This window comes from Zingiber officinale, chromosome 10B, assembly GCF_018446385.1.
Source record: "Zingiber officinale cultivar Zhangliang chromosome 10B, Zo_v1.1, whole genome shotgun sequence".
Taxonomy (NCBI): Eukaryota; Viridiplantae; Streptophyta; class Magnoliopsida; order Zingiberales; family Zingiberaceae; genus Zingiber; species Zingiber officinale.
Window position 1 is genome coordinate 55,622,699 of NC_056005.1, and position 72,089 is coordinate 55,694,787.

General features: G+C 37.7%; 1 protein-coding gene and 1 non-coding gene across 4 annotated transcripts; both read right to left on the reverse strand.

The window, feature by feature from the left end:
* Positions 1 to 1,062: 1,062 nt before the first annotated feature.
* On the reverse strand, positions 1,063 to 4,030 carry LOC122030494 (AAA-ATPase At3g28600-like). 3 transcript variants are annotated; one of them, XR_006125442.1, is made up of 4 exons: positions 3,387 to 4,030; positions 2,951 to 3,043; positions 1,917 to 2,052; positions 1,063 to 1,262 (listed from the first exon to the last, which is right to left on the reverse strand). XR_006125442.1 is itself a non-coding variant. In XM_042589715.1 (2 exons), exons 1-2 carry the CDS (start codon positions 3,576 to 3,578, stop codon positions 2,990 to 2,992), a joined length of 246 nt encoding a protein of 81 aa, XP_042445649.1. In that variant the 5' UTR covers positions 3,579 to 4,027; the 3' UTR covers positions 2,950 to 2,989. The 3 variants fall into 3 exon arrangements, 1 of the variants encoding a protein (XP_042445649.1); XR_006125441.1 differs by lacking the exon at positions 1,917 to 2,052 and having other exon boundaries at positions 3,387 to 4,028; XM_042589715.1 differs by lacking the exons at positions 1,063 to 1,262; positions 1,917 to 2,052 and having other exon boundaries at positions 2,950 to 3,043; positions 3,387 to 4,027.
* Positions 4,031 to 37,804: 33,774 nt separating this feature from the next.
* On the reverse strand, positions 37,805 to 37,910 carry LOC122030772. Its single transcript, XR_006125610.1, has one exon. It is a non-coding gene; the product is annotated as a small nucleolar RNA R71 (small nucleolar RNA).
* Positions 37,911 to 72,089: the final 34,179 nt, after the last annotated feature.

Genomic DNA, 72,089 nt, shown 5'->3' on the forward strand with positions numbered 1-72,089 from the left:
GCTCAACTTCTGAAGAAGTCCAAGAAGCTTCATCCTCAAATGACTGCAATCAAAAGAGCAAAGAGGAAGCATATTCTTTGTTTCATGGGCAAGAGGATGAAGATGAAGAGACCTCCACCTCTAGGATGAAGATGAAGAGGTCTCCACCTTTAGGATGGAGATGAAGCTTCATTCACTAACACGGGAGCAATAAGAGATTTCCACCTCCGGGTCAAATGCACTATAAAAAATAAGAGATTCCGGACAAATTTTGGGACGAATTTTTTTAAAAAAATTCGTTGCAAAAAATTCTGCAACAAAATTGGCGATGAAAAAATATTCGTCGCTAATTTGTCATCTCAAAATTTTGCAACGAATTTATGAAAATTTGTCACAAAATTTTGGGACGAATATTAAAATTCGTCGCAGATTTTGTTGGAAATTTGTGACAAAAATTAATTTGTCGCAAATTTCATAATCTCAAATTTGCGACGAACATATATTTTCGTCGCAGATTGGCAACGAATTACGAAGAAGATAAATAAAAAAAATCCTTTTTTTCATCACAGATTTGCAACGAATGCAGATTTTCGTCCCAAATTTGGGACGAATCCAGATTCATCCCAAATTTGTGACAAATCCAGATTCGTCCCAAATTTACAACGAATCCAGATTCGTTGCAAAAAATTGTTGCCAATATCGTTGCAAATTATGAACAACACCACCAAAAATATTAATTTTTTATCATATATTTGCGACAAAAATATATTTTCGTCCCAAATCTGTAACGAATTTGAATTCGTCGCAAATTAGGGACGAATCCAAATTTGTCGCAAATTTACAACGAATCCAAATTTTTCACAAATCTGTAACGAATCCAGATTTATCGTAATTATGATAAGTTTGCAATGAAAATAATTTCGTTGCAAATTTTGTCGCAAAACTCGAAATTTTTTCCAAACATCTCCCCTGTTTTTACTTTTATCATATTTACATACATACAACATCATAATCACATCATCTATAACACATCAACACATACACATCAACACATCCTACAATTAACATATCCAACACATCCTATTAACAATCAAAGAAGTAAATTAAAATTAAACATTTCATATTCATACATAATAAAACAACATCGAAATAACAAATTATAATATCCAAACATATCAAAGTTCAACCGTCATAATATAAACAACAAACCTAACAAGTCATCTAAACGACAAAAAAAAAATACAAATCATAATGCCTCAAGACCTTTTTCCTTTCTTCTTATCCTGCATCAAATTACAAACAAACAATAAGTAACATTTATAACAACAAAAATGTATATAACAATAAATGATATGTGTGCATAACTTAAATCATTATCATAATATATCAAGGTCTTAGATGGCAAAGGATATGATTCAACCTAAATTGCATGAATCATATATATACATGAAACTTATAACTAAGCGTAACAAAAAAAATGTATGGGTCTAATCAAAAATTCATGTATCAAATGTTACATGACATAATAAAAGTATTAAAACCTATATAGCTAACTTTGCATGGATTAGTAATAGGCAAGTCAAAAATATGCAAAACATAGTATAACATGCAAAGTATCCAAGAAAAATAAAAATATACAAGCAATTATAACATGACATTGAAAAAAAAAATCCTAATATAAAACTTAATAGGTAAAGACTTACTTATTCCACCAGAGGGTTGTTAAAATAAAATTAATAGTACAGATGATTTATTAATTCTCAAGACATATATAGAATATAGACCATATTACTTGAATTTATTGTCACAAACAAGATATTTTCTATCCCTTTAGAATAACCGATGCAATAGCATATCTCAATGCCCCACCCATAATTACATAGAAAATTTAAATCCGTTTAAATGCAACAAATCATGAATTTTAGCTCTATGCTAACCTGCCCATAATGTATCAATTCTCCTTCTATGAATATCCCATTTTAGGTACATTTCATCGTATGCATATAATCAGTGGGAACCCATCGAAATCCAAGATGATTCCAGTACAAGTCTAGGGTTTCCGTAAGTTCCTAGCTACAAACACAAAGTATTTGCACATTAGCAATTTCAAAACAAAAAAAAAAAAAGAATTACAGTCACAGAAACATATCATGTAACCCAGAGTCCAATTCCTTAGTACCAACGGAATTTTTTGTTTGGAGTAATAAAAAATTGGGAACTAGAATTCTAATATCTAATCCACTCACTCTTTTGCATCATTGTTTTTTACCCATATTTAATAAAGAAGCCTGTGTACTCATAGTATAGGAAAAAGTTAGTAAAGTACATTAAGAAATGAAATACCATTTCCCATCGGTTCAAACATAAGATCTGAGAAGTTAATTCTTGAAAATTATAACTATTATAGACTCAGAATTCTTTTCTCTCGAGAATTGATCACCAACAAGTTGTGAATAAGATTCTCAAGTTCCAATTCTTCTAAGACATAGAATTATAATATCCAAGAGTTTGGTTATTCCAAACAAAGCAATCCATAATAGTTGTGGAATGTGGAGACAGAATTCCAAGTTCATAATTTTGTTCTAAACAGGCTGAGTGATTGTCCAATTTTAAATCACAAGTACAATCATGAAAGGAAGAGTTTGTTGAAGGTAAAAAATAACACAAATAAATTACTTCTAACTCATCAGTGATAAAATTAGCATAGCTAAATCTTAAAAAGGTTTAGTGTTGCAGAATTGAGATTTGCCTTAATGTGCATAAAAATTCATGACAAACTCAAAATAGCCTTAATGATCATAATGTTAAATTTAAGCTATCAACATGAAACAACAAATGAACTCTCTATGTCATGTGTACTTACCTAAAAATATGATAAGAAAAAAAAATCTAGCTGAAAAAACATCATTTATAAGCTAAAATTCAAAAATATAATTCAAGTGGAAAGGTAAAAAAATATACATATACATACCTGTAAACACTTGTTTCAGTTACTGCACATCTTATAGTGCTAAAGAGCCCTAAAACCATAGACATTGGACGAAGCTGACTCTGAAATCTGAATCTGAAAATGTTAAGAACGGGAATAAGATCTTTTTGGACATGTAATGAAAAATACTAAGTTGAGCACATATTAAATTCAAGAGTAAGAATAAATTTTGGCAGAAGCACTGCTCCAATACCACATCATTTGCCACTAAAGTCAGATACTTTATCAGACCAATTGATAAAAAGGCAATTTTTCCTTTGTAGGATCATTTGAAGGACTCATTAGCGAAAAGCTAAAGCTAATTAAGTGGCGAATACTCATATTAATTCATAGCAATAACAATAGCTAGATTCAAATGAGTTCATCCTTCAGTTGCTTGCTGTTCATCAAGGTCTAAAGAGCAAGGATCAAGTCTTACAAGCATCCGGTGGCCTTGTCGTGGGCACATATGTTCTTGGGCATCAGCTACTCTAGTCGACAAAATCTTCACCGCCACCAGAAGCTCTCTCACCTTCTCGAACAGGGGATGTGCCTCCACTTCCAGGTAGTTCTTGGCTAAGATCTTGAAGGCCTCGACCTCGCAATGCCCCAGCTCGACGTGCATGACCATCCTCCCCTTCCTTATCAGCCCCGGGCCCAGCTTCTCCACGTGGTTGGTGATGAAGACGATGCGTTGATCACCGCCGAACGTCGATCAGAGGCCGTCGATGAAGTTGAGCAGCCTAGAGAGGGTCACCTTGCTCTCGCCTTTCTCCTTCGACTCTTTCGCCTTCTTCTCCTTTGACTCCTTGACCTTCTTCTACTTCCTGGCTTCGCCGCGGGTGCCGGAGAGCTGGAGGCAGCAATCGATGTCCTACGATGATGGACTGGCCGGCGGTGTTGACGATGAGGCGGCGGAGATCGGACGCCAGTGAGGGAAGGGGAAGCAACACCTAGACGCCGGCGTGCTTCTGTGTGTTGGAGACGGCGAGATCGACGAAGGCGCCGAAAGAGAGAAAGTACCGGAATGAGCTAGGGTTTTTTGGGGGGTCGAGTGATATAATGCGATTTGGCGAAGAAAATACAATTCGTACCCAATTCGTCCCAAATCTGAGAAGAATTTTTAAATTCGTCTCATATTTCTGATTTTTTAAAAAATAAAAATAGATACTTCTAAATATGAAAGATGGACCTAGAGTCCTCGGAATGACACGAAATAAATTTCTATGTGTTCACATCGATCTCCTGATCACATTGATGGCTTCAAACATTTTTTTCTCCAAATATATTGAGGTCCATAAATTTAAAATCCTTTCATCTTGAAAAATTTATGGACCTCAATACATTTGGCGAAAAAAATGTTTGAAGCCATCAATGTGATCAGGAGATTAATACGAGTGCATACAAACTTGTTTCGTATTATTCCGAAATCTCTAGGTTCATCTTCCATATTTTAGACGTAATTATTTGATTTTTAAAAAAAATCAGGAATATGAGACGAATTTAAAAATTCGTCCCATATCTGGGACAAATTTTCAAATTCGTCCCAGATTCCTAATTTTTTTAAAAAATAAGAATAAATACGTCTAAAATGCGAAAGATGGACTTAGAGAACTCGGACTGACATAAAACAAGTTTCTATGCATTCGTATCGATCTCCCAATCACATTTATGACTTCAAATATCAAATATATTTTTTTCTTAATTAATTTAATTAGATCAACTTAATCAATCTTAAGTCTTAGTAAAAATAGTTATAGTTTGAAAAAGATTAAAGTCATTTCATCTTCAAAAATTTACGGACGTCAATATATTTGGCGAAAAAAATATTTGAAGTCATCAATGTGATCAGGAGATCGATACGAACGCATAGAAACTTGTTTCGTGTCATTCCGAGATCTCTAGTTCCATCTTCCGCATTTTAGACGCATTTATTTTGATTTTTTTTAAAAGTCAGGAATCTGGGACGAATTTGAAAATCCATCCCAGATCTAGGACGAATTTCCAAATTCGCCCCAGATTCCTGATTTTTTAAAAAATAAGAAAAAATGAGTCTAAAATGCGAAAGATGGACCTAGAGAATTCGGAATGACATAAAACAAGTTTCTATACATTCGTATCAATCTCCTGATCACATTGATGGCTTCAAATATCAAATATTTTTTTTCTTAATTAATTTAATTAGATCAACTTAATCAATCTTAAGACTTAGTCAAAAATAATTTTATACAAATACACTGACGTTTATAAATTTTTGGAACAAGAATTAAATATTTATTACTCGTTCAGGGTAAAAAATTTATAAACGTCAGTGTATTTGTATAAAATTATGTTTGACCCTACTAACAAGACCAGGAGATCGATACGAGTCCATAGAAACTTGTTTCGTGTCATTCCGATCTCTCTAGGGTCATCTTCTAATTTTTAAAAGTCTAACGTTAAAAAAACAATTAGGCACGAATTTGAAATTTCGTCCCTAAATTTTGCGACGAACATCAGAGTTCGTCCCAGATTAGGGACAAATTTCTAAGTTCGTTGCAAAATTTAATTTTTTCAAAAATCAAAATAAATGCGTATAAAATGCGGAAGGTGGACCTACAGAGCTCGGAATCGCACGAAACAAGTTCCTATGGGTTCGTATCAATCTCCCGGTCACAATGATGGCCTCGAACATTTTTTTCACACAATATATTTAGGTGAGTGATTTTTGGATATCAAAACCACCTAACCATTTTCAAACTCTAACTCTTTTCAAGTCAAGTCTTAAAGCTTATAGACACTGTCCAATTATTATTACGATTAAAATTTTTTTACAAAATGATTGAAGTCATCATTGTGATCGGGAGATCGATACGAACCCATAGAAACTTGTTTCGTGTGATTCCAAGCTCTGTAGGTCCACCTTCCATATTTTATAAAACCATTAGACATTTGTAGCATCGCCATTTTTCTCTTCAGTTTGAGAGAAATTAACTAGTTTGACTGTATGGAACAGCTGAACCTATTAAAATGAAATTGGGCATTTATTGTATGCACGTTGTTGTATAAAAAAACTCATGTTTAGTTATGTACCATAGTTAAATAGGAATATGGCAGAACAAAAAAAAATTCTGAGCTAAAATTAATATTCCATGCGCTGCACCATGCAGGATATTAGGTTAATGTATGCTTAAATATTACTAATTGCTTTCTGTGTCATAACATATCTTCTTCCATTTGGTAATACAATGAACAATAGCTGTACTTGATTCTACTTAAATGTACTGTAAAATTTTGCCTTCTGTTCAAAAGTCCTTTCCCCCCTATATATTGAGATGTTTCCATTTGTTAGCTATGCAACTTAATTGTATAAAGATATTCATGTCTTTCTATTGATCTGCTGAAATTTCGTAGGTTACTACTGGTGGTGAAGTAGATCTTTTCCACCTTGAAGATAAGAATTGGGAGGACATCAAAATAGTTCCAATTCTTGATAAGGTTTGGAGTACTCAAATTTTAAATTGCCTTATTATTTTGATAATAAGATTAGCTTTCTAATATGAAAGAATCATTGCTGCAGAGTAGATGCAACCTTCAACCTACAGATTGGTAAGGAAATATAATTCCTGTTTTTTTTTATTGTTTTGATGAAATTGCATACGTTTCTGTAATCTATTTTGATACAGCTAAAGAACCTTGAAGAAAAAAGAATAATGGAATACTAGGGACTTGAAGTTTACATGCAGAATGCATGTGTTTTGATTCATTTTTAATATATGTTCCTGGCAAAATGATTTTCAGGGCTAAGGAAATTGCATAGTAGAGAAAACTAGCTTCCAGTGATTGGGTTTTGGCCTTGTCTTTCAACTGGAACTTCAATAGCTTGAAAAGTATTGGACAAGCTATCAAAAGAAAATCTTAGCCTATACCAACTCCGTACATTATTGGATATAACAAACTTTGTCTTGATCAATACCATTTGAAGTATTCCGGCACAAACAAACAACTGTTGGCAAATTACTAAGCAAACAAACTGGAAGCTAGCACTGACATCTGAATAAATTATAAATAATGTTCTCCTATAATCTTTATTCAGAATAAATAATAAAGATTTAAATCATCAACGTATGTGAAGGAAGATACCGAGTAATGACCGAAGTAAAAAAAAAACCAAATAAGTAGTATTGAACAAATGCTATGTTGATGACAGTGACGTATTTGATGAAGGTCTGAGTCACATATAGTTAAATGACATGAGCAAAAGTTAACTAACAATAAGTTATATGTGTCTCTCAGTTATACTTTTAGTGCATTTAGAAGTTAGCGATCAAATCAATTTGAAAATTACATTCATATGTTTCATAAAAACAAACGATCAATAGATTCAATAAACTAATAGCAAGCAAAATATTTGTTGTATTTAGATTCAAAAGCACCTTGTCTCTGTTGGTACAATATTCCCTAGGTCAAGATTGACCTGGATGACTGAGCTTGAATTAGTTCAAGCTTGAGTCTTGATATTTGGGTTGTGATGTTTGACAATACATGGAGACGACACATGGAGATTGTAGGTGCAATTGTTCATGTGGGGAAATTGTGAAGGAGAGTTAAGTAGGTCAAGGTTGACTGGATACTTGACTGGAAAATCCTGGTGAGTGAAACCAGGTGAAAGACCTAGTGAGTGAAGCTAGGTAGAAGGAAAATCCTGGTGAGTGAAGTCAGGTGAAAGTCCTAACTGGGTTAGGCAGAGTTGAAAGTCCTGGGTAGTGAAGCTGAAAGACCTAGTCAGTGAAGTTAGGTAGTATGGAAAGCCCCGGTGAGTGAAGCCGGACAATTGAAAAATCCTGGTGAGTGAAGCCAGGTGAAAGACCTAGTAAGTGAAACTAGGCAGAAGGAAAATCCTGGTAAGTGAAGCAAGATGAAAGTTCTAGTGAGTGAAGTTAGACAGAAAGAAAGTCCTAGTGAGTGAAACTAGGCAGAAGAGAAGTCCTGGTGAGTGAAGCTAGGCAGAAGGGAAGTCCTAGTAAGTGAAGCCAGGCATGGGAAATCCAGGTGGATCAAGGTTGATCGAACACCTGGTGGAGAAAAGTCCAAGTGGGTCAAAGGGATTGACCAGACACTTGGCACGAGGAGAAAAGTCCAAGTGGGTCAAAGGGATTGACCGGACACTTGGTGAGGGAGTCATAGCAGGTCAAGGGGGATCGGATGCTAGGCATGATGTACCAACAGGTCACGGTTGACCGGATGTTGGTTTAGGGAACTTTGGACATGGTTTTGGGCAAAAACCATGAGCTGGATCGATCAGCCGATCGATTGGCTCATGCCCAATCGATCGTTGATCGATTGGGTGAGTCCCTGCGACAAGCCTCCTCCCAATCGATCGGTGGATCGATTGGGAGAAGCTCAGCGATCGATTGGGTGAGTCCCCGCGACAAGCCTCCTCCCAATCGATCGGTGGATCGATTGGGAGAAGCTCGCGATCACACAGAAGAGCTTTAGATCGATCGACTGATCGATTCAGAACCTCCTATCGATCAGCCGATCGATTGGGAGCTGTGATTTCGCGCGATAAGCCCTGAATCGATCGACCGATGATCCAGGCAATTCCCGAGAGCACAGAGGCGCTTTGGATCGATCAGCCGATCGATCCAAAGCCTCCCCTGTAACACCCACGAATTTTTATAAATACATGAGTATTATTCTCATTAAGAGCATGGAAATAAATAAAAAAAATAAGAGAAAAAGAAGAGTAAGAAACAAAATAAAAATAAGAGGTAAGAGGTGGAGGCCAAGGATTGAACCTTGAACCTCCCACTAATAATGGGGAAAGATTAATGGCATGATCACCACTAGGATAGAGAGTAACATATGCATAGGAAGGAATAAAAATGTTAGTTAAAGGAGAGAAGAAAAAAATAAAGCAAAGAGCAAGAGAAAATCAAATTGCTCACCTCTTCTCCCTCTTGGTTAAGAGAAGGAACAAGAAGAAGGCAAGTTGTCTTCCTCACCCTTCCCTCTCCTCATTTTCGTGGGAATCAAGAGAGGAGTAATGGATGAATTAAGGGAAAGATTAATGAAGGCATAAATTTCCTCTCATGATGAATAAATAGAAAAATGAGAAGTAAATCTCTCATTTTCCTCATTCTTCCTCCTCCTTCCTCCTTTTCTTTTCTTCACCGAGACTACGAGATCCTCCCACTCTTTGATCCGAGCACTAAGTCAAGTTCTTCTCCAAGGAAGCTAATTTCCAAGAAGAAATCTTCATGTTCTAGCCCTCCCAAGCAAAGGAAATCAAAGGAGGCACAAGAAGAAGAACCTTCTTCCTTCCTTAACAACTAAAACACTTTCCTCCTTAAGAAAAATCACAAGCGAAAGGATGTAAGTTCCCCTCACCTGTGGTACAATAGCTATGTGATTGTTATGTAAAAATATTGCTTAAAAACCTAGGGTTGTTTCATGAGGGTTTCGGCCAAACTAAAAGAAAGAGTTTAAAGAACCTTGAAAACCAACTAAGATATGTTCATGATGTTGCTTATGTTATGTACCTTATGGTAGGAGGGTTAAACTAATATTTTCATGCTAGAATGTTTGGTTAGAACATAAATTTATGAACTTAGATTTTCGGCATAGAAGGAACAAAAGAACTAGAAGAGCTCTAAACCTAAACCAAGCATGTTCCCTTGTTCTTATGATGTGCACCTCATGATAAATGGTGTTGTTAATGTTTTTCCCCCTTGTATGTCAACTTAAACTTGATTCCATCTTCATGTACATTCAGCCATGATAGAGTTGAGGGCCTAGAAGGGCTTTAACCTAAAAATTTAAGCATGCTATGATTCTCATAAGACAAGATATGAAGCTAATATGGTATGCCATGATCTTAGGTTAAGTTGAACAATATTTCTTATGTATATGATGATTCGGCCATTTTAACTTGAACCCTAGGAAAGTTTAAAGCAAGTCTAAGATACTTATGATCTACTTGATGAAGAGATATGAAATAAATTAATGTTCACATGTTGCTTGAAACTTGAATCCTTGTTCTTTAGCATTCGGCCACAATTATTTTTAAGACCTAGGATGCTTAAATTTCTAAACTAAGTGGTCCATGTTATTCTTTGAAATGAATGCTAGGAAAGTTCTTATGGTCTTCATGCTAATATGCCACTAGAAACTTAATTCCCATGCTTACAAGATTCGGCCACATTAGGTTAAAAGGCTTGAGAAACTTGAAACTTAGACTAAAAGTACTTATGGTGATTCTCATGATATGTATTGATATGTTAGTATGAAGATCAACCTTTTCATGTTGCTTGTAACCTAGAAACATGTTGCTAGGGTTTCGGCCATGTTAGGGTTAAAGGCTTAGAGAACTTAGAACCTAAATCAAATATGCTCAAGTGGTTTCTTATGGAATATGATATGAAAATTGTTAGGGTTGTTCATGCTTGTATGTTGTTAATAACCCAAAAGGAGGCTTAATGAGTTTCGGCCAGGTTATGAAAAGGGACCTAGAAACCTTGGAACCTATACCTAACATGCTTAAGATGCCTCTTATGTCATAAGAAATGATAGATGTTTAGGGTACACATGTTCTTTTGTTGCTTGATAACCTAAACCATCTCTACATGTTTTGGCCACCACTTGTTACTAGGGTTAGAGACCTAATTGTGTTCTTCCATGAACTTCACATGCAATGCTTTATGATATGTGGAGAGTATGACATGCTGTGATGTTCATTTATATATGTTAGGTCCTATCCATGACATGCTGTGTGCTTGATTTCATGATATGTTATGTGCTCATTTTCATGATATGCTGTGTGCTAAATGTCATAATATGCTATGTGCTTATTTTATGATATGTTGTGTACTTGATTTCATGATATGCTATGTGCTTATTTTCATGATATGCTGTGTGCTCAATCTCATGATATGCTATCTGCTCAAATTCATGATATGCTATGTGCCTAAACTCATGATATGCTATGTGCTCAAATTCATGATATGCTGTGTGCTTAAACTCATGATAGGTTGTATGCTTAATTATGCATGTGTTCATGATATGCTGTGTGCTCAAAATCATGATATGCTGTGTGCTCAACTATACATGCTTTAAGCTATGCCTAAAAGAATTGCTTCCCTATAAGTGGGATCAAGAGCACTCTTCATGATATGAATATGACATGAGTGATATGGACTAAGTAAATATGACATGCTATTTTACTTTTAAGGCTTGTACTAAGGGTGGGCTCCATAAGCGCCCCGGGGTCGATGGACTAAGAAACGGGCCTCGTTAGGGATGGGCTCCTAAGTGCCCCTAGGTAGATGGACTAAGAAACGGGCCTAGTATATGCCTTGTAGGGTTCAAGACTTACTACCTTGGACCTACTAGGACGCGCGCATTTATGTACGTGGTACAAGCCGGGATCCCCTCTTAAGTTGAGATTATGTTTAAGTATCTATACTATACGTTTTAACAAGACATGATGCATGTTTTAAAAGTTCACCTTGCATATACTTTTTTTGAATATGCCATGATGAGTATGATGTTCATGTTATGATATGCCATGCTCCCTTGTGTTTATGCCATGATTATGCCATGATATCTATGATTGTGCTCATGATACGTATGATGATCATGTATGATATGCTATGATACTTTATGCTTTGATATATGCTTTGTGATTGTTGACATGCTATACAGATTTTGTGAGTAGGAAAGGAAATTTACTGAGCCATGAGTGCTCACAGCTTACTTTCTTGTACCACAGATAAGGGCAAAGGTTGGATGAACTAGGGGGCAGCAGGAGGGGCTAGCAGGATGTGTGTGGTAGTGACTGGCTAAAGAAGAAAAGACTTGCTTTCATTAAATATGAATTGTGCTTAGTTGATATTTTTTTTTATGATTGTAACTCCATGACATTTTATCATGTTAATTCCTATATATCTTGAAATAATGTAAAGTATGACATATAGATTCTATGTTTCAAAAATTTACAAGTAAGACTTCGGCTGTAATAAGTTAATAAGTTGTTAAGTAGGGTAAAGTAACCCCCGTGGCCTTAGCAGGAGGGGCGGGGCGTTACATCCCCAATCGATTGGGAGCAATCCAATCGATTGGGATTCGACCGTTGGCGCAGATAAAGCCGTTGGCGAGCGATTCCTTCGGCACTTCTTTGATTCTTCTCCACGGGCTATCACAACAGCTCTCCACAGCGATCTTTTCTTCCTCGCCACCAATTCTTGAAAGTTCTTGGAGGCTCATCCAAGTCAAGAAGCGAGTTGCAACAAGAAGAAGAAGCTAGGGTTTTCATTGTAATCTTGTAAGATTCATTTGTATTTTGCTTCTTTCTTTCTCATTGTTGTATTGTGAGGTTGTAAGGCTTCTCCGCCTTCGGTAGTTACCGAGAAGGAGTGTTTTTATAGTGGAGGGTGCGTGAGTGTGTGGATCCTTGGACTAGTCACCTCTTCTTGAAGTGAATACCAAGTAAATCCCTAGAGTTAGCGTTGTGTGTTTGTTTCTTTGTATTTCCACTGCACATCATCCCAAGAAGCGAGCAACGACGAGCACGAGATCGCGCCGAGCTATTCACCCCCCCCCCTCTAGCTACATTTTCAGTCCCAACAAGCGGTATCAGAGCGAGGTGGCTATTCACCGGAATCATCGCCGGAAGGGGCAAAAAGCTAGAGGGTGTAGAAGTTGGAGCAAATTCTATCAAGTCAAAGACTTCATCATCTAGCTCAACTTCAAATGGAATTCGAAGATGGATTCGGATTCGACACGAGGGTGCCTCCACCATATGTATCCACAAGTTTTAATTCTTGGAAATCAAGAATCGAAAACTTTCTTATGATGGAGATAGAGCAATGGTTTGTTCTCATGGAAGGCTTCGAGGCTCCTAGAAATTCAAAGGGAAAAATCCTCAAAAAGAGCAAATGGAGCCAGGAACAAACTCAAAGGTGCGAGGCGAATGACAAGGTAACCAAATTATTGATTAATTTATTGTCAAGTATCATTCTTTGCAAAATTGAAGAATTTGAAGATGCAAAGGAATTGTGGAGTAAGTTGGCCAAACTTCATAAAGAATCATTCACTGTACCGAATCAAGATAAATCTAAAGAGGGCAACTCATTGGAGCGAGACCAAGAGCAAGAGGACTCCGAAGTTGAGAGATGCTCAACTTCTGAAGAAGAAGAAGTCCAAGAAGCCTCATCTTCAAAGGAATGTAATGAAAAGAGTAAAGAGGGAGCATACTTTTTGTTCCATGTACAAGATGAAGATGATGAAGTCTCCACCTCTAGGATTGAGGGGGAGAGACCTTTGTTGACATCGGACCAAGAAGAAGAAGGAGCTTCTACATCTGGGTCAAGTGGAGAAGAAGACAATGCATCCTCCACAAGTCAAGTCAAATCTAGTGAAGGAGCATCATTGTCAGATCAAGAGGAAGCATCTACCTCCGGATCAAAAGGAGGATCAAGTGTCATCCCTACACATGAAGGTATAACTAGTTCAATCAAAAATAAAAATCGTATCATATGTTTTGAGTGTAGGGAACATGGGCATTACAAGAGCAAGTGCTCTAAATTGGCCAAGAAGAAGAGCCAAGTGGCACCCAAGGGCAAAGAGAAGCCCAAAAAGACCGCTCCCACAACAAAGAAGAGCAAGGAGCACATTGTGTGCTTTTTGTGCAACCAAAAAGGACATTATCGGAGCCAATGTCCTAAGGGGAAGAAAGCGGTCAAAGTCAAATGAGAAAGCACGAGTCAAGGGGGAGCTTCTAAGGTAAAACACAAGGTATCATTTATTGAACCTATTCCTTTGATAAATGGTAAAAAGCATGCTAATTCTAATTTTTATCATTTTAATGCTATTTACCATAAAATAGGAAGCATGATAACATTAAAGAAAAATATATGGCTTTCCATGCTAAGACTACCACACATAGGGTTAGGAAGGTAAGTAAAAGTTTAGGTAATAACACTAAGGACCATAGTTATAAGCCTAGAAATAAAAATGCTCAAGGATTTAATGAAAAATCAAAATCTAGGGATTTATGGGAAGAAAATCAAGTCTTGAGGTCAAGGCTCGATAAATTAGAAAAGACCCTAAAAAGGATGGAAATATCCAAAAAGGGCAAAATGAGCAAAATCTAGGTTTAGGACAACAAGGGTCATCCAAGGGTCATAGAGGTTTGGGATACAAACCTAAAACCAAAAAGGATGTACCTTCTTACCATAGAGTTCCATATAGTTATGGAACTAACCCTAGGCCTAGTGGGTAAGTCAAAAATACAAGGAAAGTTATCCCTAGAAGTATTTTTGCAACAATAAACATGACTAAGACTTCTAAGAAGTCTAAGAAAGTCACAAAGAAGGTCACGAGGGAAGAAATCCCTAGAGTTGACCTAGAAAAGATGACCAAGGACTCTAAGAAGCCTACCAAGGTCATTAGGAAGGTATTTAGGGAAGTTATCCCTAGTGAGTACCTAGAGCATCTAAGGAGCACCAATAGGGTTTGGGTTCCTAGGAGCATTTTCTCTATCCCATAGATGTGTTAGAGAGTGTCAAGTCCGATTAGAAGGGTAGTTAACCCAACTTTGATGAAGTTGATACTCGGAGAGCATTTTTAAAGTTATTATTTGTTAGCTAGAGCCCTAGAGCCAATCATTTGATGATTGTATTTTTGGACTTGTTGTATCATATTCTATATAAATAAAGGCATTTGGTTTTTTGGTTATTATACTTACTTGTATTGGTGCCAAATAAACTAAATATAATAACGTCCTTGAGTAGAAGATTCTTACCTATATCAATCGATTGGTTGAATCGATAATGAGATGATATAGGGAACACTACTCTTAATCATTTCTAGTCGAGTATTAACATTCAGGGACAATGTTAATGCAATAAGACTAGCATGTAGGTCAACTCGATGACCTGATCTCACAAGTCATGGATATAGAGATATAAAGTTGACACATGGGTATACATTAGAGAATGTATACTGAATGGCCCGCCATGAAAAAGTATCATGGATCGTTATATGAGTGTCATATACTTTCTTATGTGGCTATTAGTATGACTACTAGTCCTTAGACCTGAAGTCACCATGGATCCCTACATAAGGAGTTATGTACTTTGGTTTCGTCAAACGTCACCCGTAACTGGGTGGACTATAAAGGCGATTACTGGATATGTAACGAATTATGCAGAGGGATGTGAGTGATGTAGATGGGATCTATCTCTCCTATATAACGGGAGTGACATCGATATTCTTGATAGAGTGAGACTATAAAGTGTATGGCCATGTCCAAATGAGTCAATATGAGATATTGAGCTCATTTGATTGAGTGAGTCTACTTGGAGTTCAAGATTTAGATTGGTCAGAGGATGACACGGTCTATGCCTCACATTGATCAATCTAGATGTCTAGGATAGAAGGACACTTGTCATATATTGTGAGAAGTCACAATTAGTAGTCACAAGGTGATGTTGGATCTCAACATTCTTGTAACTTGGGTAGTAATGATGTGTTGCTAGATACCGCTCATTACTTTGTTGGGTTTTTCGGGCCGCGAAAACCGCTTTTTCGCGTCGCGGAAACCCCGAATCACCCTAGCCAATGGATCTCGTGCGAAGGAAAAAATTGAAAACATATGAGTAAGAGTTACAAAACTTCTAGATCTACATGATGAAGATCTTTACCCTTGTTGCGTGCCCTTTTGCGTATCCCGCTCGTCCTCGGTACGCCGGATCTCGAAGTTGTCAATGTAGACAACTCTCTACACGTATCCACACGAACACACTAGGTGGAGGTGACCAAAAACCAAGGTGTGCTAGCACCTATGTGGTTTGGCCAAGGAAGGAGGAGAGGGAGAGCTAGAGAGGAAGAAGGAAGAAAATGCACACTTGAATGAAAAATTGAATTCTCATTCAAAACAAAAGTGGCCAGCCACTCTCCATTGTGTAACTCCCAAAATTGCATTAAGTGCAATTAATGTGAAGCTATTAAAGAAAATGGCTTTGTAACTTCCATGAGGTGGCACCTATGATGATGTGGAGTAACATCATTGGTCCATATCAATGTCAACTCACCAATGAGGTGGCATAAAGTCAAGTCAAACTTGACTTTTAATCTTCCTCTCAAGTCAAGTCAAACTTGACCAAATCTCTTCCATGGTTGATCGAATCCAACCATTTGATTCAAGCCAACTTAATATAATGAATCTAATTCATTTAATTAAATTGATTCAATGAGTCAAAATCTAAATTAGACTCATTGAACACATGAATCAACTTGAGTCGAACTCAAGTTAGCCCAATTAGGATTACTCTTAATCCAATTTGATTCATCAAATGAATCTAATCCTCTTGGTTCATCATATGAACCTAATCTCCATCTAATTGTCCTAAGTGTGTGACCCTATAGGTTCTTGTAACGTTGGCAATACCCTAAACCCATTTAGGAGCATAAGTAATGAGCGGTATCTAGCAACACATCATTACTACCCAAGTTACAAGAATGTCGAGATCCGACATCACCTTGTGACTACTAATTGTGACTCCTCACAAAATATGACAAGTGTCCTTCTATCCTAGACATCTAGATTGGTCAATGTGAGGCATAGACCGTGTCATCCTCTGACCAATCTAAATCTTGAACTCCAAGTAGACTCACTAAATCAAATGAGCTCAATATCCTATATTGACTCATTTGGGCATGGCCATGCACTTCGTGGTCTCACTCTATCAAGAATACCGATGTCACTCCCGTCATATAAGAGTGATAGATCCTATCTACATCACTCACATCCCTCCGCATAATTTGTTACATACCCAGTAATCGCCTTTATAGTCCACCCAGTTACGGGTGACGTTTGACGAAACTAAAGTACATAACTCCTTATGTAGGGATCTATGGTGACTTCACGTCTAAGGACTAGTAGTCATACTAATAGCCACATGAGAAAGTATATGACACTCATATAACGATCCATGATACTTTCTCATGGCGGGTCATTCAGTATACATTCTCTAATGTATACCCATGTGTCAACTTGATATCTCTATATCCATGACTTGTGAGATCAAGTCATCGAGTTGACCTACATGCTAGTCTTATTGCATTAACATTGTCCCTGAATGTTAATACTCGACTAGGAATGATTAAGAGTAGTGTTCCCTATATCATCTCACTCTCGGTTCAACTAACCGATTGATATAGGTGAGAACCGTCTACTCAAGGACATTATTATACTTAGTTTATTTGGCACCAATACAAGTAAGTATAATAACCAAAATCCAAATGCCTTTATTTATATAGAATATGATACAATAAGTCCAAAATACAATCATCAAATGATTGACTCTAGGACTCTAGCTAACATACTTATGCTCCTAAATGGGATTAGGGGTATTGCCAACGTTACAAGAACCTATAGGGTCACACACTAAGGATAATTAGATGGAGGTTAGGTTCATATGATGAACCAAGAGGATTAGATTCATTTGATGAATCAAATTGGATTAGGAGTAATCCAAATTGGGCTAATTGAGTTGGACTCAAGTTGATTCATATATTCAATGAGTCTAATTTAGATTATGACTCATTAAATCAACTTAATTTAATGAATTAGATTCATTATATTAAGTTGGCTTGAATCAAATGGTTAGATTAGATCAACCATGGAAGAGATTTGGTCAAGTTTGACTTGACTTGAGAGGAAGAGGAAGAGTCAAGTTTGACTTGACTAATTGCCACATCATTAGTGAGATGGCAAGATGTGCACCAATGATGATGCTCCACATCATCATGGTGTGCCACCTCATGGAGGTTACAAGCCTCCTTTCCCATTAATGTGGCCGGCCACATTAAATGAGTGGGAGTTACTCATGTGGCCGGCCACACAAGAGAATGAATGAAAATGAATTTTCATTCAAGATTCATTCAATCCATCTTCTTCCTCTCAAGCTCTCCCTCTCCCTCTTCTCCTCTCTTGCCGTGACCTATCAAGGTGCTAGCACACCTTCGTTTCGGTCTTTCTCCACCTAATTAGTTCGTGTGGATACTTCTAGAGGAGTATCTATTTTGATACTCTTGAGATCCGGCACCGTTTGGACGAGCAGGAACGCGAAGGGCTTCGCTTCAAAGGTATAACCCTTTTTCATGTAGATCTAGGAGTAGATCTTGGTAGAAACTCGTATTCGTAGTTTTCGAAATTTTTCTTTGCACGGATCCGTTGGCTTTGGGCTTTCGGGGTTTCCACGACGCGAAAACGCGGTTTTCATTTTCCAAAAAACCCAACATTATTAACCTTTGAAAATGAAAAGAATAAATGGTTACTCTTGGAGAGAGTAAAATGTGTCATATTTTAAGAAATTGGATGTAATTTTAAGTGACACAAATTGGGAAAATCATAAGAACTACCAAGTTGGGAGTTTGGTATGTTCTTAGGGAATTAAAGGCAATCTAGACCTTAACTCAAATTGTTACTCTTTTGGAAGAGTAAATTGTGCCAAAATTTGAGGAATATGCTTAATTTAAATTGGCACAAAATTTATAAAAGCAAAAGAAATGTCAAAAATTGGGATTTTGACATTAATTGGGCAATCTAGGATTTAAGTTAAGTTAGCCAAGGTTTTAGGATACTTAGATAGATAATCTAGGTATATTTTATTTATGCTAATTTTTCATGCATTGTTTGCCCATCATATGTCATGACATCATATTTATTCTTGCACTCATGCCTTATTATGAAAAATAAAAAAAATACCATGTCACGTCATACATACATCATGTAGTTATAGGAAATTTTCTTTTGAAAATTATTTCTTTTTGATGCATTATGTTTAATTCCTTGCAATTGAGGACAAATGACATTTATCAACAAGTAATATCCTTAGTGGATGTTCATAATTCAAAATACCTAGATAGATATGCATGATCCCTAGTTTAGGGTAAAACCAAACTTTACATCTCACAAAAGAACTATAAGGTGACTTGTATATGTTTTAGTGCACATTAGATTCAAGTGAGATGTTAGGATGATGAACAAAACTCAAGATGTTGATCTAGTGCATTTTTTTTTGAGTTTTAAGTTCATCAAAACACATAGTTATGTGTTTTCCAATCATTGGGAAAGCTAATGTACAAGTCATGTGCATTGAACCCAAAGAACATGGTTAGATATTATTTTTGAAAATGATTTTAAATATATTTTGGAAAACCATGATGAAGGCTATCTTTTGATAGTAATCATCATTGAATAGTTAAACACAAACTTGAAGAAAACACTAAAATTTTTACACTTTTCCAAATTTGTGTCAATCTTTGAAAATAGGAAGTATTTTCATAGAAAACTATTTTTCCATGATAATATATACCCTAAATAATGTCTACAACGATTTTTATGATTTTTGGAATTTTGTAGAATTTTCTAGGGGTTTCTAAAGTTGACTGAAATGAAATTTCAGCAACTTCAGACCTTCAATCGATCACTCGATCGATTGAAGGGTCTCAATCGATCGGGCGATCGATTGAGAGTGAGCTTCTCACGAACAGAAGCTCACTGGATCGATCCATCGATTGATCCACACTAGCTGAATCGATCAGTGGATCGATTCAGCAGGGTTAAATCGATTGGGACCCAACTCCAATCGATTGGAGATGCTGATTTTAGCTGGGAAAGCTTATTTTCAGCATTTTGAACCATTTTTAGTCTATAAAACCATTCCTAATCCCTCAAAACACATTTGTATATATTTAGGGGGAGTTTTCACGATAAAAACAAGGATGAATTGGTCAAGGAAGACTACGTAGAGGTTTAGGTTGAGGTTTGGTTTCAAGATTGAATTTTTGAACTTCAAAACCTCTAAATTTGGGTTTCCTAAAGGTTTAGGGATTCCAAGTCTTTGTTGGTGCAATGACAGAAGTTACATGCATGTCTTTAGGGGGAGTTACCCTTTAAGGACATGAAAAATCTATTTTTCATACACCTTGGGAGGTGGTTAACCTTAGCGTAAATGCTCAAGGTTGGGCATTTGCCTACAATGGAGAGTGGATATCTTCATTGTTCAAATGGTATATGCTCACGGATGATCATTTGATGAAAGTGAAGGGTATGAGACCTTCATTTGAATCGTGTATGAATATACCAGGTGGTATATGCTCAAGGTTGAGCGTTAAGAATAATGAAAGGTATGAGACCTTCGTTATTATGTTGTGAACACCGAGTGAAGTTGTGAACAACGTTGGGTAACTCTTCAGGGGGAGAGTTTTTGATGTGTGTCAATTGGGGGAGAATGTAGGGTTTAAGTTAGGCCTTCATTACCTCAGAGGGAGTTTACCCTATAGGAAAGGAGGAGAATGAAGGGAACCCCTATTCATATTGACACGAAGAAGGTTGAGGCTATGAGATTAGCCTAACTTAAAGGAGGTATTGTCAAACATCAAAAAGGGAGAGATTGTTGATGTAATATTCCCTAGGTCAAGGTTGACCTGGATGACTGAGCTTGAATTAGCTCAAGCTCAAGTCTTGATGTGTGGATTTCGATGTTTGACAATACATGGAGATGCCACATGGAGATTGCAAGTGCAATTATTCATGTGGGGAGATTGTGAAGGAGAGTCAAGTAGGTCAAGATTGACTGGATACTTGACTGAAAAATCCTGGTGAGTGAAACCAGGTGAAAGACCAAGTGAGTGAAGCTAGGCAGAAGGAAAATCCTGGTGAGTGAAGCCAGGTGAAAGTCCTAATTGGGATGTTAGGCAGAGTTGAAAGTCCTGGTGAGTGAAGCCAGGTGAAAGACCTAGTGAGTGAAGCTAGGCAGTATGGAAAGTCCCAGTGAGTGAAGCCGGGCAATTGGAAAATCCTGGTGAGTAAAGCCAGGTGAAAGACCCAGTAAGTGAAGCTAGGCAGAAGGAAAATCCTAGTGAGTGAAGGCAGATGAAAGTCCTAGTGAGTGAAGCTAGGCAGAAAGAAAGTCCTAGTGAGTGAAGCTAGGCAGAAGAGAAGTCCTGGTGAGTGAAGCTAAGCAGAAGGGAAGTCCTGGTAAGTGAAGCCAGGCATGGGAAATCCAGGTGGATCAAGGTTGATCGGACACCTGGTGGAGATAAGTCCAAGTGGGGCAAATGGATTGACCAGACACTTGGCACGAGGAGAAAAGTCCAAGTGGGTCAAAGGGATTAACCGGACACTTGGTGAGGGAGTCCTAGCAGGTCAAGGGGGATCGGATGCTAGGCATGATATACCAGCAGGTCACAATTGACCGGATGTTGGTTTAGGGGACTTTGGACATGGTTTTGGGCAAAAACCATGAGCTGGATCGATCAGCCGATCGATTGGCTCATACCCAATCGATCGTTGATCGATTGGGTGAGTCCCCGCGACAAGCCTCCTCCCAATCGATTGGGAGAAGCTCGCGATCGCACAGAAGAGCTCTGGATCGATTCAGAACCTCCAATCGATCAGCCGATCGATTGGGAGCTGCGATTTCGCGCGATAAGCCCTAGATCGATCGCCCGATCGATCCAGGCAATTCCCGAGAGCATAGAGGCGCTCTGGGTCGATTGACCGATCGATCCAAAGCCTTCCCAATCGATTAAGAGCAATCCAATCGATTGGGATCCGACCGTTGGTGCAGATAAAGCCGTTGGCGAGCGATTCCTTCGGCACTTCTTCGATTCTTCTCCACGGGTGATCACAGCAGCTCTCCACAGCGATCTTTTCTTCCTCATGCCAGTTCTTGAAGGTTCTTGGAGGCTCATCCAAGTCAAGAGGCGTGTTGCAAGAAGAAGAAGAAGCTAGGGTTTTCATTGTAATCTTGTAAGATTCATTTGTATTTTGCTTCTTTCTTTCTCATTGTTGTATTATGAGGTTGTAAGGCTTCTCCGCCTTCGGTAGTTACCGAGAAGGATTGTTTTTATAGTGGAGGGTGTGTGAGTGTGTGGATCCTTGGACTAGTCACCTCTTCTTAAGGTGGATACTAAGTAAATCCCTAGAGTTAGTGTTGTGTGTTTGTTTCTTTGTATTTCCACTGCACATCCATCATCTCAAGAAGCGAGCAACGACGAGCACGAGATCGCGCCGAGCTATTCACCCCCCTCTAGCTACATTTTCGATCCCAAAGTCTCTATCAGAACCTGTAAGAACAGGACTCCTACAAGTTGTAGTGGCATATCAAATCTTAAAGATAAAAACACTGTCTAGGAGCAATGCTTAGCCAAACACCTATGTATTTCTGCCACATTGTTCGATTTCTATAATAAGATGATGAGTTCCTTTGAGCACATCATTTGACTAAGGTGTATAAAGCGAGAAATTTTCAATCGACTATGTCTTTACAACAAACTGAGAAAATCTTGAAGATTAACAAAAGAAGAGGAATAAACAAGAAGAAGAAAGCATACAACACGAAAGGAGCCTACGAGGAAGAAATAAGTTCTTACTGTTGAGTCGTGCAACGAACAAAACCCTAGCAGTGTCATAATCTCTTAGGATCGGGGAAAAGAGGTCGTTGAAGAAGAAGAAACAGAGTCTGTTGGTGCTTGGAGAAAAGGAGGTCCCGCGTGATCGAGGAAAAAGAGGTCACCGAAGAAAGAATCAGTTGGTGTTCGGAGAGAATAACTGGTCGCCACGAAGAAGAGAGAATCGACGGTGTTTGGAGAAAGTTAAGTCAAGTGCACCTTAGGTTTTAGGAAAATGGGAATTGGGTACAAATATAACTGATTCAATTTATTTTTTTTTAACTAGTTCAAACTTATTATTTTGTTATTTAAAATTACAAATTATTGTCACTTAAAATTAAAAGTGAAGTCTATTTTTTTAACCTATGAGGTATAAAACGGTATTTTTTTTATACCAATTTATTACCTAAGTTTATTATTATATATTACCTCATAATTAATAATCCCAAGAAGCTGTAAATCGCGCCGAGCTATTCACCCCCACCCCCCTCTAGCTACATTTTCGGTCCCAACAGTCTCTATCAGAACCTGTAAGAACAGGACTCCTACAAGTTGTAGTGGCATATCAAATCTTAAAGATAAAAACACTGTCTAGGAGCAATGCTTAGCCAAACACCTATGTATTTCTGCCACATTGTTCGATTTCTATAATAAGATGATGAGTTCCTTTGAGCACATCATTTGACTAAGGTGTACAAAGCGAGAAATTTTCAATCGACTATGTCTTTACAACAAACTGAGAAAATCTTGAAGATTAACAAAAGAAGAGGAATAAACAAGAAGAAGAAAGCATACAACACGAAAGGAGCCTCCGAGGAAGAAATAAGATCTTACCGTTGAGTCGTGCAGCGAACAAAACCCTAGCACTGTCGTAATCTCTTAGGATCGGGGAAAAGAGGTCGTTGAAGAAGAAGAAACAGAGTCCGTTGGTGCTTGGAGAAAAGGAGGTCCCGCGTGATCGAGGAAAAAGAGGTCACCGAAGAAAGAATCGGTTGGTGCTCAGAGGGAATAACTGGTCGCCGCGAAGAATAGAGAATCGACGGTGTTTGGAGAAAGTTAAGCCAAGCGCACCTTAGGTTTTAGGAAAATGGGAATTGGGTACAAATATAACCAATTCAATTTATTTTTTTAACTGGTTCAAACTTATTATTTCATTATTTAAAATTACAAATTATTGTCACTTAAAATTAAAAGTGAAGTCTATTTTTTTAACCTATGAGGTATAAAATGGTATTTTTTTTATACCAATTTATTACCTAAGTTTATTATTATATATTACCTCATAATTAATAATCATCGAAGTAACTAGTTATCATCTAAATTCTACTAGTGGTTGTTCCAAATATGAATAAGTCACTCACTTTGTGGTGTGATAATATTAGGACAGTGGCTAATTCGAAGGAACCTCATGGTCACAAGAGATCGAGGTCACAAGAGATCGAAGCATATAGAAATGAAATACCACTTGATTCGAAAGATAGTGCAAAGAGCTAGCACTTCCATACTTAAGATGACATCTACTGACTGTTGGAGATCTTATGACCGGTTAAAAGGGGGGTTAAATAGATGTTGCCCCCAATTCCCTTTTCTTCCTACGTGTTCGTTAGTGCACAGCGGAAAACAAAGAATACAACCATGAATACAAATATGAAAGCTAAAAACAAAGGAAGAGCAAACCGCTAACATGTTTCCTTTAACGTGGTTCGGAGATTAGGGCTTCTACTCCATGGATGTCCGTAAGGTGGACGATCCTGATCCATCACCCTTGGCAAACTCCGGCTACTCAAGCAACTCCTTGTGGGTGGAGAAACCTCACCACAACACTTACCAAGACCTCTTGGATTACACAAACACTTGAGATAATTGACTACTAATTAGACTTTAACAAAGTCTAATTTCGTCAACCTTAATCAAGCTTCCAAGCCATGGTTATATAGGCCACGGGTTGGACAACCTCGCCTACCAGTCAACTGCTCTTTATGGAATTTTGACCGTTACGATCCAATGGCTCGATACTAGTCGACTGTAAGAGTACCAGTCAACTGCTCCACCTTGGCCGAGTGAACAGAAGCATTCTATTTGCTCCCAGTTGACTGTCTAGTCAATTGATGAAAGTACTAGTTGACTGGTACCCCGAGTACAATCCCTCATCACTCGGACCCTCACCCTCACAACTCACTTGACGGTTGTTTACAGCTTTAACATCTTGCCTTCAAACCTACTTCCTTCGGCTCTCGCCCCTCGGATGCACGTACATCCCAATGTCATCTTTCGTGTATGCCTCGAAGTCGCTTTCCTTTGCCCTTGTCCTTGCTGCCTTGTCCACGATCCCTCGAATGCTTCATCCTTCACTAGATTCGAAGCCATTAAGTTGAGTCATATGTGTATCCTGCAAACCTGCACACTTATATACACATATCAAATACAAGGGTGAACCTAACTTAAACTCTTTGCCCAAATACTAAAATACATAGTCACACAGACCATTGGGATTACTCCAACAATCTCTTTATATATATATATATATATATATATATTTGGCAATACGTTTAAGTTAGGAAAAACATAATAGCAAATAAACATGTTAAAACAAATGGACTTATATTGCCAAAACTACACACTTGGACTTACACCATTAAAAGGACTTACATTGCCAAGGCTACACACTTAAACTTACATCGCCGAATAGACTTACGTTGCAAAGGCTACACATTTAGACTTACACCACTGAAAGGAATTACATTACTAAAGCTACACACTTGGACTTAGACCGCCGAATGGAAAATGCAAACATGCATTGGAACCTATCCCAAGGCTCCTCATAAACCTAAGCTCCTCATTGAACTAGGATTTTCATCATTCACAAGGCTCCCCCTACACATAATCCCCTTATTCAGCTAGGATTTTCACCACCGCAAAGGTATTTCAGTTTTTCCCACTTAAACCTTACTTCTCTCCCTTTGCCTAATATAAAAAAGCTCCAATAATATCCAAATTATCAAAACTTATCATCTAAACTGACCCTAAACTCATGTATTTATCCCTCTAAGGATCTCATACACCAATTCTATTAACCTAGTTACAAACCAATACCGAAGACAATTTCAGACTTGTATCAGTCGACTGCCAAAAGTACCAGTTGGCTGCCCTTATTAAAGTAAATCTACAGAACCATTCTGTATTCGATAAACATTGTTACCAGTCGACTGATAACTACATCAGTCGACTGACACGCTATTTTCAGCCCAAACAGCATTTTAAACATCAATCGGCTGGCATACCAATTCTATTGACCCAATCACAAACCAATACTGAAGACAGTTTTAGAATTGTATCAGTCAACTGCCAAAAATACTAGTTGACTGCCCTTATCAAAATAAACCTACAGAACCATTCTGTATTCGATAAACATTGTTACCAGTCGACTGGTAAATGCATCAGTCAGCTGGCACACTATTTTCAGCCCAAACAACATTCTAAACTCAACTTCAGAAATACACCAAATATTCTACAGACATCCAAAAATCCCTAAATTTTGTGGGGAGGCCTGTCTTACCCGTATTTACTTAGGAAAAATATATTCAAAAATATATCTATCACCGATCCCAAGATTGATATAAAATCCAAAACTATCTAAATGGTTCAATTGAACCTTCACCTAAAGTCCTAGTTTTGACTTCCTCTTGATGTATTTGCCCATACTAAACCACAATGCATCCCTAACATTGGTTACATCCAAACCAATTGTCATGCCATATACCAATATTATATTTCTTGCATGAAACACATCTCATGTGTGTCAATTCCCTAGGTTTAAGACTCAAGTCCGTTTCCAAAACCACTTTGGCACATTCCATGGCTCTTCTAGACTCCCAAGTAATATCCACTTAAAATTCATTGGTCATGGGTCCTAAATTGACTCTTTGAGCTCTCCCTAGAGCTCTTAACCTTAGCCACCTCCCTAGGTGACTCATCTACAATTGCTAGGTCACATCGGTGCACCTCCGGTGACACTTGGCCTACAAACTTAACCTTTTTAACCTTAGGCACTTTGTCCTTGGTTAAATTATCTTTACTTTTAAATGGCTTCCCCTTGTCATTTGTTGACTTCTCCTTACTATAGTCATATGCAACCCTAGCATAAGACTTTCCCTTAGCCTTGGAGACCTTAGATCGGTATCCCAAACCCTATCTACTATTGTTGGGTCTTTGACTACCCAACAACATATCTAACCCCTTAGATCCAACATTGAATCTCTCTATGGTTTTCTCCAAATGATCAAGCTTTGCCTTTAAAGCTTGATTTTCTCTTTCTAGATTCTTAAACCTAGAATCAACATGTTCACCTTGGACATTCATAGACCTACTCATTCTAGGCATGTCTCCCCTTCTTAGGATTAATGCCTTGGTTCTTCATTACATTCTTCTCCTTAGGTAATGAGAATTTAACTTATCAGCTTTATTATGCATTAGTCTCCTAGGATTATGATCTACATTGAGCCTATTTCTATCATGATATCTAAAGCTAAAATTTTACATGGGTAAATAATAACAATTATTCCTAGCATGCATGGAAGGATAAGATTTTGAATTATACTTCAAATTAGGTATACCTCCCTTACCCTTGAAGCTCCCCCTTGACTCTTCTCTCCTTCTTCTCCCATTTCTTTAGATGCGCAAACTTCTTGATCTCCCTCTTTGTAGGGCATTTGGTGTGGTAGTATCTCTTCTCCCCACATGTGAAGCATACTATGTGTATCCTCCTCCTTTGGGCTTCTTCATTCCTACAACCTTGGTTAGTGTTTAAATTAACTTGAATGGGTTTAGGAGTTACCTTCTTCTTACCCAATGGACATCTACTTTTGTAGTGTCCCTCCTCATTGCACCCGAAGCAAGTGATGTGATCCTTTGACTTCACATCGATAGTGATACTCACTAGGTTGACTTCCAAGACTTCTTCTTCTTCTTCACTTGTATTGGGTTCTTCTTCAACATTTGAGGATGTCTCCTCATCCACACTTGTGAATGACATTTCCTCATCCTTCTCCTCGGATGTTGAACATGGCTCAACTTCTGGTTGCTCCTCCTCTACTTGAGCAATTAAACCCATCTCCTTGGGCTCTACCTCTTCATGTGTAGGGATAGGTTCTTCACTTAGAACCTTCTTCAATTTGCTCCATAAATTGTGAGTATTCTCATATTCACCTACACGACTCACAACATTATTAGGCAACAAATCAATCAAAATTGATATTACCTTATCATTTACCTTTGATTGTGATATTTACTCCTTTGTCCAATAGCGTGGCCGGAGTCTCTTCCCTTTCTTGTCTTTTGGGACTTTGAATAGCTCCTTGATCACCATCATGGTGCCCCAATCCATTTCGAAGAAGACCTCCATCTTCATCATCCAAAATGTGACACCTCCTAGGCTTTCTCTTTCATACTTCGGCGGTTCTATCAAGCCAGTCATCTTCTTAAGTGTTGTTCTCCTCAACGATTCGTCTTGTGAAGTGCGACCTTGGCTCTGATACCGCTTGTTGGAGATCTTGTAGCCGGCTAGAAGGGGGGGGGGGTTGAAGAGACATTGCCCCCAATTCATTTTCTTCCTACGTATTCGTTAGTGCACGGTGGAAAACAAAGAATACAATCATGAATACAAATATGAAAGTTAAAGACAAAGGGCAAACCGCTAACCCATTTCCTTTAACGTGGTTCAGAGATTAAGGCTCCTACTCCACGACTGCCCGTAAGGTAGATGATCCCAATTCGTCGGTGGATTATCCCCCGACAAACTCTGGCTACTCAAGTAACTACTTGTGGGTGGAGAAACCTCACCACAACGCTCACCAAGACCTCTTGGATTACACAAGCACTTGAGAACTAGTTGTAACGCCCGCCCTCCCTGCTGTCAACAAGGGACGGGGCTACGATACTCTACATACGTATTACAGCGGAAGACTTAAAATTATTTTTCTAAACTTAATTAAAACCGAACTACACTAACATGGTTTCATAACATGATAACAAAATAAATAAAAACTTAACATCAAGTCACCCATATTGTATTACATTTCACAAAACCAAAGCATAGTTCTTAAAGGTTTTAAAGCAAGTTCTTAATTAGTTGCCTAGCCACCGCCACACACATCTTCGTTGCCCCTCCTGCTGCTCCTTTAACTCATCCAGCTTTTTCCTTTATCTGTGGTACAAGGAAAGTAAGCTATGAGCACTCATGGCTCAGTAAGTTCCTTTCCTACTCACTAAAACCAACAATCAGTACATAATCAAATAATGTCTCAACTTAACATGATCTCAACTAGTCATGGCATAACATATCATACTCTTTAAGCATATCATGCAACATAACAAACATTATAACTAGTCATGGCATATCATCTCTTAAAGCATAGCATGAAACATAACATAATCATATCATGGCATATCATCTCTTAAAGCATAGCATGAAACATAACATAATCTTATCATGGCATATCATCTCTTAAAACATAGCATGAAACATAACATAATCATATCATGGCATATCTTAAATCATAACCTCAACACAACATAATCATAGATTATATGCATCATGATTTTAAAAAAACATGTATCCGAAAAACATGTGTATGTCTCATGATCTTTTAAAACCATTTTCTTCTTACATATATATACTTGAACATAATATCAACATATTTAGGGCCCCGGCTTGTACCATACATACATAACATAGATGCGCGCATCCTAAGTATATCCAAGGTAGCAAGTCTTGAATCATACTAGGAACTAGGTCAAGATCACAAAGCATGGCCTAGGGGCGTATTTGAAGAGTCCATCCCTTATTAGCCTAGATCACAAAGCAAGGCCTAGGGGTGTACTAAGGAGCCCATCCCTTATTAGCCTAGATCACAAAGCAAGGCTTAGCCTAGATCACAAAGCAAGGCCTAGGGACTGATTAGGAGTCCACCCTTGGTACAAGCCTTACAAAGTAAAATAGCATGTATAAAAATGCATCATTTAGTCACATAGCATAGCATAAAAGTATGCATCACTTAGGCATACATTATGTCATAAAAGTATGCATCACTTAGGCATACATCATATCATAAAAAGTATGCATCACTTAGGCATACTTCATGTCATAAGAAAGTATGCATCACTTAGGCATACATCATATCATAAAAAGTATGCATCACTTAGGCATACATCATGTCATAAGAAAGTATGCATCACTTAGGCATACATCATATCATAAAAAGTAGGCATATTTTAAACACATAGCATATCATAAAAACATGCATATTCTAAGTACATAGCATATCATTAAAGCATGCATATTTCTACTCACATAGCATATCATAAAAGCATGCATATTCTAAGCACATAGCATATCATTAAAGCTTACATATTTCTAAGCACATAACATATCATTAAAACATGCATATCTCTATCCACATATCATATCATAAAAAGGTATAAATCACAAGCATACATGGTTAAGTATAAGGGTATATCATGTGATTATACTATCATAAGAAACATGGTAACATAGTTAACTTGGGTTCTAAGCTTCCTAAACCCTTGGGTTCCTATCATGGCCGAACCCCCTTAGGTCTCCATTTAGGTAAAAAAACAACCTCCAAGCATGTGAACCCTAAATCATCATCACATAAATTTCTTAGGAAGCATTATAAGCATGATTAACTTGGTTTCTAAGTTCTCCAAGTCCTTAAACTCATGTGGCCGAACCCTATCAGTATATAAACAAGGTCCCAAATGTCATGAAATCATGGAAACCTTAAACCATATTTATAGCATTTTTTCCAAATAGCATAGTAAGCATATTGAGCTAGTTCCTAAGTCCTTCAAGCCCTTAACGTATGTCTTGGTCAATCTTTTAACAAGTATTCATTAGGGCTAAAAACAAACATACAAGCATGTGAACTTGAACTAACATCATGTATAAATTCATAACAAGACATCATACAATAGGTATGGCCGAAACTTGCCCTAGCCTCATTTAGGTCACTAAACAACATATAGTATGAGAACTTTGGTTTTCTACTTATCATATTTCATGTAGAGTGACATAAGCATATTTAATTTTCATTCTAGGGTTTCTAGGGCATTTATCCCTTCATGGCCGAAACACACAATGATCCATTTAGGTCATGGAAAAATTATACAAATATGTGACACAATCAACACATTATCATATTTTCATAAGAAGCACTTTTAACACATTTGGTTTCATTTCTAAGGCCTCTAGGTCTTTTAAACCCTACTTGGCTGAAACTCACAGAATATAAACTTGCTTCAAATAGCCTAAAAGCATAAGAAATTATACAAGTTTCATAGCATGTATTTAAAGACAAGCATAATAAACATACATGTGAATTGTGTCTTAGGCTTCCTAGGTTTCTTTCCCTTTTTCTTTTATTTTTCCTTATGGCCGAAACCTACCAATCTCTAAACTAGGTTTTAAGTGGCCTAAAGCATGGAAAACCTAAGTAAGTTTCATGGCAAAAATTACTAAGAACATCATATACAAAGTTGGTTCATAAACAAGCTAGGACCCTTGTGAACTTACATGTCATATATCATGTAACTAATTTTCTATACTCAATTTAAACATAAGAGCATTAAACAACTTTCATATCATAATATCACAGAGGTCTTGAGCATATTAGAATTTTGTTCAAGCTTTTCTAAACTATCCATCTTATCATGGCCGAAAATCTAAAATAAGAGTTCATGAATTTCTAGCAATGTACAACATGCAATTCTTTAAGAGAACTCTATATTCTATCATACAAACATGGTTATTTAAATTTAAAGGTCTTCCTAACCCTAAGCCCTTTTCTTGGCCGAAACATATAAATGGATTTCTTTGGTTCTAAGTAACCTTCAAGCAAGAAAACCAATAAAAACCTTTAGTAGTTCATGAGAGAAATTTTGTACTAGTTTAGTTAAACAATATTTTTCCCTAACCTCCTTAACATATTTTTGGCCGAAATTCTAGGGTTAGGTACTCCTCTGATCAAGCATCATTTAAGTATAAAAACATGAAGAAAATCCTTCCTACATAGCATAGAAAGAATATCATAAAATAAGGACTTGTTTAAACCATCCTAGATTTGAAAACCCTTTCTTTAGCCGAATTTTCTTAAATTCTTTTCTAGGTTTTCTAATCCTTATAGAATCCAAAAATCACATAAAAGCCTTGTACCATAGGTGAGGGGAAGCTTACATCCTTTTTGCTTGTGGATCTAAGGTATGGTGAAGAAGAAGTAGCCTCTTCTTCTAGTTCCTTTCCCTTGATTCCTTTGCTAAGTCCTCCTTGTATCTTAGGCTTTCTTAGGGAACAAACTTGGCTTTGGGGCCGAAGATGGAGGAGAGGGGACTGTGGTGTTCTCGGTGAGGGAGAGGATGAATGAGAGAAAATGAGAGAAAAATAATTTTCTCTTTTCTTGCTCCCTTTTATGTTAAGGGGGAAGAAGTAGCAAAATTGATTTTTGCTTTCCTTCTCCCTTAACCCATTTTCTATTTTTCTTACATTTATTTTATTTTCTATTTATTCTCACCATTCATGATAAAATAAGGGGGAATGAATCCCCTTAATTCCTCTTTAAGTTTTCGGCAAAAATCAAAGAGGAAGAGGGAGAGAAAGGGAGGAAGGCAAGTTGCCTTTCTCTTGTTCTTTTCTTGCTTTCTCTTCTTAGATCTTTACTCCTATCTTTATCATGCATTCCCTTTCCTTGCTATCAATATCTTCTCTCTATCCCAATTGGTTTCTACTAGTTAATTCTATGATTTATCATATAAGAGGTTCAAGGTTCAATCCTTGACTTCCTCTTCTTTTTATTTCATTTTATTTCTTTTTGCTTCAACTAACTTCTTATTATTTTTCTAAGGCAAAAATCCCATATTCATATATTTATCTTACAAGCTTAGTGGGTATTACACTAGTTGACTATTAATTAGACTTTAACCAAGTCTAATTTCGTCATCCTTAATTAAGCTTCCAAGCCTTGGTTATATAGGCCAAGGGTTGGACAAATCCGCCTACCAGTCGACTACTGAAAGTACTAGTCGACTGCTCTCTGTGAAATTTTGACCGTTAAAACCCAACTGCTCGATACTAGTCAACTGATAAAAGTATCAATCGATTGCTCCACACTGGCTGAGCAAACAGAAGCATTTTGTTTGATCGCAGTCGACTATTTAGTCGACTGATGAAAGTACCAGTTGACTAATGAAAGTACCAGTCAACTGGTACCCCGAGTACAATCTCTCAACACTCAGACCCTCACTCCACGTCTCACTTGACGCTTCTTTACAGTCTTGACCTCTTGCCTTCAAGCCTACATCCTTCGACTCTCGTCCCTCGGATGCATCCAAGCCCGCGGCTCATCCTAATGTCATCCTTCGTGTATGCCTCGAAGTCACTTCCCTCGGCCCTTGTCCTTGCTGCCTTGTCCACGGTCCCTCGGTTGCTCTATCCTTTACCGGACCTAAAGCGATCAAGCTGAGTCATATGTGTATCCTACAAACCTGTACACTCATATACACATATCAAATACAAGGGTGAACCTAACTTAAACTCTTTTTCCAAACACCAAAACACATGTCGTACGGACCGTTGGGATTGCTCCAACACTGCCAACCTCGTTGATCCATTCAACAAGACATTGCTTACAAAAGTGTTTAAAGGCACATCTTGAATTTGGGATTTAGAGACATATCCCACATGCTTTAGGGAAAGTGGAAGATTGTTGGAGATATTGCCCTTAAAGCATTGTAATGTTATGTTTTTATAATTAATAAAAGCAACATTTATTATTGAACATGTTTGTATGAAATTTCTTGTCTTGAATATTATAGTAAAATCTCTAGTTTATTAGATGTAACCATGATTTTAACACACACACACACAAAAGAGGATTAAGATCATGGATAATAAACTTATATTAAATCCGTTATGAAATTAATTAAAGTATGAGATCTTTAATTAAAACATCACTGATGCAACCGATGAACATTACGAATGTGATCATCTTATTTAGATCGTCAATGTGTAGACATCTAGATGGGGGCATTTATATATAATGAGATTATGTAGTACTAGGACTAATTCAATTATACATTTCATAATAAATTCCATTACTTCTATGAAATTTATAATTAAATCATAAAGATGATCTTATATGGACAAATCTTAATCATAAAGTGATTATAGACTCTTGTTCATTTCAATGTAAATTTTAATTTTCTTGTTTAAAGTTTGCAATTGTGCATACTCAACACTTGCATTTGAGATTTTCATTTGAAATGAATGACTAGGAATATGAATTCCAAGACATTGAATTTATTCCTTCCGCAAAAAGTAGAAAGTTATTCTCTTATATATTTATTATGGAATTGAGTGTTCGACCCAACTAATTTAAAATGGATTATTAATTGAACCACTCACTAGTAAAATAATTGTAAATGAAGAGGTAAAGTAATTGAAGAGGTAAACAAAAAAATTTAACTTCAATTACAAATTGTCTATGGAGGATTAATGTTGTGAAATTGCAAGTGTATGGTTTTATCACAAGTAATAAAAGATATTGAATCCACAAGGATTAAGTTAAGCACTAGAGGTTTAACACAGTAAATTATCAAAATGATAAAATGTTGTAAATTTATGCACTAAAAGAGAGGGGAGAGAGAAGAGAATTGGGAAGGAGAATTGATCGAGGGAGTTGGTCAAGGAAAGTGTTCTAGGGGTTCAGTTTCATTGTGATGCTAATTAATATACTATGAATTGTCCATCTCCCATTTTTTATCCTTATGGCCATGTAGAAAGTCTAACCAAATACTAACACTCCCCGTGGTGGTAGTATCAGAGTGTTACCCTGAGTGTTATTCAATGTCACTAAATAAAAGAGGTACTCTAAAAAGTCTAGTTAAAGGGATAGCCTTTGTCACTAAGGGTCCCCCCGGTCATATAATTGCTAGATTACACATGAAACTTATTAACACAAGATTAGGAATAATCCATTAAGCCTAATTAGATGCTTCCTTGTAGAGAATTGTCCTCCCTTTCAAGGTGATGCTCTAAAAATCTGGTTAAAGGGATACCCCTATCACGAGGACCCCTAGTCATACAATCTAGGGCATCCCCTCTACAGGGTAAGCAACCACTACAATCATCCAATCAAACATGAAATATAAGCACAAAATCATCATACACACATTTAATCAAATAGGTACAAGGCATAAACATGTCATACAGATACGAAATTAACAAATTTAAAGAGTTTACATCAATCATATATCACAACTACTCCCTTAATCCTAGAATAAATAGATCTATTCTATAACAAGAGGAGATAAACCCAAAGACATGATAATTATAAATTTTAAACCCAAATCTAAGAAGAAAGATGAAGAAATCTTAGCTAGTGTTAGAAGAGGTCTTTGGATCCAATTCTTTGCTTTTGGAGGTGAAGGAGATGATAGAAATGGCTTTGGATCATTGATGGGAGCTCAGATGAAGAGAAAATCTAGACCAAATAGGTCTCCCCCAAGGCAAGGCATGACCCCTGCTTGGGTCATGTCATGGTTGTGCCTTTGGGCATAACTAAAGCATGAATGGGCTCAAAGGCACAACCATATCTTGGGGCATGACCGCCCTATGAACTGGCTCTGAAAGGGAGGCATGACTGTGTGGTTTCACAAGACCACCCTTGGAATGGTTGCTAGTAGGAGGCTTGACTGTGCCACAAGACACAACCAAACTCTGCTTATTCTCTGGTGAGGGGGCATGATTGATGTGCGTAGATTGTATACATTTATTGGCATGTTTTGACGCACATTCACATACTTTGAGCATGCTTGATCTATGCATTTTCATACTTTCAGCTTTCCTTTTTAGCATATTTACTCTCTTTGTTCGGAGATATGCTTTTGTACATTTTCTGTACACAGGAGTAGAAATGGTGAAGATTTCGTGTTTGAAACCAAATCTGTGAGCAAAGCAAAGGGAAGAAGTTGCCCTACCTGAACCACACACTGCCCTACTCTGGGGGGTTACCCAGGCCGTGTGGAGATCACGGGCCAGAAAGCTGCAGCAAGAAACAAAGAGGTCATGGTCGTGTGAACCTCACACGGCCGTGCAAGGATCCAAAGAACCCAGATTGAGAAGGAGCCTAGGCCGTGTGCACCACACAGCCATGTGATTTTTCCAGAGAAAGGAGAAGCCTCGGTCGTGTGTCTCACATGGTCGTGTGGGGTCCTCAGTGGCAAGGAAGGAGGCAAGCCGTGTGCATCACACGACCGTGCTAGATTTCTAGAGGCTAAGATAGTTCAGGCCGTGTAGATCTACACGGCCGTGTAAAGTGGATATTGAGGATGTTTGCCACGGTCGTGTCTCACACACGGTCGTTCAAGGCTGGTAGAGAGGAGAATGGGCAGGGCCATGTGAACCTCACACGGCCGTGCCATGGGGCTGTGTGGCACCCAAACCTCACCTCTATTTAAACCCTTCTTCAAGATTTGAAAGGGGATCTTCTCCCTCTTGGGGAGGGAGCGAGATTTGGGGCTTTCCTTCCAATCTTGGGAGGATTTCTGGGCGATCTAAAGGTGGATCTTCAATGGAATCGGCTCTGGGAGCGTGGATTGGATCCGAAGACGAAGCTCCATCTTAGATAAGTTTTCTTTCTCTCCTCTTCTTGGATTGGGGGATCAAGAAATGCTTGTAATCTTTGTATTTTCAGATTTATTTCTTTGATTCATGGAGTAGATCTCTTTGTTCTAGGATGGAGGGAGTATTTGTATGATGAATTGATGTAAACTCTTGTGGATTTGCCATTTCCTTGTTTCTATGATATTGTCTTATTTGTATCAATTCAATCTTGGATGTATTGTTGTGATTTGGACCTAATTCATATTCTTGATTGATTGTTTGAATGTCTTGTGGATCTTGTAGAGATTATCTCTCACTCGATTTTCTGAGGGAAGCACGTGTAAGGTGCAAGCCCGTGTAAGGACGTGTGAGGGATGAACTTTAGGGGGGAGATAGGATAATTCAAAAAGGTAGGATAGATGTATGCATTAATCTTTATATCTTATGGGTTGAGAGGCAATGATTTCTATGTTGATTTTCCGAGGGATCTTCGTGACAGGAACATGCCCGTGTAAGGACAACATAGGCTCATATCCAATTGATCTCATTTAGGTATAGATTTCAGTCCTAAGCCGGTTGTCTATTGCAAGAGAGAACTGGCAACCTTTTATAAATGTTGGACAATTGAGAAATAGGGTTTGGTAGATCATTTACATTGAGGAATCTTACAAAGAAACCAAAAATCCTAGAACATTCTTTTATCATAGCCCATAATCTTGTTTGTTGATCTTTCATTCCTATGTTTACTTTTCATTAGTTACATTTAGCTTTTGGAAACCAATTAATTAGTTGTTTAGCTAACTCGTATTGAAACATTTCTAGTGCTTATTCCAGTCCCTGTGGATACGATAATCTTTTATATTACTTGCGACATTTCCGTACACTTACGGAACGTAACAAGTTTTTAGCGCCGTTGCCGGGGACTCCGCTATAACATTTGAGATTATCAATTGAGTTAGACTAGACATAACTTTTCTTTCTTTCTTTACATTTGCATTGTTGTAACTAATTGTTAGAATTCTGTTTTCATAGGCTTTCCCTTTCTTGTATAACATTCTTGTCAATTCTTTTTGTTTAACTCTAATTCTGCATCTTGATTCTAACATTCTTGTCTAACTTTTCTCTGTTTTCTCTTTTGATCTAGTTTCTTTGTTCTTTTCTTTTGTAAACATATCTTGCAATCTTTAGCATATGAATTATTCTAGACATTTTTCTTTTTCCTTTCGTCTTTTCTTTCTTGTTTTCATTATGCACTTTCTTTCTTGCAATTTAAATTTTGCATTTTCTTTCTTGTTTTTCATATTGCATTTTATTTCTTGTCTTTGATTCTTGATAATTTGTTTTTTTCTTGAATATCCATGAGCACTAACATGTCAAGCAGACCCATGAGAAATTTTTCTATACCCTTTTCTGCAAGATTTTTATCTCCCATTGTGCAATCTCAAATTGAAGTAGAAAGTTTACAACTAGACCCAGAGATAATTTTCTTGATACAAGGTCATAAATTTGGAGGAGAAGTATCAGAAAGTCCTTATCTACATCTTGAAATATTTTTAGAGATTTGTGATTTGGTGAAATGTGAAGGAGTATCAGTAGATGCAGTTTGATGGCATTTCCTTTCAGTATCAAGGATAAAGCAAGGACTTGGCTATATTCTCTCTGTCCTCAAAGTATCACAAGTTGGGAATAATTGGAGAAGTAATTTCTGAATCATTTTTTCCCTCCAATTAGAACATTGTATATGAGGAATTGCATAACAAATTTTGCTCAGGCATATGGAGAATCATTTTTTGAAGCATGAGATAGATTTAAGAGTGTTCAAAGACAGTGCCCTCATCATGGTTTTGAAAAATGGTTGATTTTGCACATATTCTATGGGGGAATTTCTTTCTCAGACAAGAGTTTATTGGATTCATCAGCTGGAGGTTCTTTTATGGACAAAAGTGTAGATGAAGCTTATTCATTAATTGATCAAGTGACATTGAACCTCCATGAATGGTCAAACAAAAGTTGGATGGAATTTCCCTCAGATATTCAAGAAGTGCAAGCCATAAATGTAAGAGAGCCTGTCAAACAAAATGAAGTTCAACCACCTAAAAATGTTGAAATTCACAAGTCACAGAGTGAGGAGTTCAAACATTTGGGGGTAAAGTTTGATAGTATTGTTTCAAAATGGTTTAAAGAAGATCCCCCTCTTACACAGTCAAGATCTAATAAAAAGTGTGATAATGTTGGGTTGAGAAGTGGCAAAAATCATGAAGAACTTCTGAAGAATGACATGTTTAGAATTGAGGAGAAGAATAATAGAAGATCACAAGAACTCAGTTCCATTTCTCTAGGAAGTTCCCAAAGGCCACAAGTACCTTTCCCTCAACGATTAATCACACCAACACTAGATAAGCAAGTTGGACCTCCTCCAAAAACTCAAAGGGAATTTGGGAAAAAGGAAGTTCAGTCTTTCCCAGGACCTTCACTAAGGGTTCCTTTTCCACAAAGGTTAGTGGGAGTCAATGAAAATAAAGACTTCGGCAAATCCTGTGACACTAATATGGTTGAGTGCAGATTTTTGAATGTATATGAAGATGAGGATTTTTCAGATGAGGATTTTATTGATAATGCAGGGGTAAGTAAGTTTTCAGATCTACCTCAAAATTTTATAGGGTGTTATAGTGACATTGAATTTTCAGATGATGAATGTGATGTGGTAGATCAACTTAAAACTGCAAGTGAAGTTATTGATCCTCTTGTTATTGATTCTCCTATTGAGGACATAGATGTTGGTTTATTTTTTGATGTATGTGTTGATGATGATGATATGGAAGAATGTGTAGGGAGCTGTGTTGTGGAAGCAGCATCTCAAGGATCACCACCTTTATCAACACAACCCTTAGAGGTTTTAAGAATTGATCATGTTATGGAACAATGTGTAGGACCTTATGCAGAGCTAGCAGAGTCTCAAGAATCACCATCATTGATATCATCAACACCTGAGCTAGAGCCAGAACCATCATTTGATTCAGAGGAAGTCACATCTACATGTTTAGAAATTTCAAGTATTTCTCAGCAAAGTAAGGTTAGTATTTCTTGTGATCTTTTGGAAAACTTTATGGAGGTACCTATAATTGACTTTGTTGGATGTGATTCAATTTTTATTACTTATTCATCTTATCTTGATATGTTTCTAGCTCTATACTATATAACATGTTTGTGGGAGATTTGTTTTTCTTTTGGATATGCAGATTTCACATGGGCCAATAATTGGAAGCTCAATCTGAACCGTCTTTGACCACCTGAAAAAATTTCCAAGAAGACGAAGATGGAGAGAGTTATACTTTACTTTGTAGCTCCTTTGATGAAAGCTCTCTCCATAATAAGAGCCCTTGGTAGGAGAGTTCTAAAATATCTTACCCCTCTAAGAGCGAGATTTCAATGAATCTAATGAGGTGGTCAAGCTAATGACCTTAAACAAGCGCTTCTTTAGGAGGCAACCCAAGTTCATTTTCCTTATTTTCTTTTATATCTTTAGTTCTTTCTTTATAATAAACATGTTTCCTCTACTTAATTTTTCTTGTCTATCTTATTTTTATAGAATTCAAAGTTATGGAGGAATGTGAGCATTGGATAGAGGAGTATTTTTAAAACATGAATGTCAACCATTTAGAGCTCATCACTTGGTAACTTCTCTAAATTTCATAAATCTTCTCCACATTGTTTTTAGTTTTCATTGGGACAATGAAAAGTTTAAGTCTGGGGGGATGCATTTGATTTAGTTTAGTTTTTGCATAATAAATTTTTTGTTTTTTGCTAGTTGCATCATTCATCATATCATGATTGTTTGTTCCTTAATGCAAAATACTAACACGTTTATTATCTAGATTCATGATGTTTTAAATGATACTAGTAGTAAGCTTTATGTACTTCTTTTCTCTATCTTGAGTAGCATGAAATAAGCTAAGTATCTTTTGGAGATAAGTTTTAGTCTTGGATTAACCTTAAGGGTCTTACCTTCACTTCACTATACTTGATGCTTGAATAGTTGATATCATTAAAATAGTCATGATTCATCTTGTTTGTTTAATACTTGGTTTCTATGGTGATTTTTCAAACTTCATTTTGGTTACTGGATGAGGCTCAACTCTTGCAAGCTCATTTGGAAAAATTAAAATATCCCAACATTTGTGCTAAAAGTACACTTGTGAAATAAGATTTGCACAATGCAAATGCTTATGAAAAAAAAAGCAATGAAAAAGAAAAAAAAATGAATATGGGATATAAAAAACAGTTGTCATGAGTGGAATCTAGCAAGTCACCCCTTTGAGACCGAGTTAGGTTACTGGGGAAATGACTGCTTAGCTTCTCTTGAGATTGAGCACGCCTTTGAGACCATGGGTTGATTGAGAAATATGAACCAAGTGTTTGGCAAGTAAGTGTCTATCACTGGTTACTTGTCCATCACTTGAAACATTAGGAATTCAAATTTGATGATGACTTGACTAGGACATAGATTGAAACTTGAAGTGTTTTGAGTTGTTTTTGCACTATTCACAAGATACTTAAGTTTGAGCCATACTTGACTTTGTTTTCATGATCATGCTTGTTAGTGAAACTTTTTGATAGAGTTAGGAAAGTACATTATGGTTTATGAATGTGTTGTAGAACATATGAATGTAGATTGCAGCATTTTGCTTGAGGACAAGCAAAGGTTTAAGTCTGGGGGTGTGATGTGCGTAGATTGTATACATTTATTGGCATGTTTTGACGCACATTCACATACTTTGAGCATGCTTGATCTATGCATTTTCATACTTTCAGCTTTCCTTTTCAGCATATTTACTCTCTTTGTTCGGAGATCTACTTTTGTGCATTTTCTGTACACAGGAGTCGAAATTGGTGAAGATATCATGTTTGAAGCCAAATCTGTGAGCAAAGCAAAGGGAAGAAGGTGCCCTACCTGAACCACACACTGCCCTACTCCAGGCCATGTGGAGATCACGGGCCAGAAAGCTGCAGCAGGAAACAAAGAGGTCATGGCCGTGTGAACATCACACGGCCATGCAAGGATCCAAAGAACCCAGATTGAGAAGGAGCCTAGGCCGTGTGCACCACACGACCATGTGAGTTTTCCAGAGAAAGGAAAAGCCTCGGCCGTGCGTCTCACATGGCCGTGTGGGGTCCTCAGTGGCAAGGAAGGAGGCAGGCCGTGTGCATCACACGACCGTGCCAGATTTCCAGAGACTAAGACAGTTCAGGCCGTGTAGATCTACACGGCCATGTAAAGGGGATATTGAGAATGTTTGCCACGGCCGTGTCTCACACACGGCCATGCAAGGCTGGCAGAGAGGAGAATGGGCAGGGCCTTGTGAACCTCACACGGCCGTGCCACGGGGTCGTGTGGCACCCAAACCTCACCTCTATTTAAATCCTTCTTCAAGATTTTAAAGGGGATCTTCTCCCTCTTGGGGAGGGAGCAAGATTTGGGGCTTTCCTTCCAATCTTGGGAGGATTTCTGGCAATCTAAAGGCGGATCTTCAACGGAATCAGCTCCGGGAGCATGGATTGGATCCGAAGACGAAGCTTCATCTTAGATAAGTTTTCTTTCTCTCCTCTTCTTGGATTGGGGGATCAAGAAATGCTTGTAATCTTTGTATTTTCAGATTTCTCTCTTCGATTCATGGAGTAGATCTCTTTGTTCTTGGATGGAGGGAGTATTTGTATGATGAATTGATGTAAACTCTTGTGGATTTGCCATTTCCTTGTTTCTATGATATTGTCTTGTTTGTATCAATTCAATCTTGGATGTATTGTTGTGATTTGGACCTAATTCACATTCTTGATTGATTGTTTGAATGTCTTGTGGATCTTGTAGAGATTATCTCTCACTCGATTTTACGAGGGAAGCATGCGTAAGGTGCAAGCCCGTGTAAGGACGTGTGAGGGATGAACTTTAGGGGGGAGATAGGATAATTCAAGAAGGTAGGATAGATGTATGTATTAATCTTTATATCTTATGGGTTGAGAGGTAATGATTTCTATGTTGATTTTCCGAGGGATCTTCGTGACAGGAACATGCCCGTGTAAGGACAACATAGGCTCATATCCAATTGATCGTATTTAGGTATAGATTTCAGTCCTAAGCCGGTTGTCTATTGCAAGAGAGAACCGGCAACCTTCTATAAATGTTGGACAATTGAGAAATAGGGTTTGGTAGATTATTTACATTGAGGAATCTTACAAAAAAACCAAAACTCCTAGAACATTCCTTTATCATAGCCCATAATCTTGTTTGTTGATCTTTCATTCCTATGTTTACTTTTCATTAGTTACATTTAGCTTTTGGAAACCAATTAATTAGTTGTTTAGCTAACTCGTGTTGAAATATTTCTAGTGCTTATTCCAGTTCCTGTGGATACGATAATCTTTTATATTACTTGCGACATTTCCGTACACTTGCGGAATGTAACAATGATCGTGCCTCCATGCATGACCTAACTTTGCTTAAGTGCTAGTGTGACACAGGCCATGATCGGGACTTTTCTCCTCTTCTAGGATCTGAAAATGTATTCTATCAAGATAAACCAAGCACAAGCATATCTCCACCAAAGAGAGTAATTATGCTGAAAATATGATAAAGAAGTGTGTAATACCATAGAATATACTCAAAGAATACAAGTGAATGTGCATCAAATCATGCATAAAAGTGTATGTAATCTATGCATATCACACCCCCAAACTTAAATCTTTGCTTGTCCTCGAGCAAAATTCCACAATCTAGACTCATGTGTCAAATTAGTGTATCATAATCCCTAGTGAAACAATTTAACTCTATCAACTAGTTTCATTGGCGAGCATGATCATAGAGTAACTTAAGTGTGGCCTAAACATAAATTCTCATGCATAGTGCAATGAGTGACCTAAGTTTTTAAGTTTCAATCCCTTAAGCCTAGTCAAGTCATCATCTAACTATATTCCTTGTATTCTCAGAAATAGTTACTTACCTGTCATATGCTTGATTCATTTTTCTCAATTTTCCCAAGGTCTCAAAGGCATGCTCGATATTAAAAGAAACATAGTAGTTATTTTCCTAATAACCTAACTCGGTTTCAAAGGGATACTTTGCTAGTTTCCACTCACAAAATTATTTTTTATATCCCTTATTTTATTCTTTTTATTTTCTGAAAGTAATTACAATGTGCAACACTTGAACTCTTTTTTTGGTAATTTAGATGTAGCATTAACAAATGTCGGGATACTTTGATTTTTCCATGCGAGCTTACATAACTTAAGCATCATCCAGTAACTAAGATGTAGTCTAATAAATCACCATGAAAACCCAAGTATTAAATGTAGGGATCTGATATATAAAACAATACATAACGTAGTGGAAAAAGGATCCATCCAGACATCCTAGCGAATACTGCATACTACATTTTCCTATTCTATTAATAGAATAGTTACCTTTGTTGCGTGAACTTGTACTCCCGACATCAACTTTGATTCAGATGCAGATCTCAATGCGATCAGCACGACCGTGCCTCTACGATATCCACACGAATACATTCTCCGTCCATCTCATGAACTCACGACTTGGAGAAGAAACAACCTTTGTTGTGCTAGCAACTACACAAGGTTATTTTTGGCAAAGAGAAGAAGAGGAAGAAGAGCAAAAACTAAGAAGATCATAATCACCCAAAAGGTTACTTCACCTATATAAGGTGACTTCACCAAAAGATTACTTTACCAAAAAGGTTACTTCACCAAAATGTTACTTTACCAAAAAATGTTACTTCACTTAAAGATTACATTTACAAATGACTTTTGTACTCATCCAATGAATACAAAAATATTTTTATCTCTTGATCTTCCTTTTGATTAATGATGTATTAATTTCTATTAATATTCATTAATCTTAATGAGTTGGATTTAGTATATTGAATTAATCATTAACCCAATAAACTAATGAGTCTAACATATTACCCAATGAGTCTAATCCAAATTCATTTGAGTCTAACTCAATGTGTATAATTTGGATTAGTCTTAACCCTATAACCCATCTCCAAATTAACATGTTATTTGTGTGTGACCCAATAGACTTTCATAATGTTGGTAATGTATTTATAACCATTTTAGATACATAAGCAATGAGTGGCATCTAGCAATGCATCATTGCTACCCAAGTGATGAGAATGTTGAGATCCGACCTAATCTTTCCATGTCTATTATCTTGTATGACTCAATCATTCTATCCTTGATATCTAGATTGATCAATGAAGCATATATCATGTTATCCTCTCATCAATCTTTGTGTTTCTTGATCTCTAAGTAGACATACTCAATTAAATAAGCTCAATATCGCATATTAACTCATTTGATCATGACCATGCATTCTTGTGTCCTACTAATTAAAAGACCCACAGATATCACTTCCGTCATATAGAAGGGATAGATCCCATCTACATCACTCGCATCCCTCCGCATAACTTATTTATACCTAGTGATTAACTTTATAGTCCCCCTTGTTACAGGTGATGTTACCGATACCAAAGTACACAACTCCTTATGTAGAAAATCATAGTGACTTCAGGTCTAAGGACTATTCATACCAATAGTCACATGAGAATGTTTATGACACTCGTATAATGATCCATGAAACATTCTCATAGCAGGTCATTCAGTACATATTCTCCAATATATACTCATGTGTCAACCTGATATCTCATATCCATGACATGTGGGATTAAGTCATCCATTGACCTACATGCTAGTCTCAACGCATTAATATTGTCCTTACATATTAATGCTTGACTAGGAATAGTTAAGAGTGATATTCTATATATCCATAATATCCCACTATCAATTCAACCAATTGATATATTGTAGACTCAAATCTTCTACCCCGAGACAATATTATACTTATTTATTCGGCACTGAATTAAAGTAAATATAATAACTAACTTTATCTTTTATTATTAATGAAATATGATACAAGAATATCCTATCAATCTGTAACGCCCCGCCCCTTCCTGCTCAAGCTGACGGGGGTTACTTATCTTTTTCTTCTTATCTTATCTTACTTACTTGTTTGTTAATAATCTTTTCTACTTAAAACAGCGGAAGTCTTGTTTATAGTATATATATTTTTTTTAAAACTTTTCTTTTACTTTTCAAATCATCATCACTAACAACCTATCATATAAGTCACATAGCATGCTTAACGTGAATTTAAGCCATAATACTAATAAGCATGATGAAATGTCATGGAGTCATGCAATAACGACATAAGCATAATTCTTATTAAATAAAAGCAGGTCTTTCTCTTTTAGCCGAGCCACTACTACACACATCCTTCTTGCCCCTCCTGCTGCTCCCTTAGTACATCCATTCCTTGACTTTATCTATGGTACAAGGAAAGTAAGCTATGAGCACACAAGGCTCAGTAAGATCCTTCCTACTCACAAAAACTGTAAAGCATAGCATATTCATAATGCATAAAGCATAAAGACAACTCATCATATCATGTATAGAAGCATCATATCGTAACATAATCGTAAGGTATCATGGCATATCATGACAAAATCATAAAGTGCATCCTAGTATAACATAACATAATCATAAGTATCATGGCATATCATCGCATAATCATAAAGTGCATCCTAACATAACATAACATAATTATAAGTATCATGGCATATCATGGCATAATCATAAAGTGCATCCTAGCATAACATAACATAATCATAAGTATCATGGCATATCATGGCATAATCAAAAAGTGCATCCTGGCATATCATAACATAGTCATAAGTATTATGCGAGATGACTTTCAAAAACATGTATCATGAAAAATATATGCAACATGTCTTTTGAAAACTTATTACATACATACTTAAACATAATCTCAACATGATTAGGGTCCCGGCTTGTACCATATACATAAATGTGCGCGTCCTATGTAGGACTAAGGTAGCCAGTACCCTACAAGGCATACATACTAGGTCCGTTTCTTAGTCCATCGACCTAGGGGCACTTAGGAGCCCATCCCAAACGAGACCCGTTTCTTAGTCCATTGACCCCGGGGCGCTAATGGAGCCCACCCTTGGTACAAGCCATATAAAGTAAAGTAGCATGTCATACATATCATGGTTCTTATTATTTCATGCATATCATATTTCTTAACGTATCATATCATACAAAATTTGGGCACACAACTCATCATAATAGCATGCATAATTTGGGCACACAGCACATCATAAATACATGCATAGTTTGGGCACACAGCTCATCATAAAAGCATGCATAATTTGGGCACATAGCTCATCATAAATAGCATGCATAATTTGGGCACACAGCACATCATAAGGGTTATCAACATGCATAGATCATAAGCATACATAAATAAACATAGAAGCATAGCAATCTCTTATCACATCATGAAACATTGCATGTGAGGCACATGGAAATCATAATTAGGTCTCCACCCTAGTATCATATAGTGGCCGAAACACATGGTTGTAAATTAGGTTAACAATCAACATACAAGCATGTGAACTCTAAACTATTATCATATCAAGCATCATAAAGAGCATCATGTGCATGTTTAATTTAGGTTCTAGGTTTTCTAAGCTTGTAAACTCATCATGGCCGAATATCATCAAGCATCCCATTTGCTAGAAAATCAATATACAAGCATGTGAACTCTAAACCAACATCATATCATACATCATGAGAAACAACATAAGCATGTTTAGTTTAGGTTCTAGGTTTTCTTAAGTCTATAAACTTGTTATGGCCGAATATCATCAAGCATCATATTTGCTAGAAAATCAATATACAAGCATGTGAACTCTAAACCAAAAAATCATATCATACATCATGAGAAACAACATAAGCTTGTTTAGTTTAGGTTCTAGGTTTTCTAAGTCTATAAACTTATTATGGCCGAATATCATCAAGCATCATATTTGCTAGAAAATCAATATACAAGCATGTGAACTCTAAACCAAAAATCATATCATACATCATGAGGAACAACATAAGTATGTTTAGTTTAGGTTCTAGGTGTCCTAAGCTTATTAACTTACCATGGCCGAAACTTGTGAACCATGAAACTAGGTTTCATGTGGCATAAAAGCATGGAAACCCTAAACCATTTTCATAGTATTTATTACCAAGAACATCATGAGCATGTTTAGTTCAAGTTCTAGGTTTCCTAGGCTTATAGAATTGTTGTGACCGAAAGTTCATGGAGCATGAAAACAAGTTCTAACAACACTACAAACATGACCATGTCATATTAATTTCATATCTTGTCTTAAGGCGGATCATGGCATGATTAGTTTAGGTTTAATAATTTCCTAGGCCCCTAATCCTATCATGGCCGAATGCTTATGAGCATGGAATAAAGTTCAACCCAACATATAAACATGAGCATATCATATCAACTTCATATCTTATCTTAAGGAAGATCATGGCATGCTTAGTTTAGGTTTTAAAATTTCCTAGGCCCTTTAACCTACCATGGCCGAATGTTTATGAGCATGGAATAAAGTTCAATCAACATATAGGCATGAGCATATCATGTTAACAACTCTCTCATCATAAGGTACATATCATAAAACAAAAGGGAGCATACTTGGTTTGAGTCTTAACTTACCTATTTCCTTTATTTATGCTTGGCCAAGAGTCTAGGGACATGACTCTAAGTTCTAACCAAACATTCTAACATATAAACATTAGATAAATCCCCTACCATAAGATACATGTTACAAGAAACATAATGAGCATGTCAAATTTGGGTCTTTACATTTCCTAGGTCCTTCTTCTTTTTTTTTTTTGTCTTGGCCGAAAATTCCATGAAGGTATCCTAGGTTTTTAGGCAACCTAATCTCATAGAAAATACATAAGCTATTGTACCACAGGTGAGGGGAAACTTACTTAGTTTTTTGCTTGTTGTTCCTTAAGAAAAATAATACCCTTGTGAGGAGGAAGAAGAACTTCTCTTCCTAGTTTTCCCTTTTTGTTTTCTTCTTCTTGTAAGAGGTAAACCTTGAGATTCCTTCCTGGAAATAAGGTTTTCTTAGAGAGGAAACCCTAACTTGACCCTTGAGAATGAGAAGGAAAAGCTCCAAGTTTCGGTGGAGAAGGAAAGAGGAGGAAGAATGAGGAAGAAGGAGGAAGAAGAAGAATTGGAAATTTTCTTTCTCTTTTCTCTTCTAAATCCTATTTATTCATCATGAGAGTGAATTATGTCTTCATTAATCCCTCCCTTAACTCTTCTATCCCTTCCCTCTTTGATTCCCATGAAAATGAGAAGAAGAATAGGGGAGGAAGGCAATTTGCCTTCTTCTTGCTCCCTCTCTTAACCAAGAGGAAGAGGAGGTAAGCAACTTGGTTTTCTCTTGCTCTTTTGCTTAGTTTTTTTTTCTTCTCACCTTTAACTACAATTTTCATTCCTTTCTATCCATATATTATTCATTATTCTAGTGGTTATCATACATCAATTTATCTCTATTATTTGTAGGAGGTTCGAGGTTCAAACCTTCACCTCTCTCTCTTTTTATTTCTATTATTCCTTTTTGATTCCTCTTACTTTTATGCTCTAAAGAAAATAACACCCATATACTTGTCTTATAATTTCGTGGGTGTTACAGTACCCCATACCTCATAGGAAGTTCGTCCTCGAACTTAGAATAGTGATGTCAGGTGGTACCGGACTTCCTGCTGAGTGCATCGGCCACATTGTTCGCTTTTCCGGGATGATAAAAGATTTCGCAATCGTAATCCTTGACTAGCTCGAGCCATCTGCGTTGTCTCATATTTAGGTCTTTCTACATGAAGAAATATTTCAGACTCTGGTGGTCTGTATAAATCCTGCACTGGGCTCCATATAAGTAATGCCTCCATGTTTTTAGTGCGAAAACCACAGCTGCTAGTTCTAAATCATGAATGGGGTAATTCCTTTCATGCTCTATACATATCAAAGCCTTTGTTACTTTCCGGAAGAGTAAGGATCGGAGCACTGGTCAGTCTCCATTTCAGTTCCGTAAAACTCTTCTCGCAGTCATCCGTCCATTCATACTTTTTATTTTTCTTGTTGAGAACCGTCATAGGGGCTACAATTTTGGAGAAATCCTCTACGAACTTCCTGTAGTAGCCCGCTAGTCCGAGAAAACTTCTGATTTCACTGGCACTCTTTGGCCTATTCCAGTTACTTACAGCTTCAATCTTGCTTGGATCTACCATGACTCCATCCTTGGAGATAACATGACCCAAGAATATTCCTCAGTCTAGCTAGAACTCGCATTTGGAGAACTTTACATATAGTTGTTTTTCTCGGAGGATCTGCAGTACAATATTCAGATGTTCAGCATGTTCTTCCTGGGTTCTTGAATAGATGAGAATATCGTCAATGAAGATGATCAGAAATTTATCGAGATATGCCGCAAATACCCGATTCATCAAATTCATGAACACAGCAGGGGCATTTGTCACTCCGAAGGGCATAACTATGAACTCATAGTGTCCGTATCTTGTTCGAAAGGCTGTCTTTGGTATATCATCTTGTTTTACTTTCACTTGATGATAGCCGGACCTTAGGTCAATTTTAGAGAAGACGGTTGCTCCCTTCAATTGGTCGAACAGGTCGTCGATCCGTGGAAGGGGGTATCTGTTCTTGATTGTCGCGTTGTTCAGCGCTCGATAGTCTATACACATTCGCATAGACCCATCCTTCTTTTTCACAAACAGTACCGGAGCTCCCCATGGAGAGTGACTAGGGCGAATAAGTCCCTTGTCGAGTAACTCCCGTAGCTGTTCTTGAAGTTCCTTCAACTCAGTCGACGCCATCCGGTAAGGTGCTTTAGAGATCGATTTAGTACCAGGAACTAATTCGATCGTAAATTCTATTTCCCTATCAGGGGCTAATCCCGGTAGTTCATCGGGAAATACTTCTGGGTAGTTGCATACCACCCTGACCTCTTCTAGCTTCTGGCCCCTGGTTTGACTTGTATCAACCACGTGCGCTAGAAATCCAGTACATCCCTTGTCTAACATCCTCTGTGCCTTTATAGCTGATAAGAATTTTTCAGTTTCTTTCCCAAGTTCCCCAATGAATTCAAACATCCATTCAGCTTCAGGTCGGAAGACTACTTTTCTCTTACGACACTTGATTGAAGCGTCGTACTTGCTCAGGAAATCCATGCCCAGTATAATGTCATAATCCCGCATGTCGAGTACTATCAGATTGCAGTAGAGTTCCCTGTCTGCGATTCAGATAGGTACGACCCGCAGCATATGATCTGATGGCATAACTTCCCCGGATGGTAGGGTTGTTAAGAACGTGCCATTTAGTGTTTGGGGTGGCATGTCTAATTTCTTCATAAATGGTGCTGAGACGAACGAGTGTGTCGCCCCAGTATCAAATAATACTATAGCATATTGACCAAAAATAGGCAGCTGACCTGTAACGACAGTAGAGGCGCTTGCCACATCTTCTTTAGTAAGCGAGAAAACCCTAGCGTTCGTTGTAGTTGGCGGGGCTTCCAATCTCCCTTGGCTAATCAGTGTTCCTTCAATAGCAGCTTGCATCTGATGTAGTTGTGAGGGGGCACTCTTGTTCTGGTTATTCTGCTGGGGTGGTGCCTGAAACCGGTTAGTGCAGTCTCTGGCCAGATGTCCTTCCCCTCCGCAATTATAGAACTTTCTTGTACCCTTGTGGCATCTCCGGAATGCAGCTTTCCACAAATAGTGCACTGAGGGTATTTCGGTTGCTTATTCACTGGGCCACCTTTTGCATTGTCCTATTGTTTCCTTTTCCCCATAGGGGTCCCTTTCCAGCTTGTTTTGGTACCTGAAGGTCTCTGTCCTTATGTTTGGGCACGATTCTTATTCTCGTTCATCGCTTTCTGATAATGTTCCGTAATCAGGGCACTGCTGACCAATTCCTCTGTAGTCTGCGGTCTATTAATTCCACCGGCTACGTTCAGTGCTATCTCGGGTCGAAGCATCTTCAGCATCAGTCTGACCCTTTCTCTTTCTGTGCGAACCAACTCTGGACATAGGCGTGCCAGACGGTTGAAGCGCTTTACTGCTTCGTTCACTGATAGGTCACCTTACCGAAACTCGGTGAACTCGTCGTAATGCCAGTTCGTCACTTGCATATGGAAGAACTCTTCGAAGAACTCTGTCTCGAAGTCCGTCCAGTTCATCAGGTTAATCTGTCTCTTTACCTTCACTCTTTCCCACCACATTCTTGCGTCTCCGGAAAAGCAGAATGATACACATTTGATCTTTTTCGATACGGGTTAGTCCAGTAATTCCACTATGCTTTCCACTGTCTTGAACCAGGCCTGGGCGTCCCATGGCTCGCAAGTACCCGAGAAGTTCTCCAGCTTCAGTCTTAGCCACTGTATCAAGTAGGTCTCCTGTCGGACCACTGGGGCAGGGGCTACCGGTGGTACTGGTGCAACTACTGGTATGACAGGCACTGCATTTTGATTTGCTGGTGGGGTGGCAGGATTTCCTTGCTGACCCATTAAAGTCATGATCAGCTGTTGTTGCTCCGTGATCTGATGTTGGAGGTCGGTGACTACCTGGGTCAGATCTGGTGGAGTCGCTGTCTCGTCTGCTCGGGTAGTGCGTCTCCTAGCCATGCATATCTTCATTAATGACAATAAATTATCGTTATTCCTATCCAGGCTTGACATAAGATTATTATCATTCCTATCCTACCATCATGCATACCTAAACTAGAACTATGACTTATCATAATTAAAAAGAATAAGTAAGCATGCATAATATTAAAGCATCATAAAAGAATTAAATTAAGCATATAGATTCTTACTTGGAGCAGCAGGATGGAGGCTTGACATGTGTGTAGTGAAAAGGCTAAACATGGCTCTGATACCAAACTGTAACACCCCGCCCCTTCCTGCTCAAGCTGACGGGGGTTACTTATCTTTTTCTTCTTATCTTATCTTACTTACTTGCTTATTAATAATCTTTTCTACTTAAAACAGAGGAAGTCTTGTTTATAGTATTTTTTTTCTTTTTAAAACTTTTCTTTTACTTTTCAAATCATCATCACTAACTACCTATCATATAAGTCACATAGCATGCTTAACATGAATTTAGGCCATAATACTAATAAGCATGATGAAATGTCATAGAGTCATGCAATAACGACATAAGCATAATTCTTATTAAATAAAAGCAGGTCTTTCTCTTTTAGCCGAGCCACTACTACACACATCCTTCTTGCCCCTCCTGCCGCTCCCTTAGTACATCCATTCCTTGCCTTTATCTGTGGTACAAGAAAAGTAAGCTATGAGCACACAAGGCTCAGTAAGATCCTTCCTACTCACAAAAACCGTAAAGCATAGCATATTCATAAGGCATAAAGCATAAAGACAACTCATCATATCATGTATAGAAGCATCATATCGTAACATAATCGTAAGGTATCATGGCATATCATGACAAAATCATAAAGTGTATCCTAGCATAATATAACATAATCATAAGTATCATGGCATATCATGGCATAATCATAAAGTGCATCCTAGCATAACATAACATAATCATAAGTATCATGGCATATCATGGCATAATCATAAAGTGCATCCTAGCATAACATAACATAATCATAAGTATCATGGCATATCATGGTATAATCATAAATTGCATCCTGGCATATCATAACATAGTCATAAGTATTATGCGAGATGACTTTCAAAAACATGTATCATGAAAAATATAAGCAACATGTCTTTTGAAAACTTATTACATACATACTTAAACATAATCTCAACATGATAAGGGCCCCGGCATGTACCACATACATAAATGCGCGCGTCCTGTGTAGGACCAAGGTAGCAAGTCTTGAACCCTACAAGACATACATACTAGGCCCGTTTCTTAGTCCATCGACCTAGGGGCACTTAGGAGCCCATCCCTAACGAGGCCCGTTTCTTAGTCCATCGACCCCGGGGCGCTTATGAAGCCCACTCTTGGTACAAGCCATATAAAGTAAAGTAGCATGTCATACATATCATGGTTCTTATTATTTCATGCATATCATATTTCTTAACGTATCATATCATACAAAATTTGGGCACACAGCTCATCATAATAGCATGCATAATTTGGGCACACAGTACATCATAAATACATGCATAGTTTGGGCACACAGCTCATCATAAAAGCATGCATAATTTGGGCACACAGCTTATCATAAATAGCATGCATAATTTGGGCACACAGCACATCATAAGGGTTATCAACATGCATAGATCATAGACATACATAAATAAACATAGAAGCATAGCAAGCTCTTATCACATCATGAAACATTGCATGTGAGGCACATGGAAATCATAATTAGGTCTCCACCCTAGTATCATATAGTGGCCGAAACACATGGTTGTAAATTAGGTTAACAATCAACATACAAGCATGTGAACCCTAAACCATTATCATATCAAGTATCATAAAGAGCATCATGTGCATGTTTAGTTTTGGTTCTAGGTTTCCTAAGCTTGTAAATTCATCATGGCCGAATATCATCAAGCATCCCATTTGCTAGAAAATCAATATACAAGCATGTGAACTCTAAACCAATATCATATCATACATCATGAGAAACAACATAAGCATGTTTAGTTTAGGTTCTAGATTTTCTTAAGTCTATAAACTTGTTATGGCCGAATATCATCAAGCATCATATTTGCTAGAAAATCAATATACAAGCATGTGAACTCTAAACCAAAAAATCATATCATACATCATGAGAAACAACATAAGCATGTTTAGCTTAGGTTCTAGGTTTTCTAAGTCTATAAACTTGTTATGCCCGAATATCATCAAGCATCATATTTGCTAGAAAATCAATATACAAGCATGTGAACTCTAAACCAAAAATCATATCATACATCATGAGGAACAACATAAGTATGTTTAGTTTAGGTTCTAGGTGTCCTAAGCTTATTAACTTACCATGGCCGAAACTTGTGAACCATGAAACTAGGTTTCATGTGGCATAAAAGCATGGAAACCCTAAACCATTTTCATAGTATTTATTACCAAGAACATCATGAGCATGTTTAGTTCAAGTTCTAGGTTTCCTAGGCTTATAGAATTGTTGTGGCCGAAAGTTCATGGAGCATGAAAACAAGTTCTAACCACACTACAAACATGAGCATGTCATATTAATTTCATATCTTGTCTTAAGGAGGATCATGGCATGATTAGTTTAGGTTTAAAAATTTCCTAGGCCCCTAATCCTATCATGGCCGAATGCTTATGAGCATGGAATAAAGTTCAACCCAACATATAAACATGAGCATATCATATCAACTTCATATCTTATCTTAAGGAAGATCATGGCATGCTTAGTTTAGGTTTCAAAATTTCCTAGGCCCTTTAACCTACCATGGCCGAATGTTTATGAGCATGGAATAAAGTTCAATCAACATATAGGCATGAGCATATCATGTTAACAACTCTCTCATCATAAGGTACATATCATAAAACAAAAGGGAGCATACTTGGTTTGAGTCTTAACTTACCTATTTCCTTTATTCATGCTTGGCCGAGAGTCTAGGGACATGACTCTAAGTTCTAACCAAACATTCTAACATATAAACATTAGATAAATCCCCTACCATAAGATACATGTTACAAGAAACATATTGAGCATGTCAAATTTGGGTCTTTACATTTCCTAGGTCCTTCTTTTTTTTTTTTTGTCTTGGCTGAAAATTCCATGAAGGTATCCTAGGTTTTTAGGCAACCGAATCTCATAGAAAATACATAAGCTATTGTACCACAGGTGAGGGGAAACTTAGTTTTTCGCTTGTTGTTCCTTAAGAAAAATAATACCCTTGTGAGGAGGAAGAAGAACTTCTCTTCCTAGTTTTCCCTTTTTGTTTTCTTCTTCTTGTAAGAGGTAAACCTTGAGATTCCTTCCTGGAAATAAGGTTTTCTTAGATAGGAAACCCTAACTTGACCCTTGAGAATGAGAAGGAAAAGCTCCAAGTTTCGGTGGAGAAGGAAAGAGGAGGAAGAAGGAGGAAGAAGAAGAATTAGAAATTTTCTTTCTCTTTTCTCCTCTAAATCCTTTTTATTCATCATGAGAGTGAATTATGTTTTCATTAATCCCTCCCTTAACTCTTCTATCCCTTCCCTCTTTGATTCCCATGAAAATGAGAAGAAGAAAAGGGGAGGAAGGCAATTTGCCTTCTTCTTGCTCCCTCTCTTAACCAAGAGGAAGAGGAGGTAAGCAACTTGGTTTTCTCTTGCTCTTTTGCTTAGTTTTTTTTTTCTTCTCACCTTTAACTACAATTTTCATTCCTTTCTATCCATGTATTATTCATTATTCTAGTGGTTATCATACATCAATTTATCTCTATTATTTGTGGGAGGTTCAAGGTTCAAACCTTCACCTCTCTCTCTTTTTATTTCTATTATTCCTTTTTGATTCCTCTTACTTTTATGCTCTAAAGAAAATAACACCCATATATTTGTCTTATAATTTCATGGGTGTTACACAATCATCTCATAATTAGTATTATGGTTAATACTTATACTAACCAAGTTTGATAAATCATAACTATTTCCAGAGTTATCTACTATTCAAACTTAGCTAAAGGGAAATGAGATCCTCGGATTAGGCCATTACTTAAGTTTTCAAAATGTAAAGCAATTGTCACTTCATGCTACTATTGATAGAGAAAAATGTCTTATTAAACATACTAGCATTATTTCTCCACAACATCATAAGCCTAGAAATGAACATGCTAGCAACTTTGCTATCAAACAAGTAGTAATAAAGTGAAGATTGATTTTCTTATATGCCATAGAGATAACTAATCTAGATGAGAAAAACAACCAAAGAAACTAAGGAAAACAACAATCAAAATGAAAATTGAAATAAAAACATGCAAAATGCAACTAAAATGAACTAAAATTCAAAGAAAGTAAGTCTGTACAACTCCTTCAGACTTAGACTTTTCATCATCCTGAAAAAATCAATATAGTTGAGGAAGGTGATGTGTAGGAGCCTGAAAGGGTGGAGAGGGTATGGGTTGGGAGGTAGGTTCGAAAGATTAGGAGAATATGGTTGAGCAAGGAATCTAGGCACCTTAGGTAGATGACCGATATGCTCATGGTACTGAAAAAGGATGGCCACCTACTGTTGGATTGAAACACACGTGCGGGGGGGGGGGGGGAGTGAATCACATGATTTTGAAAAACTTTTTACTTTTTGAAATAAGTACACAGTGGAAAGAAAACACAAAGGCAAAAGCAAGTAAAAGTAAGAGACACAGCTCAATTTTACTTAGTTCGGAGCCTTTAGCAGCTCATACTCCATGACCCAGGTCCCGTAGATCTATCAATGGGTAATCTAATAAAACTCTTCTTTTGGAACTACTAGAAGAGGGGATCAAGTACAAGAGAAAGAATAGAATAAGTGTAACATGCTACACTTTTTTTTTCTGCAATAATAGAATCGTAAATTCATTACCCAACACCTTCGAAGATTATCGGATCAAGTTTGATCTTGGATGACTCCTTAATAGTAGTCATACCTAGTAGTATCATAGTAGAGAAACAGTAGGAAGCTGGAGTAGTCGGAAAGCCCATCAGATGCGTAGAAGCTCGTATGGAGGTTGTGTTGTGAAGCTTGGTCAAGATACCCATTTAAAGGGTGTGGAAGGCGCCTTCCATAGGCCAAATCCTATCCTAAATTCACTACTCCTTATATGTGATGAGGTCTGAAATTTATCCATTGGAAGACGCCTTTCATAGCACTGAAGGCACCTTCCATGAATAGTACGAAGGTGCCTTCCAATGTTTGAAGGCACCTCAAGTATTGTTCACCCGAGACCTTTTTGCTCTTTTTGTCCTACAAGTTAGGTTAGTCCAATACAATAATATATAACCTATAAAACAAAGTTAACATAATAATAATATAATTAATTTATGGCTTAGATCCTATCCTCCAGACTAAGATTTAGCCAAGGTCTCAATTTAGATTTTTGAAATGGACCTAAATTGGATTGACGCCTACTGCCCCCTCAATCAGGATGTGTCTTCACTTAGTCACTCTCCTCCAGTGACATACCTTCACTTACCATGTGTCAAATTTGTTAGCTAGAGCCCTAGAGCCAATCATTTGATGATTGTATTTTGGACTTGTTGTATCATATTCTATATAAATAAAGGCATTTGGTTTTTGGTTATTATACTAACTTGTATTGATGCCAAATAAACTAAGTATAATAACGTCCTTGAGTAGAAGGTTCTCACCTATATCAATCGGTTAGTTGAACCGATAGTGAGATGATATAGGGAACACTACTCTTAATCATTTGCTAGTCGAGTATTAACATTCAGGGACAATGTTAATGCAATAAGACTAGCATGTAGGTCAACTCGATGACTTGATCTCACAAGTCATGGATATAGAGATATCAAGTTGACACATGGGTATGCATTGGAGAATGTATACTGAATGACCCGCCATGAGAAAGTATCATGGATCGTTATATGAGTGACATATACTTTCTCATGTGGCTATTAGTATAACTACTAGTCCTTAGACCTGAAGTCACCATGATTCCCTACATAAGGAGTTATGTACTTTGGTTTCATCAAACGTCACTTGTAACTGGGTGGACTATAAAGGTGATTACTGGGTATGTAACAAATTATGCGGAGGGATGTGAGTGACGTAGATGGGATCTATCCCTCCTATATGACGGGAGAGACATCGGTATTCTTGATAGAGTGAGACCACGAAGTGCATGGCCATGCCCAAATGAGTCAACATGAGATGTTGAGCTCATTTGATCGAGTGAGTCTACTTGGAGTTCAAGATTTAGATTGATTAGAGGATAACACGGTCTATGCCTCACATTGATCAATCTAGATGTCTAGGATAGAAGGACACTTGTCATATATTGTGAGGAGTCACAATTAGTAGTCATAAGGTGATGTTGGATCTCAACATTCTTGTAACTTGGGTAGTAATGATGTATTGCTAGATACCGTTCATTACTTATGTTTCTAAATGAGTTTAGGGGCATTGCCAACGTTACAAGAACCTATTGGGTCACACACAAAGAACAAGTGGATGGAGATTAGGTTCATATGATGAACCAAAAGGATTAGATTCATTTAATGAATCAAATTGGATTAAGAGTAATCCTAATTGGGCTAATTGAGTTGGACTCAAGTTGATTCATGTGTTCAATGAGTCTAATTTAGATTATGACTCATTGAATCAATTTAATTAAATGAATTAGATTCATTATATTAAATTGACTTGAATTAAATGGTTGGATTAGATCAACCATGAGAGAGATTAAGTCAAGTTTGACTTGACTTGAGAGGAAGATGAAGAGTCAAGTTTGACTTGACTTTATGCCACCTCATTGGTGAGTTGGCATTAAGTGGACCAATGATGATGCTCCACATCATCATGGTTACTTAAGTGAAGTGCCACCTCGTGGGAGTTACCAAGAGTTGTGACTCTTGGTATCCCATGGAGGTTACAAACCACTTAATTAGATGAAAAGAGTTTTTTTTTTGCAAGTGTAACTCTCATTCAAGTGATCTTCCTCCTCCTAAGCTCTCTTCTTGCTCCTTCTCTTCTCTTGGTCGTGGGTTTCAAGCAAGGGAGAAGAAAGGAGAGTGAATCTAATCCAAGAAGAAAGGTTAGTGAAAGTCACATAGAGATTTTAGAGGAGTGTGTTCTCTTCTTTTCTTTTCTTCTTCTTCCAATCCTACCCGAGAGTCCTAGAGAGTGCTAGCACACTTGTGGTGCTCTCTTCTCCATCCTTGTGTGTTAGAGAACACATCTTGTTCGTGTGGATACTTCTAGAGGATTGTCTACGTTGACAATCACGAGATCCGGCGTACCTTGGACGAGCGGGATTCGCGAAGGGCACGCATCGAAGGTATAAAATGTTTTTCCTTTGTAGATCTACTGTAGATCATAGTTTGAAACTCGTACTCGTATTTTCGATAGTTTTCTTCGCACGGATCCAATGGCTAGGGGGTTTCAGGGTTTCCGCGACGCGAAAAACCCAACAGTGGTATCAGAGCCACGTGCGAAGCTTGTATGAGTTTAGTTTTTGTTTTTATGACAAAAATTCAGTTCTGTGATAATCTGTAATTTTATGGTTTTTAGAGTTTTTATGGGAATTTTTCTCGTAGAAGCGAAGCATAAGTGTTTCAGCACTTGTAGGCTTCCACTACCGAGAAGAATTTTCCAAAACGACAAAGTTTCGCCCCAAAATTTTTTGGGACAGCGGGCTTAGGCGCTGTTAGATCGCAAAGGAACCCTCGCGATGGTTAGATCGCGGGTAGGGGCGCTGCTCCTAGCCCCGCAAGGGGATTCGTTCCGCGATTGCGCCCGAAAACCGCTAAACGGAACCGCCGGGAAATTATACTCGTAAAAATTGCAAAAATTATAGAAAAAATTACAAAAAATTATAGAAATATATAATTTTGAATTATATATTATTTTTGCGATAGTCATGGCCCAAAGACCCAATTTGATTGGATAATTCGTGTTGTAATTCATAATACGGCCTGCGTGCCGTGATGTGATGTGCGTGTTGTATGTTTTTATTTTTCGCGACCTGCGCGTCATGCCTTTCTCTTTTATTCTTGTTGTAAATTAGATTTAGACTTGAATGTAACTCGAGTTTCAAAATGTAATGTAAATTTTGAAGCGGTGGAAGGTCCACTTGAGACGGAGTTACGAGGAGGGCGCGAACAACACGAGGTGGTCAAAGGAAGGAGCTTGAGAAGCTGTTGACCTTAGGTTGACCATCCAATCTTCTCATTGGATTGAGAAGATCGTAGTAGGGCCATGATATAATCACAAAATTATTTGATTAATTATTTAATTAATTGTTTTGTGTGTATGTGATGCATGCTAGTTAATTAAGTAATTAATTAGTGCCTTACGATTAGATTAGATCTAAGTCGTGCACATGATGCACCCTTCGATTAGATTAAATCTATCGAGTATATGATACACATCATCATTTAGATTAGATCTAAATCACGTCAACTCGTAATGCCTTCCATGTCGTGATACCTACCACTACCTCGATCGCATGTTGTTGTTGAATCTGCCAAAGCAGAGCAACACATACTATTTTGGTAGGGTACGGAGGGACAATCTTGGTCCCGCCTATCAACGCATGGGTGAGTACAACTCAATTAGATTGAGTATTCCTAGTTAACTCGGTTGGATCGAGTATAACTATAGGCATTCTTCCAACGGTTGGAAAGATAGGTCAAAATCACATATATATTAACTCTCGGGCGTATTAGCCAAAGCTAACTCGAGTTTTAATATAAATGCAGATATTGAACCTATAAACAAGAGTTTCATAGAGATGTAATTGGTAATCGTTACCTACCGATCATACTAAGTCTTGGGCGTATTACCCAAAGCTAACTCAAGGGTTAGTATGATGTGGATCTTGTCCCACATGAATTATAGAATTCAGTGGGAGCATCATTTAGTTAAAGGCCTAATTAAATGATTAAGAATATGATACTTATTTCTGCATTTATTTCTGTTGTAGATTACGATGACGTCGAATACGAACATCTTCTCCCTGCGATCTGTCCTTAAGAAGGACAAGCTCAACGGAGCAAATTTCCTGGACTGGTACAGGAACCTGAGAATAGTTCTCACCCAAGAACGTAAACTGTACGTTCTGGAGCAGCCCATTCCGGAGGCTCCTCCTGCCACTGCCACGCGAGCTGACTGAGATGCTTTCAAGAAGCATCAAGATGATGCATTAGATGTGTCTTGTCTAATGCTCGCGACGATGAACTCTGAGCTTCAGAAGCAACACGAGTTGATGGACGCTTACGATATGATTTAACATCTTTGCCACCTATATCAAGGACAAGCAAGGCACTGGAAGAGGAACTCCAAAGAATACCTGGAAGATCTTACGAAGAAGAGAAATAAGATTTCTACTTCAGGTATACATGTTATAGAAGTCAACCTCTCTATTTCTTCATCGTGGGTATTAGATACAGGATGTGCTTCGCACATTTGTACTAATGTACAAGCGTTGAGAAATAGCAGGGTATTGACGAAGGGTGAGATAGACCTACGAGTAGGCAATGGAGCATGGGTTGCTGCTATTGCTGTAGGAACTTACTATCTATCTCTACCCTCTGGGCTTGTACTAGAATTAGATGATTGTTGTTATGTGCCTGCCTTGACTAAGAACATAATTTCAGTTTCTTGTTTGGACAAGAAAGGATTTTCGTTTACAATAAAGAACAAATGTTGTTCTGTCTATTTAAACGAAATGTTCTATTGTAATGCACCTCTGATGAACGGACTCTATATTCTAGACCTTGAGAGCCCTATCTATAACATAAATACCAAGAGGTTCAAGTCAAATGACATGAACCAAACCTACCTCTGGAACTGTCGCTTAGGTCATATAAATGACAAGCGCTTATCCCAGCTCCATAAGGATGGTTTGCTGGACTCATTTGATTTAGAATCATATGAGATATGCGATTCATGCCTATGAGGCAAGATGACCAAGACTCCTTTTAGTGGGCACAGCGAGAGAGCGACTGATTTGTTAGGACTCATACATAGTGATGTATGTGGCCCTTTCAATGTCGCTGCTAGAGGTGGTTATAGGTACTTCATCACATTTTCTGATGACTTTAGTAGATATGGTTATGTGTACTTGATGACACATAAGTCTGAATCCTTTGAAAAGTTCAAAGAATTCAAGAATGAAGTACAGAAACAGCTTGGCAAGAGTATTAAGATACTTCGATCCGATCGAGGTGGAGAATACCTTAGCCATGAGATTCGTGACTATCTAGCAAAGTGTGGGATCCTATCCAAACTCACTCCTCCTGGAACACCACAGTGGAATGGTGTATCCGAAAGGAGGAATCGTACCCTATTAGATATGGTGCGATGTATGATGAGTCACACAGATCTTCCGACATACCTTTGGGGTTATGCTCTAGACACGACAGCTTTTATACTCAACCGAGTTCCATCCAAGGTCGTGATAAAGACACCATATAGGATATGGACTGGGAGAGATGCCCAGGTGTCTTTCATGAGGATTTGGGGTTGTGAGGCTTACGTTAGACGTCAAGTCTCAGACAAGTTAGGACCCAAATCCGACGAGTGCTATTTTATTGGATATCCCAAGGAAACTAAGGGATATTACTTCTACATTCCCAGTCAGCACAAGATAGTTGTGGCAAAGACAGAAAGACTAGTGGGAGCACGTTCGATCTTGAAGAAGTTCAAGATGCGAACAATAGCACTGAAGCCTTGATGGAAGTTGAACTGGAACCACAAAGTGTTGTGGATGATGTTGTTCTACAAGGAGTTGAGGAACAACAACCAGTTCAAGTAGACATACCTCTTCGCAGATCAGATAGGGTACGTCGTCAGCCTGAGAGATACTCATTTCTCTTGTCTAACCATGATGACATTGTGCTCATAGAGGATGAGCCTACCACCTATCAGGAAGCTGTGATGAGACCAGATTCTGAGAAATGGCTAGAAGCCATGAGATCCGAGATGGAATCGATGTACACCAACCAAGTATGGACTTTGGTTACTCCACCTGAAGGGTAAAACCCATTGGGTGCAAGTGGGTCTTTAAGAGAAAGACTGACATAGATGGACTTATCTATAAGGGTCGCTTGGTAGCTAAAGGTTTCAAGCAGATTCATGGTATTGACTATGATGAGACCTTTTCTCCAGTAGCGATGTTTAAGTCCATTCGGATCATGCTTGCTATTGCAGCCTACCATGACTATGAGATATGGCAGATGGATGTCAAAACCGCGTTTCTAAATGGAAACTTACTCGAGGATGTGTACATGTCACAACCTGAGGGTTTTGTAGATCCACAGCATACTAGCAGAGTATGCAAGCTGCATAGGTCCATTTATGGACTAAAGCAAGCTTCTCGGAGCTGGAATCTTCGATTCGATGATGCAATCAAACAGTTTGGTTTCATCAAGAACGAAGATGAACCTTGTGTCTACAAGAAGGTTGTAAGGGACATAGTTGTCTTCCTCATATTGTATGTGGATGACATACTGCTCATTGGGAAGGACATCCCTATGCTTCAGTCTGTCAAGACATGGCTAGGGAGTTGCTTCTCAATGAAAGACTTAGGTGAGACATCCCGCATTCTAGGGATACAGATCTATAGAGATAGATCTAAGAGATTGCTTGGCCTAAGTCAGAGTACATACATTGACAAGGTACTCCTTCGGTTTGCCATGCAGAACTCCAAGAAGGGATTTCTGCCGATGTCACATGGCATGAGTCTTTCGAAGACTCAAGGTCCCTCTTCTAGAGAGGAGAGAGACCGCATGGATCAGATCCCTTATGCCTCAGCCATAGGATCGATCATGTACGCCATGCTATGTACTCGACCTGATGTCTCGTATGCTTTGAGCATGACGAGCATATACCAGTCAGATCTAGGTGAAAGTCACTCGATAGCGGTCAAGAATATTCTTAAGTACTTAAGAAAGACTAAAGAATATTTCTTGATATATGGAGGTAATGATGAGCTAGCTGTAAAGGGTTACAGTGATGCTAGCTTCCAGACCGACCAGGATGACTATAGATCGCAGTCGGGGTTCATGTTTTGCATTAATGGTGGTGCTGTGAGCTGGAAGAGTTCGAAGTAGGACACAGTAGCTGATTCTACGACAGAGGCTGAGTATATTGCTGCATCAGAGGCAGCAAAGGAGGCAATTTGGATTCGCAAGTTCATCACTGAACTTGGGGTGGTTCCTAGCATTGCTGACCCTATTGATCTCTATTGTGACAACAATGGAGCTATAGCATAGGCGAAGGAACCTCGCTCACACCAGCGGACCAAACACATACTACGGCGCTTCCATCTCATTCGAGAGATCATCGAGAGAGGAGATGTGAAGATTTGCAGAGTACCTACAGAGGCTAACATCGCAGATCCCTTGACCAAGGCTTTGGCACAGAGGAAGCATGATGGTCACACTAGGCCATTGGGGCTTAGAGCCTACACTGATTGGCACTAGTGCTAGTGGGAGATTGTTTGCTAGAGCCCTAGAGCCAATCATTTGATGATTGTATTTTGGACTTGTTGTATCATATTCTATATAAATAAAGGCATTTGGTTTTTGGTTATTATACTTACTTGTATTGGTGCCAAATAAACTAAGTATAATAACGTCCTTGAGTAGAAGGTTCTCACCAATATCAATCGGTTAGTTGAACCGATAGTGAGATGATATAGGGAACACTACTCTTAATCATTTGCTAGTCGAGTATTAACATTCAGGGACAATGTTAATGCAATAAGACTAGCATGTAGGTCAACTCGATGACTTGATCTCACAAGTCATGGATATAGAGATATCAAGTTGACACATGGGTATGCATTGGAGAATGTATACTGAATGACCCGCCATGAGAAAGTATCATGGATCGTTATATGAGTGTCATATACTTTCTCATGTGGCTATTAGTATAACTACTAGTCCTTAGACCTGAAGTCACCATGGTTCCCTACATAAGGAGTTATGTACTTTGGTTTCGTCAAACGTCACCCGTAACTGGATGGAAAATAAAGGCGATTACTGGGTATGTAACAAATTATGCGGAGGGATGTGAGTGATGTAGATGGGATCTATCCCTCCTATATGACGGGAGAGACATCGGTATTCTTGATAGAGTGAGACCAAGAAGTGCATGGTCATGCCCAAATGAGTCAACATGAGATGTTGAGCTCATTTGATTGAGTGAGTCTACTTGGAGTTCAAGATTTAGATTGATTAGAAGATGACACGGTCTATGCCTCACATTGATCAATCTAGATGTCTAGGATAGAAGGACACTTGTCATATATTGTGAGGAGTCACAATTAGTAGTCACAAGGTGATGTTGGATCTCAACATTCTTGTAACTTGGGTAGTAATGATGTATTGCTAGATACCGTTCATTACTTATGTTTCTAAATGAGTTTAGGGGCATTGCCAACATTACAAGAACCTATTGGGTCACACAAAGAACAAGTGGATGGAGATTAGGTTCATATGATGAACCAAAAGGATTAGATTCATTTGATGAATCAAATTGGATTAAGAGTAATCCTAATTGGGCTAATTGAGTTGGACTCAAGTTGATTCATGTGTTCAATGAGTCTAATTTAGATTATGACTCATTGAATCAATTTAATTAAATGAATTAGATTCATTATATTAAATTGACTTGAATTAAATGGTTGGATTAGATCAACCATGAGAGAGATTAAGTCAAGTTTGACTTGACTTGAGAGGAAGATGAAGAGTCAAGTTTGACTTGACTTTATGCCACCTCATTGGTGAGTTGGCATTAAGTGGACCAATGATGATGCTCCACATCATCATGGTTACTTAAGTGCCACCTCGTGGGAGTTACCAAGAGTTGTGACTCTTGGTATCCCATGGAGGTTACAAACCACTTAATTAGATGAAAAGAGTTTTTTTTTGCAAGTGTAACTCTCATTCAAGTGATCTTCCTCCTCCTAAGCTCTCTTCTTGCTCCTTCTCTTCTCTTGGTCGTGGGTTTCAAGCAAGGGAGAAGAAAGGAGAGTGAATCTAATCCAAGAAGAAAGGTTAGTGAAAGTCACATAGAGATTTTAGAGGAGTGTGTTCTCTTCTTTTCTTTTCTTCTTCTTCCAATCCTACCCGAGAGCCCTAGAGAGTGCTAGCACACTTGTGGTGCTCTCTTCTACATCCTTGTGTGTTAGACAACACATCTTGTTCGTGTGGATACTTCTAGAGGATTGTCTACGTTGACAATCACGAGATCCGGCGTACCTTGGACGAGCGGGATTCGCGAAGGGCACACATCGAAGGTATAAAATGTTTTTCCTTTGTAGATCTACTGTAGATCATAGTTTGAAATTCGTACTCGTATTTTCGAAAGTTTTCATCGTACGAATCCAATGGCTAGGGGGTTTCGGGGTTTCCGCGACGCGAAAAAGCGGTTTTCGCGGCCCGAAAAACCCAACAAAATTACCTCTTTGACATCAATCTGCCCCACCAAGTCTTTCTACTAGAATCACACATCCGGACTTACCAATCGGGAATCATACATTCTAATCTCTTGCCGGAATCACACATTAGGACTTTGCCATATGGGAATCGAACATTCTGATTGGGCTTCCTACCTAGTGTCAGGTCCTCTTGACCCATTAAGTTGGTCAACTCCGTACACTTGGTAACAAGTTTAGATTATGATAACACATACCTCACTTGCCATTCATCAAAACCTAAGTTAAATTGTTAGTGTAAATTGCACCAATAATCTTCCCCTTTTTGATGCAATGACAACTTGGGTTAGAGTTAGGAAAAGATATGTAAGAATAAAATAGATATGATTCAAGAGAACTTAAATCAAGTAATTTAACTTTCTATTTTATTCTCTTGATGGTTAAGATTTTCAAGGTTTATCATTTTCTTACTTAACCCTCCCCCTTTAAAGTTCATCAAAAATAATGTAGATATGTATATCAAATTGCAAATACACAAGAAAGTAATAATTTTGTGCAAAGTAATAAAAAACTTACAGGTCTATTGGAGGGAGGAGTTAGTAAAATTTTAAAAGTATTTTAACATAAATTTTTAACTATTCAAAAGATTTTCAATATTTTGAAAATTTATTTTGCAACATAAACCATTTGTAAAACTAAATTTTGTAAACTAATTTTTAAGATAGATTTCAAAAATAATTGAAATTACATTGCAAATTATCTTTCCACAATATATTTGAAAGTAGTTTCAAAGAATTTCTAAAAAATAATTTTGGAAATATTTATAAACTAGTTTTTAAATAAAAATATTTAAAGGTTTTTCAAAGATATTTTTCAATGTGAAAATATAACCTTTGAATAAAACTTTTCAAAAACTTTCCATGTTGTTTTTCAAAAATATCTTTCAAAATACTTTTTAAAATATGTTAATATACTTTTCAAAACATTTGTATTTTATTTTTGAAACTATGTTAGATAGTTTGAAAAAGTATAAGAATTTTTTCAAAGAAAGTATCTTAAATGTATTTTTTGAAAGTATTTTTCCAAAAAAAATGAAACCAATTTTGAAAGTGAGTTTTGGAACAAGTATTATGAAAGGAGATAAATTTTTTTGAAATTCATTTTCAATTATCCTCTCCTTGAACCTGATATATTTTAAAAAATATTCATCTAAAAATTTAACATTAAATGTCTAATCGTTAGTTACTAACTAACTATCAGAAGATAGGAGTGTTTACTGGGTTAGTCAAATTAAGTAAATATATCCAGTTAGTGTTTGACTAAAATGGATTACTTAACCCGATCTCTGTAATTTTGATATTTTTCACTCAGACTTATGTTGATGCACTGATATAAGTATTTGAAGTCTAGGCAATAGGCCTATACATCTCACGTCATTCTAAGTTTTTGAATACACAATCAAGGTAGACCTATTGTGTTTGTAAGATTCTCGGTACCAAGATCTATAAAAACATGTTTTTTATGGATTTAATCTAGTCTAAGGCCAAAATTAATTTTGCAATACTAAGGAAATAGAAATTTTTACAAAATATAAGTAAAGAATTTTCCCTAGAATTTACAAATCATTTGAAAAATTATTTAAAAATAGCAGTCCTAGTCTATCATACGCATTCCTAGATTATCCAAATAGAGTGGCAAAAAGTAGCTAACTATATCATCAAGTCAACCAGATATACAATGTATAATAGTGTACTAAATATAATCAAGTCTAGTCATCATCAGCAGGTAGAGGTGGGGGCTGCTCAAGTACTCACAAAGTTTGAAGAATTTGTCAAAACCTGGTGGTCATCTCCTCCCGGAGAGCGCTGAATTCATCCGAGATTAACTACTGGATTTGTGCTGAAGACTACTCAAGTTGGGCAAGTCGGTCATCAACGGATAGTGAAGTCGAGGGCTAGGTCGAGGTCAAGGGTAGGGTCGGAAGAGGTCCAAAGAGCTCCTTAGCTGTAAATGTAGGCAACTCCTCCCCCTCAGCCTGAATGATAGGTGGAAAATTATCCTCAGCCTCGTTTGAAATGTTTGGTTGTGTTCTCACTCTCCAAGCTAATCTCCCATAAGCAGTGATGTCTATATGCACTAATATAAGCTGGTGCTGACTAATCTCATCATATGCGCTAAGGGAGGTGGGTGTACCCTCGGTCATATCTACCCTTATGGTCAATAATATGTAAGTCAAAAATATGATAATAGGGCATATGAACATATCACCTAGGGATGAGATTGGATGCATGAATGACATTCTGGAACATGTGTAATGCAATGTTGATATCTAGACGCTAGTATAGTGCATATAGGAAGGAGTGGGAGGGTCACATCATCGCAACATCACGAGATGTGATTAGCAAAATATAGGTGGTTAGGACTCGATACAGGACATAGTCCTGAAACCTAAGAGAGAGTGACCTAAAATCAGTTATAATAAGTAGTCTCTCCTTCCTAAAAAATATATGTGGATATTATCCAATATAATGTGGGAGTAGGGTTCACCAAATGACAAATTCCTACTAGGGTAACATAAAAATAGACAAATAGAACTCTTAAGTCCTAAGCTATCATACAATAGAGTGGGGGAGAAGCTATAATCCTTCCAACCAACTCTAGTGGAGTATGACAAATCATCAATCTTAACTAGATTGTTATTAAATTGGACACACAAGTCTAAGTTTACTGAATGACTTCATTAAACTAGTCTATCTAACTGATAATAGTCAATAACCTCTATAATAGGGGAACAGTATCAGGTGAAGAATAATCTACACAAAACCTACATTTAAGTAATATATTTGAATACTCTAAAAAATCTAGCCTAAGTCGCTTAGTGGAAAATCTAGCATTGGTAGAGGGGATGCTACTTGAACTAGACTAGGATGGAATAACATTTCATCATTTGCTAACGAAATTTGTACATGCAAACATTCACAAAAAACATACAAATAGCCACAAATAGCTAGATCGATTGAGTTAGAGTTTACCAAGAAGGCATTGTTGGAAATCTTGGAATAAAAAGGGAAGAAAAAGTGAAGAAACACGGCTAGAAGGTGCCTTGAAAGGAGAAAGTTCATGAATAGAGAAAGCCTCTGTTCGCTGTAAAAATCAGGGATGATGGCGCCTTCAGCCTAATAGAAGGTGGATTGCCGCCGATGAAGAACACTCACGCTCAGATCTGGAATGGTGGAATGGGAACTCGACCGCGGTGAAGAAGAAAACGATGACACTGTAGCAAAAATCACGAAGCCGAGCCCGACTGTAGCTTCTCACGCGAAGCTTTTAAACCTCCTCAATTTTGATCGGACGGTCCAGATCTTTCAGGGCTTGATCAACGGTGGAGACATCTCAGATCTGGATCAAAACCTTGGATCTTCATCTATGGCTGTGATGTGCTTCCTTGTAGCTCGGATGGACCAGATCCTCCACGGATGGCTCAGATCTGCTTGATTGAAGATGAACGGTCCAAATAGCTCCAAGATGTGATCGCCTCATTTTGCCCTAGATTTAAGCCCAAATGTGGTCGAATCTGATCGGATCCATGACCCTTTTGATGCTCTACAAAATAAGAGTCAAATATTAGCACCACATACCATGATAATTAGCCAATTTGCATTTAAGTCTAAAATCATACACAATTATGAAATATGATGCTAATGTGAGATTAATCTATGAATAAACCAATAAAAACATGCATTATGATTCAAAATAATATAGCCAAAATCATGGTTATCAACCGTTTTTTGCGTTGCGGATACCCCGAAACCCCAGCCACCAGATCCATGTGAAGAATAAAATTTTGAAAAATATTCATGTTCGAGTTTCTAAGCCTAGATCTACAAGATAAGATCTTTACCCTTGATGGGAAGCCCTTCGCTTAATCCCGCTCGTCCAAAGGTTACCGGATCTCAAGAGTATCAAGGTAGATACTCCTCTATGTGTATCAACACAAACAAGATATGGAGAGAAACCACTAGGATGTGCTAGCACCCTTGATGGTCTCGGCAAAGATGAGGAGAGGGAGAGAAGAAACCTTGAGAGGAAGAAGAAGATGAGAGTTACTTCACAAAATGAAAACTCACCATCCAATTGATGTGGTCGGCCACATTAAGAGGAGTTGTAACCTCCATGGAATGCCAAGAGTCACAACTCTTGGTAACTCCCATGAGGTGGCATCCCACTTAAGCAACCATGATGATGTGGAGCATCATCATTGGCCCACTCAATGCCAACTCACCAATGAGGTGGCAAATGGTCAAGTCAAACTTGACCTTTCATCTTCCTCTCAAGTCAAGTCAAACTTGACCAATTCTCTCCCATGGTTGATCTAATCTAAACATTGGTTCAAGTCAATTTTAATTTAATGAATCTCTATTCATTTAATTAAATTGATTCAATGAGTCTAGGTCCAAATTAGACTCATCTAATACATGAACCAAATTGAGTCCAACTCAATTAGCTCAATTTGGATTACTCTTAATCCAATTTGATTCATCACATGAATCTAATCCTTTAGGTTCATCAAATGAACATAATCTCCATCTAATTGCCCTTTGTGTGTGACCCTATAGGTTCTTATAACATTGGCAATGCTCCAAAACCCATCTAGAAGCATAAGTAATGAGCGGTATCTAGCAACACATCATTACTACCCAAGTTATAAGAATGTTGAGATCCAACATCACCTTGTGACTACTAATTGTGACTCCTCACAATATATGACAATGTCCTTCTATCCTACACATCTAGATTGATCAATATGAGGCATAGACTGTGTCATCCTCTAATCAATCTAAATCTTGAACTCCAAGTAGACTTACTCAATCAAATGAGCTCAATATCTCATATTGACTTATTTGGGCATGGCCATGCACTTCGTGGTCTCACTCTATCAAGAATATCGATGTCACTCCCGTCATATAGGAGGGATAGATCTCATCTACATCACTCACATCCCTCCGCATAATTTGTTACATACCCAGTAATCGCCCTTATAGTCCAACCAGTTACGGGTGACGTTTGGCGAAGCCAAAGTACATAACTCCTTATGTAGGGAACCATGGTGACTTCAGATCCAAGGACTAGTAGTCATACTAATAGCCACATGAGAAAGTATATGACACTCATATAACGATCCATGATACTTTCTCATAGCGGGTCATTCAGTATACATTCTCCAATGCATACCCATGTGTCAACTTGATATCTCCATATCCATGACTTGTGAGATCAGGTTATCGAGTTGACCTACATGCTAGTCTCGTCGCATTAACACTGTCCCTGAATGTTAATACTCGACTAGTAATGATTAAGAGTAGTGTTCCCTATATCATCTCACTATCGATTTAACTAATTGATTGATATAGGAAGAACCTTCTACTCAAGGACGCTATTATACTTAGTTATTTGGCACCAATACATGTAAGTATAATAACCAAAAACAAATGCCTTTATTTATATACAAGAATATGATACAACGAGTACATACAACAATTATCAAATGATTGGCTCTAGGGCTCTAACTAACAAGAAGATCTGTCCATACTTGTCTAGGAAGATATGGCTTCCACCTGGTGTATTTGGCTTAGTGGAACTAACTTAAGCTACCTCTTACTAATCCTAGCTGGTTAGACTAAAGTTGATACTAAGTTCAAGGGGCAGGACTATTTGGAAAATTTTGAAGGCATGATTACTTTAAGAATGTCTATGTGATTCACCATAGCTTAGACATTTCTCCAAAGAATGTTTGCTTGTTGAACCATTGTCTGAGGTCACAGAAGCGGCAGGGACGTTCTCCAGTCCGTGCAGCTGATGTTCTATCCATTTCCGCAATCCGGATGCAGGGGCGTTCTCCGATCCGCGATTTCAATCATCACCGGAGCTAGAAGGGCATTCTCTGAGGCTCTGACGACTTTCC

Bases quoted from the DNA above. Each gene is read 5' to 3' on its own strand.
- LOC122030494 (XM_042589715.1), bottom strand. From the start codon at position 3,578: ATGGTCATGCACGTCGAGCTGGGGCATTGCGAGGTCGAGGCCTTCAAG. The intron at 3,044-3,386 runs GTAAGACTTGAT...TAACATTTTCAG, and splicing joins GACAAGGCCACCGGATGCTT to ATTCAGATTTCAGAGTCAGC.